Consider the following 72,089-nt stretch of genomic DNA (forward strand, 5'->3'; position numbering starts at 1 on the left):
CTGGGGCAGATGATAATGATACTTACAGTTAAGTTCAGCTGAGGTGAGCGAGGATATCCAAATGTATTTCCACTGAGTGGTTGAATTTTTTGACTGAAATTCAGAAGTGTTCAAAGCTAGGGATGTGGATTTGGAAGTCATTTGTGTGGAGGATTGTGCCAATGTTGAAATTACGGTCTGAGAATAACCTCTGACTTCTAAGAAGCCACAGATATTGTGGCTCTCTTATGTGGACACACAAGAGAATAATTTCCTATGTTTTTGTTATCCCAAGAGAGAGAATAGTAGGCAGAGTATATTCCACAGTTAGTACTTTTCCTTAGAAATCACAATAAATATAATAAAGTCAATACATATAATATAGAACAGTAAAACCTTTTCCATATTTGTCTTTGCATTCCCTGTGCCTTGTACACAATATGGCTCCCCCCAAAAACTTGTTGATTAACTTAAAAGCTAGCTTTTAAGATAGCTAGTATACTTTAAAAAGGCATTGGGAAGGGTTTACAATGCTCAGTTTTTATCCTAAATACTTTTTGTTGAGAATATAGTAAAAAGCCCACAGAAAATGGAAAAACTCTGGTTATTTTTTTCCAAATGGAATGAGAAATATGAGAATTATTTCTTTTACATCTTAATTTATAGTTAGTAAGAGTTTGAGGGGCCAGAAAAATCAACCTTGAATCTTTATTGTTACTGTTAATCTTCCACGGTAATGCTAATGCTTTGCCATTAAAGTTAGGACCTGCTTATATATTCTTTTTATTTGTCCTATAAATCATAGAATCAAAATTTTTGAACTGGAAAAATCTTAGTGCTTATCCACTTTCAATGTAAAAAATGTAGAATGCTAGTAACTGTTTAACATCTACAAGTCTTACCTCCTGTGCCTTACCTCTCAACCCCAATCTGGACATTTTTAAAGTCTACATTCTTTCCTTGTTTGAAACCCCCTGTATTAGCAGTGTATTCAATACATGGTATTTAACAAACACTTGTTGACTTGTATGCAAGTCTGCCACACAGGCCCTAAACATGCAGTCTAATCACACACATACACACCAGGATACACAGAGTAAAACTTGCTCAAAATAGGGATTAGAAATCCGTTAGGGGTGGCTTTTAATGAAACAGTAGTAAAATACTGTTGGTGTCAGTGAAGGTCCTAGACTTTATGGAGAACAAGGTAGCAAACAAAACGCTATCTTTCGTAGGAACTTTTCTGAAAGCATTGCCAAGTAGGATTGAAAAACATAAAAGTTTATTGATTTGGTTTATAGCTTGTCATTGAAAAATTTTGCCCATATATGTTCATTTATATATTTGCTTTTTATTTTTTTAATTTACCAGTGTTTCCACAGAAACCTGCCTACAGATTGCTCTAGAAGTAGCAAGGGCATAGTTTCTCAAACGAATGCTCTCAGTCACGACAGCAAAGACAGTGGCTCTCCCAAGCATGAGGCCGGGTTTCTGTTACCTTCCACGGAGGACTGCATCAGACAAAATGAAAGGCAGCTCTACATACTAAACAGTAAATTGTCGTCCTCTGATTATATTGAACATACACACACACAAAATGCTCAGAGGGTATGAACATTTTTCAGAAGGACCTGTGATTTAATAAACACAGCTTCAGACAAAGCATTTGCAGGGTCTCGTATTAGCCTGCAGAATCCAGGAAGGTGAGGGCCAGCCGACATGCATTCTAACGGCTCAGCCTGACTAGTGTTCATTTTATGGTGCTGCTCTGCCCTGCTGTGGGAACACTGAGAAGTACATGAAGGGATGGTGCTCAGAACTCGGAATCAGCGAAAATAAATGCCTTTAGTCAGAGAAATAGGCAGAGCATAAATTAAAAAACAGAAGCTTCTCTTTTAATCAGAAATCCACACTAAATAGTCACATTTTCTGAGTATAGTATCACTATATGCAAAAAGATAAAATACAAATAACTTAGAGGAAAAGTGGTTTGCAAACATCAGATGGCTTTTAAGTCATCCACTTACAAGGTTGAATTCAGTATTCAGCTTACCTTCTGATTTTCCCAAGGTGAAATGTTTTTTGATGGTGTACAAAATACGGTATGGGTTTAAATGTAAGAAGTAGGGATAATAAAAATAATTAACATGAGCTGAACAGTTACTACACATCAAGCACCAAATAAATATTAACTTGTTTAATCTTCACAGCAAACCCATGAGATGAGTACTAGCTCTCTGTACTTTTCCAAGTGTTTTCATGTAAGTGTTTTCTATTGCTCGTTACACAGTCCTATGAGGGAGATCAAGAACCTCATGGTGCACAAGACACCTCGAAGACCCTGAGGTAAATAAGTAGGACGCAAACTTATCGTGTGATTCAGAATCTGAATTCAGGTATCCTAGTTCCCAATGCAGCATTTACTTCACTTACACAAAGATGTACAGTTTACAGCCCTGAAGAAAAACTCTTTACTGGACTATCTTAATTAAGCAAAACCTATCAAAATCAAATAAACAAAAAGTATTATGACTGCATCTTACAATTACATGTTTTCTGTGTACTATTGTTAATTTTTACCACTGTCAGAAAAATGATGCAGACTAAATTATGAAAACGGTAAACCATAATTATTTATTCTATTAGTTACTAAGCAGACTTGTTTTCAGGTAAGTTAATTAGCATTAAGTCCCATATAGAGGCCAACAGTAAACTTCTGAACTTTCTCAAAGCTCCTCCCCCCGCCTCATTCAGTTCAATTCAGCCGCTCAGTCTTGTCCGACTCTTTGCGACCCCATGAATCGCAGCACGCCAGGCCTCCCTATCCATCACCAACTCCTGGAGTTTACTCAAACCCATGTCCATTGAGTCGGTGATGCCATCCAGCCATCTCATCCTCTGTCGTCCCCTTCTCCTCCTGCCCCCAATCCCTCCCAGCATCAGGGTCTTTTCCAATGAGTCAACTCTTTGCATGAGGTGGCCAAAGTACTGGAGTTTCAGCTTCAGCATCAGTCCTTCCAAAGAACACCCAGGACTGATCTCCTTTAGGATGGACTGGTTGGATCTCCTTGCAGTCCAAGGGACTCTCAAGAGTCTTCTCCAACACCACAGTTCAAAAGCATCAATGTTTCGGCACTCAGCTTTCTTCACTGTCCAACTCTCACATCCATACATGACCACTGGAAAAACCATAGCCTTGACCAGATGGACCTTTGTTGGCAAAGTAATGTCTCTGCTTTTTAATATGCTATCTAGGTTGGTCATAACTTTCCTTCCAAGGAGTAAGCGTCTTTTAATTTATGGCTGCAATCACCATCTGCAGTGATTTTGGAGCCCAAAAAAATAAAGTCTAACACTGTTTCCACAGTCTCCCCATCTATTTCCCGTGAGGGGATGAGACCAGATGCCATGATCTTAGTTTTCTGAATGTTAAGCTTTAAGCCAACTTTTTCACTCTCCTTTTTCACTTTCATCAAGAGGCTTTTAAGTTCCTCTTCACTTTCTGCCATAAGGTGGTGTCATCTGCATATCTGAGGTTATTGATATTTCTCCCAGCAATCTTGATTCCAGCTGTGCTTCTTCCAGCCCAGTGTTTCTCATGATGTATTCTGCATATAGATTAAATAAGCAGGGTGACAATATACAGCCTTGACGTACTCCTTTTCCTATTTGGAACCAGTCTGTTGTTCCATGTCCAGTTCTTACTGTTGCTTCCTGACCTGCATACAGGTTTCTCAAGAGGCAGGTCAGGTGGTCTGCTATTCCCATCTCTTTCAGAGTTTTCCACAGTTTATTGTGATCCACACAGTCAAAGGCTTTGGCATAGTCAATAAAGCAGAAATAGATGTTTTTCTGAAACTCTCTTGCTTTTTCAATGATCCAGCAGATGTTGGCAATTTGATCTCTGGTTTCTCTGCCTGTTCTAAAACCAGCTTGAACATCTGGAAGTTCATGGTTCACATATTGCTGAAGCCTGGCTTGGAGAATTTTGAGCATTACTTTACTACCGTGTGAGATGAGTACAATCGTGCGGTAGTTTGAGCATTCTTTGGGATTGCCTTACTTAGGGATTGGAATGAAAACTGACCTTTTCCAGTCCTGTGGCCACTGCTGAGTTTTCCAAATTTGCTGGCCTATTGAGTGCAGCACTTTCACAGCATCATCTTTCAGGATTTGAAATAGCTCAACTGGAATTCTACTAATCTGACCTATTTACTTCAACCCTGTTCCTAAAATCTAGACATGAGACTTCCCAAGGGACTAATATGGCTCGGTGCTAACCAGCTATTCACTTCCAGCCTGGTTTTTGTTGATTTGGAGGTTTGTTTATGGTGTGGTTTTTTTTTTTTTTTTTTTATGTTTTTGTTTTGTTGTTTTGGTTTGGTTTGGTTTTCTGTTGCATTGGAATGAGCAACGATCACCATTTAGATTTGTAACCATCAATCTTGTAGTAAATTGTATTTGAAAACTGAGTTCTAAATTTAGCTTGATTTCACCAGCAAGCTTCTCAAGATCAAGATACTTTATATGTTTTCAGACTGACTGTGCTCATGTGAAAATTTACAGCCATAGCCACATATTAACAAATGTGAGGGCAATGATCATATTAACATGGACTTGACAGAGCAGAGTTCCACACTTATAACTGGGTTATGAAAGGTTTTCTGTAAGTTAACTGTATGGAAACTGTTGTGTGTTTTCCCACCTAAAAGTTAGTATTAAAAAACATTTATTTTTAGCATGGCATTTCGTGTTACAAAATTATTAACCACTAGATCTCTGCAAGACCTCTGTAACAAGGGGCCCTGTGTGAACTCTGAACCTTCATTTGATTCACCTTTCTGCTCGGGGCATGGAGCAATGTGTCCACAGGGCCACAAGAATGAGCCCATCCAGAGTCTGTTACCGTCTACTGGTACCTGGCTCCCAGTTCTCTGGGGATAAGGGTGGAGGGATCTTTGTAGGGAAACAGAAGGAGTGTGGTTATAAGAATCAGGGTATAGACACCCTGTGCACTGCCTCAGGGGAAAAGAGAAAGTGGGAAGCCCGTAGACCTAAAGCCAGGCTCAGGACCAGCCCTCCCTGCAGCGCCACGCTCTAGGAAATTAAACTCAGCCTTCCAGGTCCTTAGGAAGGTGTGTCAGCCAGGAAGAAGGCCAGAACAGAATATTTTGTTGAAATTTTATTAGATTTTTTTTTTAAAAAAAGGAACAAACCAATAAAACTTGGCAAAATACAGAACCAGGCAACATACATTAGAAGCACTCATAATACCTAGTAAGTATATAAAAATGTGTTCAACCTGGACAAAGTGCAATACAAATCAGTCAGTGAGACACTTTTTCTGCCTATCGAATTGGCAGTAATGAAAAGATTGATAAAATGTAATATTGAAGTGAAAACACCTCACTCAGAAGGGGAAAAAGATATTTGTAAACCATATATCTGATAAGGGACTTATACCTAGAATATATAAAGAACTTAAAACTCACTAGTAAAAAGATCACCCAGATGGCGAGCTATCATTGTGGGGTGTATGTATGCTGTGTAATCAGCAAAAGAAACACAGGAAGACATACACTGATACGTCTTACTAAATTCATTGGCTAAAGTACCTAGTAATACACAGTGGGGAAGAGAAGAGTCCCGGATCTGCTGCTTACCCTCTGCAGAAGAGGAGTAAAAAGTACAGGTGACCGTCTGGCCAGACGGGCGGCCTCGGGTGAGCCCCCCAGCCTGGGTGTGCCGCACATCTCCCCGATACTGTGGGTCACCCCGGTGAACAGCTCGTCCTGCCCCCCTTCCTTCCTGAGGTTTTCTCCTGTAGTCTCTCACTTGAACCTCACAAGATGCTACATTTCTAGCTTCTTCTCTGAAGAAAAATAGAGGCTAATTACAGCTTCCTATCAGATCTAGTAACGAGGAGCCTGGCAGGCTACACCCACGTGGTCACAAAAAGTCAAACACGACTGAGCGACTAAGACACACACGCACACACACGTGAAATTTAAGGAGCCCCCAAAGTACATGACTATGGTTTATGAATAGCACTCACCAAAAGTGTACTTGTTCTATGTAAGTGGCCTACTAGAGCTTCTAACCGTATACTGCACTTGGAAAAAAATTACACTCTGGAAAATTGACACTCTGCTACAAACTGTGAATAAAATAAAGCCTTCTTTGCTCTACTTGAGTTATATCTTCATTAATTATTAAGGCCTAGTCTTCCAGTATGCAGCAGAAGCAGAAATTCTCTAACCTTATTAGGCATTTGAGGAAACCAAAGGAGTTCACCAAGGATGATTCCCTCCATCTAAAGACTGGCGTTATCTGCAAGGTGAAAATCACTGTTGACACGTGAAAAGATGTCTATAACCCACAATGCCATTGGTATAACAAGAAAGATGTCCTCTCGAGGCACAGACACGCCTTCTCCAAGATAAGAGCTCCAGAAAGCATGGGGCTTCCCTAGTGGCTCAGTGGTTAAAAAAAAAAATCTGCCTGTAAATGCAGGAGACCTGGGTTTGATTCCTGGGTTGGAAAGAGCCCCTGGAGGGGGGCATGGCAACACACTCCAGTATTCTTGCCTAGAAATCCCACGGACAGAAGAGTCTGATGATGCTACAGTCCATGGGGTCACAAAGAGCCTGGCATGGCTTAGCGACTAAACAACAAGCATCAGTTCAGTCACTCAGTCATGACCGACTCTTTGCCACCCCATGGACTGCAGCACGCCAGGCTTCCCAGTCTATCACCAGCTCCTGGAGTTTGCTCAAACTCATGTCCACAGAGTCAGTGATGCCATCCAACCATTTCATCCTCTGTCGTCCCCTTCTCCTCCTGCCTTCAGTCTTTCCCAGCATCGGGGTCTTTTCCAATGAGTCAGTTCTTCGCATCGGGTGGCCGAAGTATTGGAGTTTCAGCTTCAGCTTCAGTCCTTCCAATGAATATTCAGGACTGATTTCCTTTAGGATTGACTGGTTGGATCTCCTTGCAGTCCAAGGGACTCTCAAGAGTCTTTTGAACAAGACAGTTCAAAAGCATCGCTTCTTCGGCACTCAGTTTTCTTTATGGTCCAACTCTCACATCCATACATGACTACTGAAAAGCCATAGGTTTGACTAGACAGACCTTTGTCAGCAAAGTAATGTCTCTGCTTTTTAATATACTGTCTGGGTTTGTCATACCTTTTCTTCCAAGGAGCAAGGCTCTTTTTTAATTTCATAGTCACCATATGCAGTGATTTTGGAGTCCAAGAAAATAAAGTCTGTCACTGTTTCCATTGTTTCCCCATCTATTTGCCGTGAAGTGATGGAACCAGATGCCATGATCTTAGTTTTCTGAATGTGGAATTTTAAGCCAGCTTTTTCACTCTTCAAGAGGCTCTTTTGTTCCTCTTCACTTTCTGCCATTAGGGTAGTTATCATTTGCATATCGGAGGTTGTTGATATTTCTCCCAGCAATCTTGATTCCAGATTGACCTTCATCCAGCCTAGCATTTCACATGATGTACTCTGCATAGAAGTTAAATAAGCACAGTGACAATATACAGCCTTTACGTACTCCTTTCCCAATTTGGAACCAGTCTGTTGTTCCATGTCCAGTTCTAACTGTTGCTTCCTAACCTGCATACAGATTTCTTAGGAGGCAGGTAATGTGGTCAGGTATTCCCATCTCTTTAAGAATTTTCCACAGTTTGTTGTGATCCATACAGTCAAAGGCTTTGGTGTAGTGAATAAAGGAGAAGTAGATGTTTTTCTGGAACTTTCTTGCTTTGTCAATGATCCAACGGATGTTGGCAATTTGATCTCTGGTTCCTCTGCCTTTTCTAAATCCAGCTTGAACATCTGGAAGTTCTCAGTTCACATACTGTTGAAGCCTGGATTGGAGAATTTTGAGCATTACTTTGCTAGCGTGTGAGATGAGTGCAATTGTGTGGGAGTTTGAACATTCTTTGGGATTGCCTTTCTTTGGGATTGGAATGAAAACTGACCTTTTCCAGTCCTGTGGCCACTGCTGAGTTTTCCAAATTTGCTGGCATATTGAGTGCAGCACTTTCACACCATCATCTTTTAGGATTTTAAATAGCTCAACTGGAATTCTATCACCTCCACTAGTTTTGTTCATAGTGATGCTTCCTAAGGCCCACTTGACTTCACATTCCAGGATGTCTGGCTCTAGGTGAGTGATCACACCGTTGTGGTTATTTGGGTCATTAAGAACTTTTTTGTATAGTTCTGTGTATTCTTGCCACGTCTTAATATTTTCTGCTTCTGTTAGGGCCATACTGTTTCTGTCCTTTATTGTACCCAACTTTGCATGAAATGTTCTCTTGGTATTTCTAATTTTCTTGAAGAGATCTCTAGCCTTTCCCATTCTGTTGTTTTTCTCTATTTCTTTGCATTAATCACTGAGGAAGGCTTCTTATCTCTCCTTGCTAACAAGCATAGAGCCCAGTATTAACAAATCATCCTTCTATAAAAGGAGAAAGGAATTCTATTGTTCACTATCAGAAACATCCTTGCAAAAGGTAGAGATAAAGGACAAGATGCTGAACTGTCAGGGACACTGGCCCCTCTCCAAAGATCAACCCCAAGAATATAGAGAAAGAAAATTATAAGAAATCCTTTATAGGGGGATTGCTTTACACAGGCCAGTGCAGGGTATGGTGGCTTTAGCCTAAAACAGGAGGCAGCCCCAAATGGGACACATTAGAGCTCTGGTTCTATTTCTCCTCTGCTGTTGTCTTGGAACAAATACTGCCCATTCCCATGCCTGAAGTGGCTCAGATCCACTGGTGTGCTAGAGCTGGTACAGTGGTTCTCAATAGCCAATTGTTAAATTATCAGTAAGTTTGCAAACTAGTTTTTAAACACAGCCATTGTTAAAAATTAAATTATACAAACTTACAATTAGATAAGGTTATATTAAAAACAAAGGCAACACTCATGTTCATAACAGCATTATTTACAATAGCCAAAAGTAGAAACAACCCATGTGGCTATCAATAGTTTATGGATAAATAAAGCATGGTATATACATGCATTGGGATAGTATTCAGCCTTAAAAGGAAGGAAGTTCTGACACATCCTACATGAATGCACTTTGAGGACATTATGCCAGTGAAATAAGAGAGACACAAAAAAGACAAATTCTATCTTTTCTACTTATGTGACATTTACAGAGCAGTCGAAAAACCATCAGACTGGAATGGTGGTTTACCAGGGCTCAAGGGGTAAGAGGAATGGGGAGTTGTTTAATGGGTATAGTGTTTCAGTTTTGCAAGGGAAGAATTCTGGGGATTGGTTACACAATAATGTGAAGAAACTCAAAACTTACTGAACTATCCACTGAAAAATGGTTAAAATAGTAAGTTTTCTGTAATGTGTATTTTACAGCAATTAAAAGTTTAACAATTTTTTAAAAGCAAAGATAATACAATCTCAATTTCCTGGTTTCATAATAGTTGATAGTTATGTAAGGTATTACCTTGAGGTAAATGGGTACACATAACTCTCCTCTGCTATTTTGCAACTTCTGTGAGTCTATAATTATATTTTAAAGATTTTTTAAAACAATATATACTCAAAAGTCATTACTTCCTAATTATTATACTACAGTTTGCAATTATCTATATTCTTGAGATTATTTATAACTAGGTGGAAACTCTAAATTTTATGCTACTGCACATCTCAGTTGGCAGCTTAAAATTGGCCCTGATTTTACACCATGAAAATCAGCAAACCCTACTAATCAGGGCTTCCCCCTATCAACTCCTAACTGGTTGTTAAGCCTTTACCAGCAGTCCATGGTCCAGGGGCCCTCAGATGAAGTCCTGGGCTTGTGAGAGGATGAGACAAATAAGGGGACTCACAGACCTCAAGCAGTTGCTTAGAAACTTCAGAGTTGGAGAATTACAACCAAGTTAATAGTTAATTAAGCTGTGACAGTTAATTCTGTGTGTCAACTTGATTAAGGTAAGGGATGCCCAGAGAGCTGAAAAAGCATTGTATCAGGGTGCATCTGTGAGGCTGTTTCTGGGAGAGAGTAGCATTTGAATCAGAAGACTTAGGAAAGAAGACCCTTGCTCAGGAATGTGGGCTATCATCTTATCCTATTGTTTTCAAGGAGAATTCTCTGTCTTCCTCTCTCACTCTCTTCCTCTATCTTTCCCCTCTCCCACTACAGGAGCTGGGACTTCTGTCTCTTCCTGTCTTTGAGAGTTAGGATATCAGAGCTCCTGGTTCTTCAGCCTTCGACATTGGGATTTACACCAGTCTCCCCCTCGTTTCTCAGGCCTTTGCATGCAGACTGAATCATACAGCCAACTTCAGTGGTTCTCCAGCTAGCAAATGACAGATCATGGGACTTCTCGGCCTCCATAACCATGGTGAGTCAATTCTTATATTAAATCTCCTCTTAATCTGTTTATTGACATATATTCTATTGGCTCTGTTCCTCTGGATAATGATTAATACAGAGGCAAAAGAGAAAGACCTGACAAGCAGGTTTGTTTTGAGAGGTGAGGGGCGACTGATTGTGGGTTTTCTTGGCAGTGGGTTTTTGGCTCACCCACTCCCCAGCCCCTGAGTTCATTGGCACTAAAGCAGCGTACCTGGCTTTCCCCTACTTCCTGCTTTTGGATTGGAGATATCTTTTTAAAATTTTGGTTATGATGGGGACTATGGACACTCTGAACGTTCTAAAGTGGGAGATTCAGGAGAAATTTGGTTCTGAATAGGGATTATTTCTGAAATTCTGGAGAAAATATACTCCTTCCATGAGAGCTTGCTGAAACCATAGCTATAGAAGGAACCCCAGTCCCGCTTAAGCATCTAGTGCCTCACTAAAACCAGTAGGAAAAGAAACTTGAATAATTTTAGGCTTTGGACTTTTAAGTCACAAGACCAAGAGATTTGATTTTGGATTTTAATTCCTTTATTCAAATTGTCTCTGGGCTTAAATTTATTAGACTTTCATTTCTATCTGAGAATTTGATAAAAAGAAAAGACCAATATTCACATTATATATAGTTCCATATTTTTAGAGTTTTTATTATTAGAATACCTTACTATTTTTATTCAGTCTTATGCAGAACCTCTGATATGCTATGTTGGTGATATAACTGGACATAGTTTGGCATGGAAATAATGAAATTATTTTCAGCCTTTGAAATGAATTATCTTTAGTGTTGACTGATTAGTGTATTTTCTTACCCATTTCCTAGCCTTCTGAGATCAAAATCTACACTCCCACCAACAAACCCAGAATAGTGCCCAAAAGAGAAGTGTTAGTTTGGGAAGAGCAGTTTATGAAAGGGCATCCAAACTGAGAACAGCCTACGGTTGATCATAGGCTTAATAATTAAGTCTGTGGATTCAAAAAACAAAAAGCTGAGGAATATAGGAATGGAATTCCTTTCTTCTACTCCCGGCTTCCATGAGAAGGGCTTTTTTCCTAAGTATGCTCACTCCATCCCAAGGTAGGTTGGAGCGATTTCTCTGGTAAGAATATCTGTAAAGAATAACCACTGTAAAGAATAACCACTAATGCAAGTTCTCAGCTCTGTTCTTCCTCTTACTGCCCTCAAGAGGCTCACATCCCCTGCTAACCCACCAAATTCCTTTACCCCTCCTTGAGTTAATCTCCTTAATTGTGGGTTAAGTGTTAGCAGGGACACATTTAGGTTACAGACCTAGAGCCACATCCTCCAACCTCCTCTCTAACAATAATGAAGATGTAATAAAAATGTTGGCCTCTGTATTTACTTTTTTGTTTTCTCAGTTTGTCCAAAACTTGGGCAAGGAAAAGGGGTGTTAGTTATTTGGAATCCTCTAGGGAACTTAATTGGAGAAGGAAATGGCAACCCACTCCAGTGTTCTTGCCTGGAGAAACCCAGGGACGGCAGAGCCTGGTGGGCTGTAATCTGTGGGGTCGCACAGAGTCAGACACAACTGAACCGACTTAGCAGTAGCAGGGAACTTAATGCAAAGTATTTCATATCTTCCAAAGAGAAATGCTATTCATTAGGCTTTCAAGAGAGTAAATAACAAAAGCTATTATAGAATGATAAATACATGTTGTAGCTGAACCTCGACATACAGTGGCTTGATGTTGAGAAGGGTTATGTACTCCATTTAGCAAACATGAGCTTTCTCTGATAGCTGTCTTCTTTCTCTGAAATATTTATAACATATTTGATGGAATAAAAGTAATAATATAAACTGCAAAATACATCCTATATGCAGAATATGCTTAATTATTTCCAACAGAACAAAAAAAATCATCCTTTGTCTGCCTAACCATAGTTAGTAGCAAACAAGTATTTGAATGAGACATTTCATGAACTTTAGAAAAGAAAATGCAACTCCTATTTACTAATAATATAGCATATTTTTTTAAATTCACAGCATTAACAAAAGTTCTGAGAAAGATCTTTTGAAGTGGAACATAATTTATTTTAATAACAAAAATGTGCTCCATTAAAGTTTTGTTGAATGACAAAATGCAGTTCACCAAAACCTTAATGCTCTCCTGAGTCAAACCTGTACTGATGTGATAAAATATGATTTTAAAAGGATAAACTCTTGCTCTTAAGAGTAACATTCTTATCAGTCTCATAGCTGGTGATGCCCTTTGGACTGTTTTATTTTTAGATGCTGCTGATGCTGTTCACAGAAGAACAGATACATCATATAAAGAGGAAATAAGAGAAAGAATAGTGACAGAATGTCTTTTTAACTTTAATTTTATTGGAATGTAGTTAATTTACAGTGTTGTATTAGTTTTGGACATACAGTAAAGTTATTCAGTTATACATATACATATATTCATTCTTTTCAGAGTCTTCTCATATAGGTTATCACAGGATATTGAGTAAAGTTCCCTGTGCTACACAATAGGTCCTTGTTGGTTATCTCTCTTACATGTAGTAGTGTGTGTATGTTCATCCCAATGTCCTGCTTTATTCCTCCCCACCATGTTTCCCATTGGGTAACCACACATTTGCTTTTGATATCTGTAAATCTATTTCTGTTTTGTAAATAAATTCATTTGTATGTTTTTTAAATTAGATTCCACATCATATGATATTTGTCTTTGTCTGACTTACATCACTTAGTATGATAATCTCTAGTCCATCCATGAGCTTGCAAATGGCATTATTTCATTCTTTTTATGGCTGAGTAATATTCCATCACGTATGTGTACCACATCTTCTTAATCCATTCCTCTGTCAGTGAACATTTAGGTTGCTTCCATGTCTTGGCTGTTGTAAACAGTGCTTCAGTGAAATCACATGGTTTTTATTCTTCAGTTAATGTGGTATATCATACTAATTGATTTGCAGATATTTAAGAATCCTTACATCTCTAAAATTAAATCTCACTTGATCATGGCATATGATCTTTTAATGTATTGTTGGATTCAGTTTTCTAGTATTTTGTTGAGTATTTTTGTGTCTGTGTCCATCAGTGATATTGGCCTTTAATTTTTTTAGTGGTATCTTTGTCTGGTTTTGGTATCAGGATGATGGTGGCCCCATAGAAGGTCATTCTTTCTTTCTCAGATGTTCAGCAGTATTAGAAGCAATCACAACACCTCCACAATCCTGAATCCTGCTTACCCTTCATATCTTCCTGTGGCAGCAGCACATGAAGTCCAAAGTCTTGCCTTCATTTGACATATTTAGTACAGGTGATCCATGTAATGTTTTAGCTATTTTAGTACTAGTTACCACAGGCTGTGAAAATCCATTTTGTTAATGGTATCTGGATTCTCCTTGTCTTCATCTTAAAACTGGCCAACTAATCTCAAGTCTCCACCACCTCACCCCAGCCTTCCTTGAGTATCTATTGCCTGCAACCATTCATGGTAAAAATTTCTCCAGCATTTAAATACTTGTATCAGTTTTTAATGTCTAGCTCACAGATTACTGGTAAAATAGGCAAGAATCAAGAGAACCTGTGCAGATAACACCACAACCAAAAACAGAACCAGAAAGTTAGTCTTCTGGGGCACTGCTACTGCTGCCGCTGAACACAGGAACTGCGACTTGCACGGTTGTCATTCCTGGCATCTAATACTGGATCTAACAGTTGGCAGCACAAACACTGCTGTGTCTGCCAACTGGATGCTGCTGCCACTGACACCAGAAAGCAATCTCCACTGTCTTTGTTTCTTTGTGTCATTTGTTTCAAATTCAAAATCTCAGGTGAATCCATCTGATTGGCAGTGCCTAAGTGAAGGGCTTACATCCCTGGCAGAGGAGCTAGAATACTAGATGTCTTTTCATTTGGGAGATAAGGAATCCTTTCAATTCAAAGGGAGTTCAAATGGTGAACATCAGAAATTACAAGTATCCATTTGACATATGGGCTTCCCCAGGGGCTCAGAAGATAAAGAATCTACCTATAATGTAGGAGATCTGGGTTCAATCCCCAGATCAGGAAGATCCCCTGAAGAAGGGAACGGCAACCCACTTCAATATTCTTTCCTGGACAATACCATGGACAGAAGAGCCTGGTGGGCTGCAGTCCATGGCGTCACAAAGAGTCAGATACAACTGAGCAACTAACACTTTCACATTACACATATAATTTCTGAGTAAATGCTGCAGGATGTAACAAGATGTACACAGTTTGGTTTTTATCAATAGTATATTTAATACATAGAGCATAGTGCATATCTCTTCGGTGTTGTTCAGTTGCTAAGACCTGTCCAACTCTGACTCCATAGACTGTAGCATGCCGGGCCTCCCTGTCCCTCACCATCCCCCAGGATTCACCCAAGTTCATGTCCATTGAATCAGTGATGCCATCCAACCATCTCATCCTCTGTCGTCTCCTCCTGCTGCCTTCAATCTTTCCCAGCATCAGGGCCTTTTCTGATGAGCCGTCTCTTCACATTGGTGGCCAGAGTATTGGAGTTTCAGCATCAGTCCTTTCAGTCCTTACAATGAATATTCAGGGTTGACTTCCCTTAAGATTGACTGGTTTGATCTCCCTGCTGTCCAAGGGGCTCTCAAGAGTGTTCTCTAGCACCACAATTTGAAAGGATCAATTCTTCAGTGCTCAGCCTTCTTTATGGTCCCCCTCTCACATCCGTACATGACAACTGGAAAGACCATAGCTTTGACTATACTGACCTTTGTCAACAAAGTGATGTCTCTGCTTTTTAATACACTGTCCAGATTTGTCATAGCTTTCCTTCCAAGAAGCAAGTGTCTTCAAATTTCATGGCTGAAGTCACCATATGCAGTGATTTTGGAGCCCAAGAAGAGAAAATCTGTCACTGCTTCCACTTTTTCCCATTTGCCATGAAGTGATGAGACCAGATGCCATGATCTTAATTTTTTTAATGTTGAGTGTTAAGCCAGCTTTTTCACTCCTCTTTCACTTTCATCAAGAGGCTCTTTAGTTCATCTTCACTTTCTACCATTAGGGTAGTTATTATTTGCATATCTGAGGTTGTTGATATTTTTCTCCCAGCAGTCTTGATTCCAGCTTGTGCTTCATCTAGCCTGGCATTTCACATGATGTACTCTGCATAGAAGTTAAATAAGCAGGGTGACAGTATACAGCCTTGACATACTCCCTTTTCCAATTTGGGACCAGTCCATTGTCCCATGTCTGGTTCTAACTGTTGCTTCTTGACCTGCATACAGGTTTCTCAGGAGGCAGGTAATGTGGTCTAGTATTCCCATCTCTTTAAGATTTCCAGTTTGTTGTGATTCACACTATCAAAAGCTTTTGTGTACTCAATGAAGCAGATGTTTTCTGAAATTCTCTTGCTTTTTCTATGATTCGGCAGGTGTTGACAATTTGACCTCTGGTTCCTCTGCCTTTTCAAAATCTAGCTTGTACATCTGGAAGTTCTTGATTCATGTACTGTTGAAGCCTAGCTTGAAAGATTTGGGGCATTATTACATTTTAAAATTTTGTATTTGTTTACTTGGGGGGCTGCACTGGGTATTTGTTGCACGTGGGCTTTTCTCTAGTTGTGTGTGGGGGGGCTACTGTCTAGTTGCAGTGCGCAGCCTTCTCATTATGGCGGCCTCTCTTGTCTGAGAATGTGGGTTATAGGCACCTGGGCTTTAGTAGTTGTGGTACGTCAGTTTAGTTGTTCTACCGCACGTGGGATCTTCCCAGACCAGGGATTGAACCTGTGTCCCCTGCATTAGCAGGTAGATTTTTAACCACTGGGCCACCAGGGATGTCCCATCATTATTACATTTTTTACAGTGGCACAAATCCCTCCAAAACTCCTCCCCTGCCCCAGACCTTCCCTCATAAAATAAGTCATAAAAATACATAAAGCTATACAGTGTCAGGGGAAAATTTTTTTTTTTTAATAAATCCTCCTAGAGTGGGAAAGGCTTTTAAAAATGTGAACTAAATTAAAATTTGATACATTAACTTTATATTTTAAATACCATAAACAAAGTAAAAAAAATGACAGAAAAAAAAAATTCACTTGTAAGACATATACAGCCAGTATCTCTAATCCACCCCCCCCCCAAATTTTTTTTAAATCACCAATAAATTAAAAAGTTTAGAAGAAAAACAATTTGCAATAAAATGTGTCAAAATCTACTAAAATGGTCTTGGGGATTAAAAATGGAAGGAACTTATAAAGAAAATGAGCAAAGAGACAAAAGCAGATAAGGAATATTAAATAAATTTTAGAAGCTGGAAAGTGCCTACGTGAAGGAAAGCAGAGAAGCAAATCCATCTGTCCTGTAGAACCTCAGAAAGGCTAGGGTACGTGGCAAGACCAAAAATAAGTAAGTTTTGTTGTCAGTCTACGTAAGATCTCAGACACTGAGATTTACCTACCTCAATTCTACATAGCCAGATTCATGCAAAACTTAAAATATTTTTGCTAGTATGCACATACACATTCAAAACAATGAGTTTTCAATTTGGAGATTAATTCTAAATAATATGTTTTCAAGTCTTTATAATAAATACTCAGTGTTAGAGTGATAACGAAACACTACTGTATACCTTCATATGACCATCAAAGTTTCTATGAGAAATGTACTTTCATCCCTTCCAAATTGTCTCCAATAGTCCAGGGAAAACATGTGAGCTGGACATAAAGCATTTCCAGTGTCACAACTGTCACTTTCTGGATCAATCACATCACTTCCTTTGTTCTTGGTGGTGGGGGGGGGTGGGAATTGGATTAGAAAATCTTCTCCTGGACTGATACTTTACTCTAAAAAGCATATTTCAAAGATGAAGCTAAATTTATGAAATTTTTTAATTTGTCTTCAAAGATCAGTCACACCGTTATAACCACATACGTAATGCTGAGTCCTCCTTGGGGAGAAAAAACAAAACCTTCCCAGGTATGAACTCTACCTTCAAACATTCCAACAAACATATTTTTAAAAATAAGTCAAATACAGAATTCAGACCATTCAACAATGTCTTTTATTATGTATGAGTTTTTTTTATTTTTTCTTCAATATCTCCATACATAGGCCAAAAAAAAAAAAATTGTTAAGCATATTAGAACTTGCAAACCTGACCACTGCATAGAGAAGGCAAAATTATCCCTATAGCATGCTTAACCAGGAGGCCAGTTCATCTGCCGACCTCCAAGAACATGGAGATGAACATGATAGACAGACTGGCCCCCATCTGAACCTTCATTCACCACCATTCGATAGCCCTTCTTCAGGCCCAGATCAGCAGCACATTTCTTGCCAACAATCATCAAATGCCCAAGAAGCTGGAAAAAAAAAAAAGTTTCTTAAGCACTAGTAATTTATAGCTTTATAAAAGGTTTCTTATCATCATATAATAAACTACCAAGGTGAAAAATTTAAAGCTACTAATTGAAACAGACTTTGGGCAAGTATTTGGGAACATTTTTAATCCTAATATAATCCTATTAGGTATTTACTAATTACTAATTTCAATAAACAAATTACAGGCATAAATCTGCTCAATTAAAACAATTTTAAGATCATACTCCAAGTGGTATTTAAGTTTTCTTAGTAAAGCAGACACCCTTCTTGCTTGTTCTCGGGGCATAGTATCAGTTGGGACAGATTTGGTTATGCTGTGGTAACAAACCACATAAAAACCTGGTTTACATCAAAGATACATTTCTTGTGTTCACTCCATGTTGATCACAAGTCAACCAGGCTCTATATTCCACATCTTTTTCACTTTGAAACCCAGGTTGATGGAATAGTCTCTATATGATCACAGTGGCAGAGGTTAGAGAGAACATGGCAGACCAGGTATTAACTTCTTTCAGAAAGACATGTATCACTTCTGCCTGTACTCATTGGTCAAATCAAGTCATATGACCAGGCCCAACATCAATGAGGCCAGAAGTACAATGCAGCCCTACACAGGCGAGTGAGCCGTTATGAACAATTATATAATCTACCACAGAGAGCACTAAGAAAAATTTTAATTGAGGCCTGTACATCCTGGTAAAATCAAATTAATTTTCTTTCCTTTAATGGCATTAATAAAAGAGCCAGTGAACTCTCTCCTGTATGATACACTATTTCTTATTAAGGAAAAATGAGTCTCACCAACTAATCCTTGCTTAGAATCCTTTTTGTTTAAGAATTTGTGGTGATGGATGTTAACAAGACTTGCTGTGATAATTCGGTAGTATATACATATATCAAATCAATATTTGTATACCTAAATCTAATATCATATGTCAATTATATCTCATTTAAAAAATCACACTATTTATACATAGCATTGAAGCCCTAATGATTTTCTATTTTTCCTCAGTATGCCCTTAGGAAAACAAAAATGTGACATAACCTTAAGGGTGATATTTAGTCTCCCAGTTTAAAAAGCAAAAAAAATTAATGATATTAGTAAATGTACTTACACTTTCATCATCATCTTCTGCTGCAGAAATCTGGGATATATGTTTCTTGGGTATCACCAGAAAATGTGTTGGTGCTTGAGGGGAAATGTCATGGAAAGCAAGACACTGGAAAAAAGAGGGAAATAAATCAAAGTTGCCATATATAGTCTTACAGCCTAAGTTTATCACTTTCACACTAACCCCATGGGAGAAACACTGGGGTTTCCCCAGTGGTAGATCAGAAGTTGACACAATACATATGATACTCTGGTCCTTTTCATGGAACTAACAGTCAAATGGGAAAACTGACTTTAAACACATAAAAGTATACTTAACCAAAGATTCGACATGTTATAAAATACAACAACAAAGATCCTACAAGTTACAAGGGGAAAGTAACATGTGCAGTAAATGACGATCACAGAAAAACCTAATTTTGATTGGGTGGTCAAGGGCAATCATTGTGAGGTAGCTACATTTAAACCAAGATCTGAAGGTTGAGAAGCAATTAGGCATGCTAATCATTGTCTATTATTCCAATATATTCTCATGCAATTCTTCCTGCTCAAGTCACACTGTCCATCTCTCTCCACCCTCAGGGCTTTCTCAACTGCTTTTCCCTCTACTGCAAAGATCCTCTTTCTCCAAAATCTCAACTTTCGTCTAACTTAAATTACTATTCATTCCTTAGCTACCAGTATATATACCATTTCTAAAGGAAATTTTTTTTAAATTTTGAATTTCATATCTTTTATTGAAATATAGTTTGGGGGGATTCCCTGATAGCTTAGTTGGTAAAGAATCTGCCTGCAATGCAGGGGACACCGGTTCAATTCCTGGGTCGGGAAGATCCTCTGGAGAAGGGATGGGCTACCCACTCTAGTATTCTTGGGCTTCCCTTGTGGCTCAGCTGATAAAAATCCACCTGCAATGCAGGAGACCTGGGTTCAATTCCTGGGTTGGGAAGATCCTCTGGAGAAGGCAATGGCTACCCACTCCAGTATTCTGGCCTGGAGTAGTCCATGGACGTGTAGTCCATGGGGTCACAAAGAGTCAGACAGGACTGAGCGACTTTCACTTTCACAGTTGATTTATAGTGTTGTGCCAGTCTCTGCTGGATGACAAAATGATTCAACTATACACATACACATTCTTTTCTTAATATTCTTTTCCATTATAGTTTATCCCAGGATACTGGATACAGTTCTCTGTGCTATACAGAGTAGGACCTCGTTTATCCATTCTAAATGTAGTAGTTTGCATCTGTGAATCCCAAACTCCCATTCCACCCCCTCCCTCCCCTCTCTTCCTTGGCAACCATAAGTCTGGATCTCTATGTCTGTGAGTCTTATTTCTGTTTTGTAGATAGGTTCATTTGTGCCATATTTTATATTTGACATATAAGCAATATCATACGGTATTTGTCTTTCTTTTTCTGACTTAATTCACTTAATATGATAATCTCTAGTTGTATCCATGTTGCTGCAAATGGCATTATTTCATTCTTTTTATGGTTGAGTAGTATTCCATTGTATACATGTACCACATCTTCTCTATCCATTCATCTACTGATGTATATTTAGGTTGTTTCCCTGTCTTGGCTACTGTGAATAATTGTGCTATGAACATAGGGGTGTATTTATCTTTTTGAATTATGCTTTTGTCTAGGTATATGCCCAGGAGTGGGATTGCTGGATCATATGGTAACTCCATTTCTAGTTTTCTGAGAAACCTCCATACTGTTTTCCATATGACCATACTAACTTACATTCCCACTAACAGTCTAAGACAGTTCCCTTTTCCCCACACCTTCTCCAGCATTTTTCATAGACTTTTTAATGATAGTCATTCTGATTCATTAGTTTTGATTTGCATTTTTTAAATAATTAATGATATTGAGCATCTTTTCATGTATGTCTTTGGAGAAATGTCCATTAGGGTCTTCTGCCATTTTTTGATTGGTATATTTTTTGTTGTTGAGTTCTATGAGCTATTTGTATATTTTGGAAATTAAGTCCTTGTCAGTTGCACAGTTTGCAAATATCTTCTCCCAGTTCATAGGTTGTCTTTTTTATGGTTCCTTTGCTATGCAAAAGCTTGTAAATTTGATTAGGTTCCATCTGTTTATTTATTTATTTAGATAGCTGTGCTGGGTCTTTGCTGCTGCATGCAGGATCTTTAGTTGTGGCATGCAAACTCTTAGTTGCAGCATGTGGGATCTGTTTTGTGTGTGCTTAGTCACTCAGTTGTGTCTGACTCTTTGCGACCCCACGGACCCCATGGACTATAGCCAGCCAGGCCCCTCTGTCCATAAGGATTCTCCAGGCAAGAATACTGGAGTGGGTTTCCATGCCCTTCTCCAGAGGATCTTCCCAATCCAGAGATCAAACCCAGGCCTCCTGCAATGCAAGCAGATTCTTTACCATCTGAGCCACCAGGGAAGCCCATTCCCCGATTAGGGATCAAACCCAGGCTCCCTACATTGTGAGTGCAAAGTCTTAAGCCACTGTACCTGTTTATTGTTTATTTTTATTTCTATTGCCCTGGGAGACTGACCTAAGAAGACATTAGTATGATTTATGTCAGAGAATGTTTTGCCTATGTTCTCTTCTAGGGGTTTTATGGTGTAATGTTTTAGATGTAAGTCTTTAAGATATTTTGAGTTTACTTTTGTGTATGGTGTGAGGGGGTGTGGTCACCTTCATTGATTTACATGCAGCTGTCCAACTTTCCCAGCACCACTCAAAGCAAATCTTTTGATTCCAGTCCCCACCGTCCAGAGGTTAGGAGCCCGAGTTGTGCAATTTCCTGGTTTTTTCCTTCGTGGCAGTGATCACTTTGTGTGATCACTTTTATAATTAGAAATTTGCTGATTATCTGACTGATTTCTTCCCACTTCAACTACTTAGGAAATAATCTGTTTTGTAAAAATGAAGAGGATAGGTAACATTTAGACTAACTAACATTAGTTAGTTAGACTAACTAACATTTAGAATAGTTTTGAATATTGTTCTCCAGTGAAGGCAGAAGCTTCTTAATAGAACCTTTTCCTGCTTAACTGTCTCCCAGTAATTATACTTGGTGCTCTGTACAAATATGCTGTATCATGATTGCTTCCTGCTGTTACACTATTGGAACTCAAATGGTTCAAAAGTCAGTATTTCAACTATCACTTATTAAAAGCAACTAAAAGTATTTTTGGAGAAGGCAATGGCAACCCACTCCAGTACTCTTGCCTAGAAAATCCCATGGAAGGAGGAGCCTGGTAGGCTGCAGTCCATGGGGTTGCTAAGAGTCAGACACGACTGAGCGACTTCACTTTCATTTTTCACTTTCATGCATTGGAGAAGGAAATGGCAACCCACTCCAGTCTTGCCTGGAGAATCCCAGGGATGGTGGAGCCTGGTGGGCTGCCGTCTATGGGGTCGCACAGAGTCGGACACGACTGAAACGACTTAGCAGCAGCAGCAGCAAAAGTATTTTTAAAGAAATACACATTTTCTAAAACAAAATAATTTCCCTATCAGATAAAAAGGGTATTTAAATAAATTCACCTCGAGGAATTAAAACTTAGGTGTTTTGAATCTAAGAACGCTACTAGTAGCATAAAATGTTTCCTTATATTCTATATTTCATAGTGAATTTATTAAAAAGTTTACAAAACTTTTATCTAAATCAGCCATCCTGTGCAGCTTTATCTGAGATCCAAAATATAACCTCCCACTAAATATTTTACACAAGATGTCTGAAAGTCAAATGAACTCGGCCTTTCTAAAACAATTTCAACCTACAGTGAGGTCAAGAAAAACGACACTCTTAATCTTTTGGCATAAAACTACTTCCTGTAAAATCCTGAAGGAATCATTCTTCCTGGGAGGGGCTAAAGGAAAGCAAATCCCAGAAGCAGGTTCACTCTTGGGGGTTCGAGACCCGAGAAGAGGCGGGGGAAGGGAGTGGGGGTGGGCGTCGGTGGGCGTCGGTAAGCGTCCCTCGCGGAGGCCCAGGGCGTCTGCGCCGCCCCCAGGCAGTGCGCCCCCGGCCTCTAGCGCAATGCGGCGGCGAGAGTCGCCCAGAAACGCCCGGGCAGGCCGGCTGTGAGCGGGAGATCGCGGAGATTGGGCCCGAGTCAGGGTGCGATCGGGTTTCTCCCTGTCAGGCAGAGCGCTGGCGAGATTGTCAGATTCCTTAAACAGTCGAGGTACGAGGCAGCCCGGCAGCCGCCCTTGCCGAGGACCCGAAGCGCCCCCGCCCCACCACACGAGCCCAGACCCCGCGATGCGGGCCAGCTAGCGCCCGGCGGCCTGGCCCGCGCCCCGGGCTGATAACGCGTAACCGGAGCGGCGGCACGCGCCGGCCGGGCACCTCGGAGCGACCGCGGCCCTGCCTGCTGGCTGGGGGCCCGAGGCCGAGGCCGCAGGAGAGAGCCCGGTGCCTTCCCTTCTCCCCGGAGCCCGCCGACCCTTCCCATCCCTCCCCTCCGCGGGAAACCCGCGTGTCCACAGGCGCCTGCCCCGTCTCAGTCCACGAGCGAGGCGGCGCTCGGAGCCTACCTGGTCATCCTCATAAATGATTTTGGCTGGGATTTCCTTGCGAATGATCTTCCCGAAGATCGTGTCGCCGCCAGGCCGGGCGACCTGAGCCTTGGCGATCTCGTCTGCCATCTCTGCCTCCCTCCCGAGCAGCCGGCCGGGGAGAAAGTCGGGAGGAGGGAGGAGCCGGGGGCGCGGGCCGAGGGCGGGAGCACGCGGACAAGCTTCCGCAGGGACCGCCGCTAGCACGCCCCAGCAACTCGTGCGCGTGCGCGCTGGCGACTGGCGCTCGGGTGTCGCCTTGCGTGCGGGAGCTCTGGGGGAACCGGGGAGCCAGACCGAGCCAGAGAGAGGTTCTAGATGATAGGACCCAGCAATCGGCACCAAGGTCGTTTTTCTTTCTTCCTTTCTTGTCTCTCGAGGAGCGTAGTTCCTGCAGTGAGCCCCTCGCTTGTCTTATGGACTCTAGTAGGAAAAATTGGATACTGTAACTGAAAAGATTTGAAACCGAAGCAGTGCTGGCCGTTTTTGCTGGCAGAGACACCGTGATACTTCGTTTCTCAGCTACATAGGTCTTAGCTCCAGCAAGTAAGCCCTCCTGCATCAATTTTCTTTTTCTAGCAGTGGTTAACAACCTTGACTGCACGTTACAGTAGCATGTAACAAATCTCTGTGAACTTGGCCTCACCCCAGATCAGTTGAATCAAACTCTGGAGGCATCAGTAGTTTGTAAACCTCCCTAGGTGGTTTTGGTTTAGTCACGAAGTCTTGTCCGACTCTTGTGACCCCATGGACTTAGCCCACCAGGCTCCATGGGATTCTCCAGATAAGAATACTGGAGTAGGTTGTCATTACCTTCTCCAAGGGATCTTCCCCACCCAGAGATGGAACCCGGGTCTCCTGCATTGCAGGCAGATTCTTTACAGATTGAGCCACCAGGAAAGCCAAATCTCCGTGAACTGTTCTGCAAAGAATTATTCCCAGCAGTAATCAACATAATGTAAGATGCCTCACCGTAAAGGAGCAACACTTTTCTTAACCCCGCATACCCCTCCATATCTTTGCTCCTTTTAAGAAGAGTTTTCTATATATTGTGTCCACTTTATAGTTCTTTTTGGAAATTATTTGCCTTTTATCAAGGTCACTAAGGACCTCCACTTACAACATCCTATTCAGTTCAGTTGCTGGGTCCTTTCTGACTCTTTGCAACACCATGGACTGCAGCATGCCAGGCCTCCCTGTCCATCACCAACTCCCAGAGCTTGCTCAAACTCATGTCAATAGAGTTGGTGATGCCATCCAACCATCTCATCCTCTGTCATTCCCTTCTCCTCCTGCCTTCAATCCTTCCCAGCATCAGGGTCTTTTCCAGTGAGTCAGCTCTTCACATCAGGTGGCCAAAGTATAGGAGTTTCAGCTTCAGCATCAGCCCCTCCAATGAATATTCAGGACTGATTTCCTTTAGGATGGACTGGTTGGATCTCCTTGCAGTCCAGGGGATTCTCAAGAGTTTTCTCCAACACCACAGTGCAAAAGCATCAGCTTTTTTTATAGTCCAACTCTCACATCCATACATGACTGCTGGAAAAACCGTAGCTTTGACTATATGGACCCTTGTCGGCACAGTAATGTCTCTGCTTTTTAATATGCTATCTAGGTTGGTCATCACTTTTCTTCCAAGGAGAAAGCGTCTTTTAAATTCATGGCTGCAGTGATTTTGGAGCCCCCCAAAATAAAGTCAGTCACTGTTTCTATTATCTCCCCATCTATTTGCCATGAAGTGATGGGACCAGATGCCATGATCTTCGTTTTCTGAATGTTGAGTTTTAAGCCAACTTTTTCTCTCTCCTCTTTCACTTTCATCAAGAGGCTCTTTAGTTCTTCGCTTTCTGCTATAAGGGTGGTGTCATCTTTGTATCTGAAGTTATTGATATTTCTTCCAGCAATCTTGATTCCGGTTTGTGCTTCATCCAGCCTAACATTTTGCATGATGTACTCTGCATATAAGTTAAATAAGCAGGGTGACAATATACAGCCTTGATGTACTCCTTTCCCAATTTGGAACCAGGTCACACAACATCCTATAGCAATTCCAATTGCCATTATACTTGACCTCTTGGCAACATTTGCCTCTGTGACCATTCCTTCTTTTCAGCAACACTCTCCTTCACTCTCCTACCTCACTGTATGCTATTTTTCCTTCATAGGGAGCCTTCTGTTCCAGGCCTCTCAATGTGGATTCCATTCCTGGCCCTCTTCTCTAGCTAACATCTAATCTCCAAGTGTCCATATTATGAAAAATTACACCTTTACCACTTTGCTCTGGTGCAATTATTGGTGGTGGCCCTCTTTAATCACAAAAGTGTCTCATTTGGTATTTTTGGTATCAGAGACATTCCTGGAACAATTTGTGAAATCTAAATAATGTGTACAAATTAGGAAACGGTTTTGAAAATCTTGTTAATTTCCCCACAAACATACAGCAAAATTATCAAAATCAGTTGATCTGGGGTGGGGCCCTGTAATTTATTAGTAGGTTTCTAACAATGTCCAGGTGATACAGTTGCTGCTAGCCTGGGAACTACACTTTGAGAACCACTGATGCCAGAGAATGTCTTCTTTTTTTTTCTGTTGGAAAGACACCTACTGAAGTGTTTAGGAGTTTAGAAGTATGGTGTCTGCAACTCACTGTCAAACAGTAAAGTGAAAGTGTTAGTCACTTAGTTGTGTCCAATTCTTTGTGACCCCGTGGGCTGTATTCCCCAAGGCTCCTCTGTCCATGGAATTCTCCAGGCAAGAATACTGGAGTGGGTTTCCATTCCCTTCTCCAGGGGTCACAGTAAAGACAACCTCAAAAATGTCAAGATACAGATAAGTAGAGAGAAGAGGATAAAGCAACTGTTGTAAAATGTTAACATTAGGGAAAACTGAGTGAAAGGTGTTTGTAATTCTATCATTCCTGCAACTTTATGACTGAAATTGTCAAAATTAAAAATTGAAAAGAGTTTGTATGGGTTTGCATAATAAATATTATGGTCATCTTTCACTCAATCAGAGGCATTATTATCTACAGAGTAATGACTGTCTAGTATTTATCTCCCAACGTCTTAATTCCAGATTGGTGTATGAAGCATATTTCTGCCTACTCACTACCTTCAGTAGGATGTCTACCAAGCACTTCAAACTTATTTTTACTCCCTCCATAACAATCTAAAAACCTATTCCAGCAGCCTTCTGACTCTGCCATAGTACCATTCACCAAATTGCTCAAGCCAAAATCCTTGAAGTCTCTTTGTGGATTTTCAACACAGGTGAATCTAATCACTTTTCATCTCCCCTTCTTACCCAAATCCAAGTCACTACCATATCTTGCCTGGCGTATTTCGAGAGCCTCCTGGTTTGCCTATTTGCTTCTACTATAGTCCATTTGCTATGTACTACCCAAAATGATTTCTATATAATATAAATCATGATGTTAAGTCTCCTGCCGGTAAGGCATTTCACCATAGAATTAAATATAAAATCCTTAACTTGGCTAATAAGCTCTTAAGTGATCAGGCCCATCACTGCTTCTCCTACATTTCCTTCCATTTCATCCTTATTGACAAGCTTTACCCAAACTGGTATGGGTAGGCACATGATTTCCATGTTTTAATCCCTGGAGCCTGTGAATATGTTACTTTACATGGTAGAGGGGATGTACAGATATGATTAAGTTAAAGGTCTTTAGGTGAGGAGATTCCTCAGTTATCCAGATGGGCCAAATATAATCACAGGGACACCTTTAAATAAAACAGGGATACAGGAGAGTGAGAGTCAGACAAGGAGATTTGATGATGGAAGCAGGTGTGAGAGTCAAAGATTGAAGATGTTCTGCTGTTGGCTTTGAAGGTGGAAGGGTCCACAAGCCAGTGACATTCTGGAACTCAGAAGTCCAAATCAGGTTTCACTGGGCTTAAAATCTTGGTGTCCACAGGGCTGCGTTCCTTCTAAAAGCTCTAGGGAAGAATCCTTCTCTTGCCTTTTCTGGCTTCAATAGAGGCCACCTGCATCCATCTTCCACTTCCTCCATCTTCAAAGACCACAAGGGAGCATCTGCAAACCTCTCCCTTACTCTGCTTCCTGCTTCCACTTACAGGTATCCTTGTGATTATTACCTTGTGCCCATCAAACAACCCAGGATAAACTTCCCATCTTAGCACATTATTGACTGGGACTTTTTGCAGAAACTAACTTAACACCTGTGTCCAGCAATTTATTATGTAAGTGAATATTGAAACACTCCAGTCAGTAATGTTCGGGTAACAAAAGGCGTCATAATATATCTATGGTCAATAAGTTGTTAAAATACTTAATCACATCTGCAAAGTTCATTTTGTCATGCATGGTAGTTATATATTCAGAAGTTCCTAGGATTTAAAGAGGGACATGTTTTGGAGGCCATTATCCTGCCTACCACATAGTTCCATGACTTCATCTAATGAACATGTTGGAATTTTTTATTCAGTTCTGGGTCCTATACTTTGAGATGCCAACAAACCAGGATGGATTCCCAGAACAAGCAGAATAGTCACTTCCTTTATGGAACAGTTCAAGGAACCATACAGATTTACTGAAGGGAAGAGAAGGTTGAACTGAATTGATTTGGGCACTATGAAAACTGTACTTTCAAATTTTGGCAGGTGAGTGGTTTTGATTAACTGAATACAGGACCCTAGTTAGCCAGAAATTATAACAATAAATTATGAATTTCAGGAAATTGGGCTGTGATTTTATACTGAAAATAAGCATCTTTGAATCATTCATTAGCAATCAAAAGGCACTACTATACGGTATCAGAAGATCATCTAATGTTTCCTGAATAAATGACGGTATCCAGTGTATTTGGCTTAATTGCTTATGGTTAAACACTCTTTTGCAACTCCAGTGCATTTTAATTTTTAAAAAGTAATGTTATCTTGCTATTCTCATGATAACTTGCAATATTCTGTAAAATGACAAATCATAGAGAAGGATAGGGGCCTTAGAGATCCATTGGTCCAAATCTTCATTTCTAATAAAAAGCCAATTTTACCTAAAGGTTAAGCTGAAAAAGTTAATTTTACCTAAAAGTTTAACTGTGGGGAGTAGGGAAGACAATGACTATGCAATGGGAGCAAGGTTGAGTTTTTTTTCTTGATGCTTGCAAAGTCATAAGTTAAATGTAGCTAAATGCTTTATGATAATTTATGATCATGATGCTGCTAATAAACTATTTCCAACCTTTGACCAGCCAAGGAGTAGGGTTTGTTGAGTTGGCAACGTGTGGTCTAAGGAAGTAACTCAGCCTCACCCTCTAGAGGAATGAAGTGGGATAAAGTGTGAACAGTGCTTTTGAAAGCCGGCGTTCCATTCAACACCTGCGATAGTTGCTAGGGCTTGGCTCTTATTTGTGCACTTTTGCAAAGACAAAAGTTGCAACTCAGAAACGTTAAAATAACGGTTCCTTAATAGGTAACCCCAACCCCCAAACAAGACGTAAGGCCATAAAGGTGCCGAAGCTATTTATCAACCCACACTCTACCACCAGAGGCTGCTTCAGAAACGGCCGGAAGTGCCTCTGCCCCTAACTAACATGGCGTCCAGGTTATTTCCGTTCTTGTCTCTGCGGTAAATGAGCTCGGCGGCTCCTCGCGGTTTTCCCAGAGGCCACCGTCTGAACCAACTCCCCTAGCCTGTTCCTCCGCGGGGGCGGGGCTACAAAGGAGATGCTTCGTGGTGATTGGTTGCGGTGCATTAGAAACAATGCTACGGGGCGGAGACGGGCGGATGTTGAGTAGTGATTGGTTGCCAGGAGGCGGGGCGACTCGACCGCCGGAGAAGTAGCCGCAAGCGGAGGCGAGAGCCATGGGTCAGGCGGCCAAGGTGACTGGGTCCGGGGAGGGGTTGAATGCGATGCCAGCGGGGAGGGTAACCTTGCGAACATGGTCTGGAGTCTCTGTAACTGAGGTTCAGGACCCTCCGCGAAGGAGGTGGCCTTTACACCTGAGAAGCCTGTAACCAACCCTGGAGGGCAGTCTATGGTTTGTGCAGGTGCGGAGGAGGGAGGGCGGTACAGGTGGTCCTGCTTCATTTACCAAATACAGACGGTTTATCCGTGATGCACGCCGGTGAATTGGGTACTGCCCCCATTCCATTCCACACCGAACGTTTCTGTGAGGGACCCATTTCGCATCCTTGGGAATTGTACAAGACCCCAGAGTCCTCCGCGGAAACCATCCGATGAGGTAAAAGATCGCGTCAAATAACCTAAAGGTGCACAGACGTCTAGTAACCAGGGAAACCGAATCCCGGCAAAACCACTTGACAAAAGTAGCACTTAGCGAGACAGAGCAGAAACCTGAGATTCCTGAGTGCTCAGAACGAGCTCTGGGAGCTGATGCCCCCTTGAGGATCGAGGTCACATATTTCTTATCAAACTGATGCGCATTCCTGGCCAGTGTACAATTCTCTGGGACCAGCCATCCCTAACCAACCTTAAGTATTTTCAGTATGGCCGGTTGAGACATAGACATGGAAAAGGAAAAGGGAAATTGATCTGCTACAGTATAGTGAGCAAAAAACAAACAGTGCTTATAATGGTTGGTCAATAACAGGGAGCCACCAAGAGTTCCTCTTGTACTACTGAACTCTGTTCCGAGAACATTTTAATATATGTCACAGGACTGATAGAAACAGAATTGTAAAGGGTTATTCTTTCAAAAAACTTACTGCGTGTCCATAATAGCTTTTGGTAGCATTTAATAGGGAGAAGGCAATGGCAACCCACTCCAGTACCCTTGCCTGGAAAATCCCATGGACGGAGGAGCCTGGTAGGCTGCAGTCTGTGGGGTCGCTAAGAGTCGGACACGACTGAGCTACTTCACTTTCACTTTTCACTTTCATGCGTTGGAGAAGGCAATGGCAACCCACTCCAGTGTTCTTGCCTGGAGAATCCCAGGGACGGGGGTGCCTGGTGGGCTGCCGCCTATGGGGTCGCACAGAGTCGGAAGCGACTGAAACGACGCAGCAGCAGCAGCAGCACTTAATAGCCAGCATTTGGCCTGTACTTTCTAGGCATGGTGGATGCAACAGTAACTTCATACAGAAGTCTGGCAGGTAGAGAGAGTTTAAACAATTACTTAATTACTAGTATTTATTCACTGTATTTTAAATTGAAAATGCAGTGTATTTTTGTGAGCATATAATCCTGTCTGGAGGGATGCAAAAGAAAAAAAAAATCGCCTATGTCAACTGAGACCTGAAGTGTTATTAGAAATTAAGTAAGACTGGGAGAGAGGTTCAAGAGGGAGGGAACATATGTATACCTATGGCTGATTGATGTTGATGTATGGCACAAACCAACACAATATTGTAAAGCAATTATTCTCCAATTTAAAATAAAGTTTTTTTTTTTAAGAAATTACCTAGGAGAAGAGAGGAAGGAGTATTCTGTAAAGAGGAAGTAGCATATGGACCATCCTTCAAGTGGGAACTTGCTTGGAAAACTTGAATACAATGAAATTAAATAAAATCAATTCCAAACGTGCTTTTGATGAGAACTATCATGTGTAGAAGACACTTGTGCTAAGTGTGGAAGATACAAAGTTACTGAGAAGCCTCTCAGGAAGTAGGGGACACTTCAAGAAAGTGTAGTAAGTGCCAAGTGCTGTGGATGTGCTCAAGAGGGGCATATAACCCAGACTTAGAAGACAGAAATGATAACCAGCTAGACTGAAACCTAGTATAGAAATTATGTCATCCGCCCTTAAAACTAGCCTACTATTCAAGAAAATTGAAGCAAAAAAGGCTAATTTGCCTAAGCTTACAATAAGTGGTAACGTCAGACTTAAACTGATCTTACTGTAAAGAATTGACTTTCCATATACACTACCTAAATGTGTCCAATCAATATAAGTACATCAAAACAAGAAGACAGTCTGACCTAGGTTTCTTTATTTTAATAGAAGTTTACTAACTCCAAGGTGATATTAGCTACGAGGCAGTAATGATGACATTTGCTTAATACTAGTTCTTAAAGTAGGGATACTGGTGGTTGTACTAAGTGAATTACTTTCTTTTTCCCCTAAATAGCATGTAAAATAATTAGGCATACTTACTTTTCACTTCCTTCTTAATCCCTTGCAGCCTCTTCAACTACTCTTGTAGTATTAAACTCCCTGGTTTTCTATGACGTTCCACCATCTTTAACAACCCTGTGTTTGCCTACAGTCGTTTTCAAGACAGTCTCGGCCTTCACTATCAACTGCCTCAAAATTTTTCCTGTCTCTACATATTGCTCAGTTACAAAGTCACTGCTACGTTTTTAGATATTTGTTAAAGCAGCATCCTACTTCCAGTAGTAAAATATGCGTTCGTTTCCTATGGCTACTCTAACAAGTTACCACAGTTTTTATCTTGAAAATACAAAATAAGGTCACATTTACATGTACTGAGGATTAGAACTTCAACATGTCTTTTGTGGGGACACAATTCAAGCCATAACAAGATAGATACACCACATTTTATTTATCCATTCACGAGTTGGTGAACATTTGGGTTCTTTCATGCTATGAATATTCATGTACAAGTTTTTGTATGAACATATGTTTTCATCTTGGTTGTATACCTAGATGTGGAATTGCTGGGTCATACTGATAATTCTGTTTAACTCTCTGAGCAACTGCTAAACTGTTTTCTAAAGCAGCTGCAAGCTTTTCTATTCCTCTCAGCAATGTGTAATAGTTTCAGTTTTTCCACATCTTTGCCAATACATGTCACTGGCTGTCTTTTTGATTGTAGACATTCTACTGGAATGAAATAGTATCTTACTGAGATTTAGATTTGTATTTTCCAAATGGCAAATTATGTGGAGCATCTTTTCATGGCCTTAATAGCTGTTTGTCTGTCTTCTTTTGAGAAATGTCTATTCAAATCCTTGCCTGTTTTTAAATTAGTTTTTTTTTTATTTTATTTTAAAAGTTCTTTTTACACTCTATGGATAGTAGGCCGTTATCAGATATATGATATAAATATTTTCTTTCACTCCATGGGTTGTCTTTTCTTTTTGTTGATAAGTGTCCTTTCTCTTTCTCTTTTTAAATTATATATATTTTTAGTTTTTATAAAGGAGATAAGTGTATAAAATTTAAGAAGTCAAATGTTATGCAGAAACCGGTAGGTATCTACTTCCTTCTATATACTCCCAATTCCTGCTCCCCAGATATAAGCACTTTTTAATCACTTTAGTTATTTCTTCTTATATTTACCTCCATGTTTATAAATAACATGTTTAAACTACTATTGATTTTTCTTTTTTCCTCTCTGGAGATATTTACTGACCTTTGTCTGCAAAAGTTGAGGATTTTGTTGTTCAATTGATCAGCTCTATCTGACTCTTTGTGACCCCATGGACTACAGCACGCCAGGCTTCCCTGTCCTTCACTATCTCCTAGAGTTTGCTCAGACTCATGTCCATCACTTCTCTTCCAAGTGATCCCATCCACTTATCTCATCCTCTGCTGCCCCCTTCTTCTTTTGCCTTCAATCTTTCCCAGCATCGGGATCTTTTCCAACGAGTTAGCTATTCTCATCAGGTGGCCAAAGTATTGGAGCTTCAACTTCAGCATCAGTCCTTCCAATGAATATTCAGTGTTGATTTCCTTTAGAATTGACTGATTTGATCTCCTTGTAGTCCGTGGACTCAACAGCAGTCTTCTCCAGCATTACAATTCGAAAGCATCAATACTTTGGTGCTCAGCCTTCTTTATGGTCCCACTCTCACATCCATACATGCCTGCTGGAAAAACCATAACTTTGACTATGTGGACCTTTGTTGTCAAAGTGATGTCTCTGCTTTTTAATGCCTTGTCTAGATTTGCTATAGCTTCTCTTCCAAGGAGCAAGCATCTTTTAGTTTCATAGCTGCCATCACCGTCTGCAGTGAGTTTAAGGACTAAGTTCTCCCTAATACCCTATTTCTCTCAATATACAAATTTTGGTGAATCCATTTTCATCTTTGATATTATTATGATTATACAAAATTTGTCCGGAGCTGAGCCTGCTAATATAAATATATGATTATGTTGCCTTTTTTTCCTAAGTCTTAGTGTTTCTTGACGTTAATAACTGCTTTGTTTTTATTATCAGTTTTCCTACTTATCTATTCCCAAACTATAAGCAAAACTGATATTTACTAGTTTCATTTTTTTTCCTAGCATCGTCTTTTCTGGATCTTTTGCTCTAGTCCAGAATAGTTGCTTTCTTTGCTGGCTGCACAAATGCTGACCTTTATTTGTCCTTTACCATCCTCTCTGTCTCTCTTGTGTTGGATCACCTGTCTCCCTCGTTCCCATTGTGTGTGTTTGTGTGTGTGTGTGTGTGTGTGTGTGTGTGTGTGTGTACACGCGCGTGCGTATGTGAGAGAGAGATCGCCCCTTGTTTGGGTGCAGCACAGTCTTCTGTAGCTTTTCAAGAAACGGCATATAGCAAATAAGAGACTTTGCATTTCTGAAAATACCGATTTGTCATTGCAGTTAGGTGATAGTTTAGATATGTAACTTGAAGATTTTATATCGTTGTCTTCTCACAGTGATGCTGTTTAGAAATCAGGTGGCTTTCTAATTTTCTGTTTTTTATACGTGAGCTGTAAGGTTTTTTGTTAGCAGTGTGCTGAACTCACATCATGATGCGCCGCAGCACAGGTTAGGGTTGAGCACTTGGTGGAATCTTAATTTTATTATCCTTTCCTCAACTTCCTGTTCTGCTTGCTGGGCAGTTTTTCTGAACTTAATCCTTGCTGTCGTCACTCATTTGCTATCCAAGAGCTCTGGGGCATTTTCTGAACATTCCTTTTATTGTAACTTCTTTCTGTTGTTATTCCATGTTTGCAATAACTTACATTTCTGAGAAAGTTCTTTGGTTAATCTTTGTTTTATTTTTTTATGTTTCCTGCTTCCTGTTTCTGCTTTGGTGTCTGCCTATGAGGCTATAGGTTTTCTCCTATATGTAAAACACTTGAATAGTGCCTAGCACATAGGATACCCTCAGTGAAATTTCAGTGTTGTTATCTGGTGAATGGACTGGGGGAGAGGAGGGAATGGTGGCAGAGAGGCAAATCTTTGTCAGTAGTCTAAGCACGAGATAGGCAGAGATCTGAATTTAAATTGTTTTGGGTGATGGAGAATATACAAAAGATTAGAGAGAAATCCCTACAGTTTCTCCGTGAGGAGTAAGGTAGATTTAAAGAATGACCTAGAGATTTCTGGCTTCAGAAATTCACTCTTTTCCATAACTAAAATTGAGAGGATAGAAGAAAGAACAGTGTTGGGGGGGACAATATTGAATATGCTTTTTTTGTTGTTGTTAAGCACAGTCTTAAATATTCAGAAGTCTCAGCATTCTACTTCTTTTTTGAGAAGTCACAATTAAACTTTCCTAAATTATCTAAAGCATCTTCCTTCTGGGCTCTTTTAAGATGTAGTATATTCATGAGTTTGTATGCATGTGTATGTGACTTTAAGATCTGATGAAGGTCTATGTTAAGAAAAATGAGAACAAATACATACCAGACTAGCAAAGCTGGTTACCTTAGCAAACTAATTTTGGCAGGGGGATCATTAACTTTTTAACCATTCTCATATTATTTTATTTCTAAGAATTTTGTATTATTTTTGTAAATACATAAGGTTAATTTTTTTTAATGTAAAGGTAAATAATCAAGGGAGTTATTTTGACCAATTCTTGCTTTCACCAGCTACTTTGAAAAATAGTCTAAGAAATAAATGCTGTTTAATCCCTGTAATTATGTAAAATGTGAAAATTTTTTCTTTTGAGGTCTGAATTCTGATTTTCTTTCCAGGTTTTACAGCTTTTTAAAACATTGCACAGGACCAGACAACAGGTTTTTAAAAATGATGCTAGAGCATTAGAAGGTAAGTTTATACTTTGCCACTTTGAAGCAAGTCCATTTTTCAGTTGACTACTAGTAGTCCAAGGGACCCTGTATGGTTAAGACCTGCCTTGGGAAAAATAAATAAATAAATAAATAAATAAATAAATAAAAATTAAAAAAAAAAAAAGACCTGCCTTGGGCAATGACCTTCACTATCTCTCTCTTAATGTATGTTTATTTGTTTGTTTTAATGAGTTTCTATTACACTTCTTTGAGAAGTATTTACTTAGAAAAATTGTAAAAGATCAAGTTTTCATAAAGAATAAGGAAAAAAAGGATCCGAATTTCATTGTGCTCCATTGCTTGCCTTACGTTCAAGCCATGCAACTCATTTCTCTGTTATGTAATCAAATTTTCACTTTCTCTAGGACCAGATGCTACCATTTTGTTAATGCCAGTGTCGTTCTAGAAGTGGCAGCAACTGTGAAACTATGAAAGGGAGACTATCACAAATGACTCCAGATTCAGTCTTTCACTGTTTAAAGTGGTTTCTGTCTTTTCTGGAACTCAGAGCTCTAAAGTTTAAGTCCTGTGTTGGTCATACTCAGGTTCTAAAGCTCTTTAAGAGGAAAGCTTAGGAGGGAGAGTATATATATAAGTTAGGAGATTGTTACTGACATATGCATACTACTGTATATAAAATAGATACATAGTAAGGTATGGGATAAGTAATATAACACAAAGAACTTTACTCAACACTCTGTAATGACCTGTATGGGAAAAGAATCTAAAATAGGGTAGATATATGTATAGGTATAACTGATTCACTTTGCTATACAGCAGAAATTACACTACATTGTAAATCAGCTGTACTCCAATAAAATTTGTTTTTAAAAATTCAATCTCCATTTAAAAAAAAAGGGGAAAAAAAGAAGGCATCTAGGTAAAGTGTCCCCACTGTCCCTATGAGGGAATATTAAAGTATATGCTTGAATATTAAAGTATATGCTTCATATTATATGTATGTTACACAAATTCCTTATTTAATTCTCATCACAGACCTGTTAGGTAGTTACTATTATAATTTCTGGTTTTGCTGATGAGAAAACTGACAATAATGTGAAAGGATAGGTGGAGCTGGGATTTAGCCTCAGCATTCTGGCTCCAAAGCCTGAACTCTTAGCCACATTACATGATGACGTGTATTGAGCACAGAAGGAAGGTTCTATGGCTCATCTCCATCACCACAGCATGTTTTTGTGCCTTTAAATGTTTTCAAGTGAAATAATCATAAGAATAAGTAACAATGCATATTTACTATTAAATGCTCACAGCAGCACCATAAGGCAGTTTATCAGTTGTATTAAATTATTCTGCTATCCTGATGCCAAAGCATTGGATTATATGAACAAAAGCTTCATTTGTCCATCACTCTGTCAGCCAAGGCACTCAAAATTATTTACATATCATCTTTGCTGCCGTATCTTCATTTTATGTGTTTTGGAGGAGGGATAGTTAAACATGCTTGTATGTATTGAGTTTTGCCATCTTAAAACCAAAAGCATTTTAATTCAGATCCTTATATTTACAAAAGCAAAGTATTAATTTGAATTTATTAGGATCTCACAGATAGAGGGTCAAATGAAATTAGAAATAAAAAGCAGGAAACAAAAATATTAAAATGCTGAAAATATATATTAGGTATAATTACAAATTTGCCAGCCTGTAAAAAGCTCTCCAAAAGACTTTTAAAATAAATTTCTTATTGTTTACTTTGTTTTACACAGGGCAAAATTGTTTTTTTCTGCTTGAGAAATAATAGATATATATATATAGCATATAGTACTGTAATAGAATAAACAATATGTACATTATTGGGACAGGAGTTATAAATTAGAAAAGCAGATAACTATGTGCATATTTTTTCCTTTTTCTAGCAGCCCGAATAAAGATAAATGAAGAATTCAAATGTAATAAAACTGAAACTTCTGCTAAGAAAATAGAAGAGGTATAGTATTAAATGTTTCATTTATGATAAAACTCAAATTTTAGCAACTAGAGGAAATGATAAAAATGGAGAGACTTTATGAAATAAAAACCATTAGTTGATAATTAAAGCCATCACAACTATAAATGACCTTCACTTGTTTGGTATGTCTCACCTCCTCAAGGGTCATGTGCCTACATCTATAAGATAGCAAGTTGCCTAGTGAAAATAACATGGGTATAATCATGATCAGAGCAAGAACAGCTGAACCAAACTAGAAACTCACAGAGATGCTCTCTTTGTGTAAGGCAAATGACAAACTAAGGAGAGTGAGTGTGATAACTCTTAAGTTACACAGAGAAAACTTCTACTCACTTAGCTCAGCTGGACAGAATTTTTTTTAATTCAGATCTTGGTCATGGAAGTTGAATAGCCAGAGTTTATGAATTGTTCTTGTGCTACCTTCTGTATTTACATTTTAGTCACTTCCCTAGTGGAAGATAGTCTACTAATACTACTCTGTGAGCTCCCTAGTATTCCCAGTGCTTGTTCATTGAAAAAGTGCACACTGATTCTTTTCCTGTATAAAGTCATATGCATACATACATTGTCTCTGTCTTAGGAAGGAACACTGCTTCCTAAGAGTTCCTGGACCTAACTTTGTATAAGTGTAGGGAAAAGGACCCTTAGGAAGAAAATGAAAAATTATTTGCTATGTTAATTAAGATTCCAAGAATTGGTTTAGTAACGAGGAAGGTACAATGTAGAGAAATTCTTCCATGTTTAATAGAATTTCCACATATTGAAACAAAAAATTTTATGCAAATACTTTTATACTTAGTAGAGAAAATGCTATTTTTGAAGTAGTAAATATCTATAATACACTGATGAGACAAAATGAGATAGCCTAAGGATTTCTTTCCCTTTAACATAAAACAGGAGAGATTTAACCTAATCTTATGATAGAACAAATGGGGACTATGTAATTTTTATCCATGAGCAGTTAAAACGACGTTATAATGAAGTCACATCTTGAAAAGAAGTTTAAAGGTGTATGCCAAGGTTTGTACTATTTTGCTATTTGGAAAACTGATTATTAACAATATGGTACATGTATACCTCATTTTATTGTGCTTTGCTTTATTTGCACTTCACAGAGTCTGTGTGTTATACAAATTGAAGGTTTGGGGCAACCCTGCATTGTCAGATGCTGGTTAGCATTTTTTAATAATAAAGTGTTTTTTAAGTAAGGTATGAATATTGTTTTATTTATTTAGCTGCATCAGGTTTTACTTGTGGGATCTTTCGTTGCAGAGCACAGGCTTAGCTGCCCCAGGGCATGTGTGATCCTGGTTCCCTAGGGATTGAACCCACATCCCTGCACTGGAAGGTGGATCCTTAACCCCTGAACCACCAGGGAAGTCCCCATTATTTTCTTTTACACATAATGCTGTTGCACACTTAATAGACTAGTGCATATTGTAAATATAACTTTTATAGACAGTTAGAAACTGAAAATTCATGTGACTCACTTTATTGTGATATTTGTTTTATTGTGGTGGTCTAGAACTGAACCCACAATATCTCTTAAGATATGCCTGTGTTTCTAAATTTTGAAGTCATGATTTTAAAAATATTTGGTTGCAGTCTGTTTATACCAACTAAACTGGAAAAGTGGATTATGATCTCCAGATTAATTTCACATATAGAGCACTAACATTAAGCCCTCTTGAAATTAGATACTTGTTATATGTGTATATATATATATACACACACACACATATGTGTACATATATGTATATATTTTGTACTTTCATATATTATTTACTAACTTGTAGGTATTAAATATATTAAATATTTAGTAATTTGTAGGTAATTAATTACATTATCATATATTGTGATGAAGTCTTGGCACTGAAAGGAATCCTAGGTGACCTCTTGACCAGCAGTTCTCAGACTTTTTGGTCTCAAGACCACTTTACCTTCTAAAAAACGGAAGACTCCAAAAGGTGTTGTATGTATGTTATACCTATCAATATTTATCATAATAGAATTTAAAACTGAGGAATTTTTAAAATATATATTAATTAAATAATTCAAATTGATATGTTTATTACATGCTAACATATATAGTCTTCATGAAAAATAACTATTTTCAGAAAAGTATAGTGAGAAGAATGGCATTAGTTTATGTTTTTGCAAATCTCTGTAATGTCTGGCTCATTAGGACTTAGCTAAATTCTTATATCTGCTTCCTTATTCAACCTGATGCCATATGTTTTTTAGACTGAGTTATATGAAGAAAATTCAGCCTTATATAGATACATAGTTGGAAGATGGTAGTGTATATATTACCCTTTTCAAGTAATTGTGAATATTCTTTGATACCATACCTAAACAAGTGGTAAATTTCTAAAGGTTAGTTGCAGTGTGGAGCTCTGTTATCTGTTAGACCAATGGATGGGCGTATGTGTTTATCTCCTTGAGGGGCGGGGGCGGGGAGTTCGAGGTCTCATATGGAACCACATCCTGTTTATCCCCACTCTTCTCCTCTAATCCCTTATTTCTGATCTAGCTTTGTTTCCAGCCTTAAACCTAAACCTCAGCTCAGTTTATGCACCGCCAGTGAGTGAGAAGGCTCACTGTTTTTCTTTCTCTACCCTACTAAGCCCCTTCTCAGGTCTGTCAGGAGGTGGGGCTTTGCCCAGCATTCTCTGTGTCAATTAATGGCAGCTCCCTCCTTTTTATGTTCAGACCAAAAACCTTGGTGTTCTCTTTTGTGACTACTTTCCCTCTCTCACATTTGCATCCAATCTGACAGCAAATCCTGTTGATTTAACCTTCAAAATATATCCAGAACTTGACCATTTCTCATCTTCCCATTATTATTTCCTAGTTCAAGCCACCATTATTTCTCACTGGATTTTTACAATAGCCTCCTAGCAGCTGTTGTTGCTTCTGCTCTAACTCCCTACAGCCTAGTCTTGATACTTAAAGGACAGTGAGCCTTTTAAAAAGGCATATCCCATAGCTACTCTGTTCACAACTTCCATGGCTCCTCATCCCATTCAAAGTAAAATCTAAAGTCTCTGCCTGCCATGACCTTTAATACTGCATCATCTGACTCCTGTTAACTTCCCACCTCAACTCACCACACACTTCTTACCTGTCCAGCTTAGTACCTTCTTTGAGGGCGCTTTAATTTGCCAAAAACTTTCTTGTCTGAGGCCATTAATGCTGTTGCTTCTTTCTAGGATATTCTTTCATATGCCCTCATGTCTTCATTTAGTAGACCAATAGATTTTAATGTTTTTCCCATTGAGTGGGTCTTTTACCCATGCATGGTTTTGTAACGTCATGCACTAATGATTTGAAAAACATAAGTTTACCAAGTAATGCAGACCTTCCAAATATTGACATAGTTCAGTATGTAATATTTTTAAATTGCATCTGTTAATATCCATCTCATCAGAAAAATCTTGAAGTATTGGGAATCTGTCAGACTTAAAATGACAGATAAAAGTTCTCCAGAATTGTGAATTTTGCTTAAAAGCTTAAATTTTGTCATTGTCAGCAAATGGCTGTCAGTTGTTTTCTTGAAGTGAGGTACTCATATCACTCATCTTCAAGAAAACATCTGCCAGTTACCCAAATCTGAATAATGAGAGTTTGTCTGTCAGTGGTTCATTCAAGTAGAAATGGTTTTCCAAAGATAAAGCTCTACTGCTCACAGCTCAAACAATACAGATGGCTCTAATATTATGAAAATAATTTTGACTTTATGGGTCCCTTGAAAGGGTCTCAAGATCCTCCCAAGTAACCATGGCTCTGAGAAACACTGTTCTTCATTTTGTGATGATGAGGTCTGAAACTTAAAAGACAGTGGATATTAACCCAAGGCCACATACACAATGACAGAGCCAGAGTTGGAGTCCAAGTATTCTGACTCCTAATGCAGTGCTTTTACTAGTGTTCAGAACATCCAACTCTGTAGTGTAAGAAAGATTCAGACGCACTCAAAAGAATAACAAGAAAACTGCACATTTTAAATGTAAAATATATATTACAACAAAAAATATTCCAAACCGGTCTGGATCAAAATATGGAATAGATAGATAAAAGGTAAAAGTATATGCATGTCTAAGCTTTCTATAAGCTTGGAATGGTTACAGAAAGTTAGAGGCAAGGGAATTCCCTGTCAGTCCGGTGGTTAGGCTCCACACTTCCACTTTTGGGGACGTGGGTTTGATCCCTGGTGGGGAACTAAGATCTCACAAGCTGCAAAGCACAGCCACACACAAAAAAAGTTAAAAGCAAGTATCACCTAAAAAGAAATTGTAGCAGTAAACGTGTAGTTTTCAAAAACGGTACATTAGTGTGAACCATTGAAAAAACACACAGAAGATTTATTCTTTTTGTTTGTTTTCTTAACAGCTGATAAAAATAGGTTCTGATGTTGAATTGATACTCAGAACATCTGTTATACAAGGTATTCACACAGACCACAATACGCTGAGTAAGTAATATTAAAAAAGAATGTTGCTTGCAATATATTTTAAACTATTGAGCAATTACAGTGCTTTTAATGCTAATTAGTAAAACAGTTTGATTTTGCCAGTGTGGTATATATTGTACACATTTGTAAGGCTGTATTTAAAAGTGCTGAATTATGAAACTTTGCTTTACTGGACATTTTTCTTTTTCTTTTGTTGTTTTTTCTTTTTAATCTTAACCACTGGTTATATTGCAAAACTTCAGTTACAAAGACAGTACAGGCATACTTCAATTTATTGTACTTCCCAGAGAATGCATTTATTACAAACTGTCAAACAGGCAAGTCAAGCAAGTCTACTGGTGCCATTTTTCCTATAGCATTTGTTCACTTGTGTCTCGGTGTAGCATTTTGGCAATTCTTGGAGTATTTCAAACTTTTTCCTTATTAACTATATTTGTTATAGTGATCCGTGATCAGTGCTCTTTGATGTTACTAATACAACTTGCTGAAGTCTCAGAATATGGTTAGTATATTATAATAAAGTATTTTTAAATTAAGATATTTAGACATAATGCTATTAGACATTCAGTAGACTATTACTATAGTGTAAGCATAGCTCCTACATGGTTCAGGAAACCAAAAAATTCGTGTGATTTGCTTTATTGAGATACTTTATTGTAGTGGTCTGGTACCAAACCTGCAATATATGAGAGGTTTGCCTGTAGGACTGTTTTTGTAATAATTTATTTGGCATTCTTAATTTTCATAGTAGAATTTGTCACCTACCTAGACTAAATCTGTTTATCTTTTCTTCTGTGATTCAAGTTATTTTCATTTAGAAGACTTGGGATTACACAAAATGGGACTATAGTTGAAGATCCTCTGTTATACCTCCAGACTCCTGGTGGGGCTTTGGTAGAATCTCATTTTATATACTTGGTTTTCATTCCTTAAAGTATTTGAGGAGACAATAACAAAGATACAAACAACATAAAAACAGAAAAGTACACAGTTTATAATAGTACAGCTCAGTGAATTTTCACAAACTAAAATATAACCAATATCCACATCAAGTTATATTAATGTTACTGCTATCCCCAAAGACCCCTCATGCCCCTCCAGTCAGCCCTTCCCCGCAAGTATAACCACAGTCTTGACTTTCAACAGTATCAGTTTTTAACCCGATATAATAAACTGTAATCATATAGGATTTCTCTATTCTCTAGCTTCTTTCTCTCTCTTTGTGCCATTCATCTTTATTATTGGATATAGCAGCATTTCTTTGAATATTATATGAGTGAAATGTCCGTGTCATATGGTATATGTTTATTCAGCTTTAATAGGTACTGCTGACCAGCTTTCCAAAGTAATTAGGCTAATTTACATTTCCAGGAGCAGTGTCTGAGAACTCACGTTGCTTTATATCCTCACCAGCTCTTGATACTAGGCATCTCTTAATTTTAGCATTTCTGGTGGTTGTATAATGGTACCACATTGTGACTTTAATTAGCATTTCTCTGGTAACTAACGAAGTACTGGCACTTTTTCGGTGTTCAATTGTCATTTGGATATTCTCTTTTATGAAGTGGCTGTTCAGGTCTTTTGTTCATTTTTCTAAGAGGTTATCTGCCTCTTTATTATTGATTTGAAGGAATTCTTTATATGTTATGAATATAAATCCTTTGTTGGATATATATATATATATATATTACAAGAATCTACTTTTAGCTTTTTCATTTTGCTATTTATTTTTTATTTTTGTTATCTGTTTTTTATCTTTTGGCCACACCACATGGCATGTGGGATCTTAACTCCCCGACCAGGGATAGAACCTGCACACCCTGCTTTGGCGGCACTGACCACCAGGGGAGTCCCTTGTTTTGCTGTTTTTATCTTTTGATGCGAAGTTCTTAATTTTAATGTAGTCCAGTTTAATCTCTTTCTTCTTTTATGGTTAATACTTTTCTGAGTCTTGTTTAACAAAATTTTGCCCATCTCAAGCAAGGTCTTGAAGTGATTTTCCTGTGCTCTCTTCCAAAAGCTTTATTGTTTGATATTTTTCATTGGTTGTATCAACTAGAGTTGATTTTTTTTTATATGGAATAAGATAGGAATCAAGATGTATTTTTTTAATATCTGAATATTCAGTTGAACCAGCATTATTTATTGAAAAGACCACTCTTTCCCCCCTGCAGTATAAGGTCATCTTTAGCATAAAATCAAATAATATATATTTGTGCATCTGTTCCTTGACTTCATAATTTCTTCAGTTAGTTTGCTTTTCTGTCCTTGTATCGCTACCATAATGTCTTGATTACTACAGCTTTATAAATCTGAATGGGCTTCCCTGGTAGTTCAGTGGTAAAGAATCCACCTGGGTTGGATCCCTGGGTTGGGAAGATTCTTTGGAGAAGGAAATGGCAGCCTACTCCAGTATTATTGCCTGAGAAATCCCATGGACAGAGGAACCTGGAGGACTACAGTCCATGGGGTCACAAAAGATTTGGATACAACTTAACAACTAAACAGCATCAGTAAATCTGAATGTCTAGTACTATAATTCCTATACAGCTTTCAAAGTTATTTTTAGTTTATGAGCATCATAAGAAATTATTTGATCTAAGTAATATTTCTAAGGGCAATAAACATGGTTAATCCTAAATTGAAAATTTATACTCATTAGCTTTAATCTTAATAATAATCTTTAGAGTTTCTGTGTACTATAGCAATTATAGCAAAATGTTATCTTTATTATATGAATAAAATTTTAGATAATTTCAGATAACTAAATTTGATAACTATATTTCAGAAGCCTAGTTTTAAGTATGATAATATTAGTTTAAATTTCGGTTTTTTTTCTTTTGGCTTTCTGTATATTTAATTTTCCCACAGGATTGAAAATTTTGACTCTTACATGGTTATAGAATATAATGCTATATTGCCTTAATAATGACCTCCTTCCTTCTGTTAAGTTATATATGGATCTCTTTTTTCTACTTTATGCCTGTGGGTTCAAGATAGAACAAATTTGATTCTTTAATCTGTTTTAAAAAGTTACTCTAGCTATGACAACATTCATTTCATGAACGCCTTCCAGAAAACAGTGGTGCTTTTTTATAAAGCTAAAGTTGAGTGAAGAACGCATTCTGAAGTGGTATAAAGATGAACAAGGGGAAGTGACTGGTTTCATGCTTCTGCATGTGACTGTCCAGTTTCCCCAGCCCTATTCATTGAAGAGACTCTTCTTTCCCCATTGCATATTCCTTTCTCCTCTGGTGTAAATTAATTGACCATGTATGTGTGGATTTATTGCTAGACCCTCTGTTCTGCTCCATTGATCTATATGGCTGTTTTTATGCCAATACCATACTGTTTTGATTGTGATTAATTTGTAGTAAAGTCTGAAACAAGAAGTGTGATGTCACCAATCTTGTTCTTCTTTCTAAAGATTTGTTTTGGCTATTTAGAGTCTTTGCGTCTCACATTTTAGGATTGTTTGTTCTGTTTCTATGGAAAATGCCACTGAAATTTTGATAAGAATGGCATACGATACGTAGATTGGTTTGGGTAGTGTGGCCATTTCAATAACAATATTAATCCTTCCAATCCATGAAAACACAGTATCTTTCCATTTGGTTGTGTTTTCAGTTTCATCAGTTTCTTATAGTTTTCAGGTTGATAGTCTTTCACCTCCTTGGTTAAATTTATCCCTAGATGTTTTATCCATATGTATGTAAATAGAATGTTTTTCTTAATTTCCCTTTCTGATATTTATTCTGTTCATTATTAGTATATAGAAATGCAACAGGTTTTTTTGGTATTGTTTTTGTTATCTCATAACTTTACCAAATTTATTACTTCTAACAGTTTTTTGGTGGAATATTTAAGATTTTCTATGTATTATGTCATGTCATCTTCAACTAGTGACAGTTTTACTTGTTTCCAATTTGGTTGCCTCTGTTTCTTTTTCTTGCCTGTTTACTCTGGCTAGGACTTGCAAAATTGTATTGAATAAAAGTGGTGAGTAGGCATCCTTGTCTCGTTCGGATTTTGGAGGGAAAGCTTTTGGGTTTTCACCATTGAGTATGATGTTAGCTTGTCATATATGGCCTTTATTATGTTGAGGTTTATTCCCTCTTTACTCACTTTGTTGAGAGATTTTTGTCATAAATGAATGTTGGATTTTGTCAAATGCTTTTTTGGTATCTGTGGACATGATCATATGATTCTTATTCTTCATTTTATTAATGTGGTATTTCACATTGATATATTTGTGGGTATTGAAAAATCTATGCATCTCTGTAGTAAATCCCTTTTGATCAAGGTGTATGATTCTTTTAATATATTGTATTTTAGATTTACCAGTTTTTAAATAACCTTGTTGTATTTCAGGGATTTCCATCTCTATGAATTCTAAATTCCCAAAACAGAATCTAGAATATTCATTTCCTTAGTTTCCTTTGCAGCTCAGGCATGGATATGTAGCACACTACATTACTCATATTCCTAAATGAGCTTGAGAAAAGAGGCTTGGCACAGAACCCAGTTTTCTGGCAAGAGTTAGCGTCAGTGGTTGCAGAGTCGGGTTACTGTTCCAGAAGTGTCATTGGGGTAGCAGGAGCAGATGTAGTAAAGTTGAGTTTCCGCCAACATCCTAAATATAGTGCGTTGTGCTCCATGAGCATAGAAATGGTGTAGCTTTTTCTAGTGCCCCGTAGGCAGTGGCAGTTTTCATCATCAGGGCAGTTCATGGTATTGCTTTGGACAGTGTTCCTGGAAGCTTAGCCTCAAGCCTGCCTGATTGCTAAGCCCTCAGAGTAATTCCTTGAGTTAGACCAATAAACTGTTAATAAATGTCTTTTCTGCCTAATTGGCCAGTCAGCTTTTGTTACTTTTAACTAAGAACAATAGAAGTTGTTGCCAAGAAGTGAGATACCTGAGATTACACAACATAAAATATGAAATGAAAGCAGGGGTTGGGGAGAGTGTTGTTCACATGGACCTGACCGTCACAGGCCTCAGGCTGGTGGCCCTTGTTACGTAGTGGTGAACACACCACTTCCTGTTTCTTGGGAGCACAGCTACAGCAGTAAGAGGTGTAATCAGAATGTCAGTATGTGCTCGTTGTTTCCTTCTACTTTCAGCAAAATATTGAAAAAGAGGATTAATGCAGATTAAGCTAGTCAGTCTGTGAAGGAAAGATGGAAAGAAGTACAGCTTTGCTAAGGGACATTTCTTGCTACATCCTGAACTCTTAATTGATTGAGGGTCCTACAATTTAGAGCCTTGCAGGCCTAAAAAAATGCCAGCTGCTACTATCCACTAAAACTAAAGCCAGCACAAGCAAGGGACCTCTTAGCTCTAATATGAAATAAGTCAGCATCCCAAATCTTTCTCATTTGCCAGACAAAGATCAAAAATAGGGTGCATTTATTCACCTGAGCCTATAGATTTTCATTGTGTTAAGACATGTCAATTAAACTAAGGGTTAGGGAGGTGGGACAACATAGAGACCATTGCCAAAGGATGAAAATATTCATGCTTAGTAATTGTCAGGACGTTTGCCTGTGGCTACTACAGTCATGGAAATGACTGGGAGAAAAAAGATGTGTAGCTTATAAAATTTTTGAATAAATTATATTGCCAGAAACCCCAAGCTGGGCCCAAGCCTAGCTTAGGTCTCTTCAGCTCTTAGAGGCCATCCTGATCCCTTAATTCATATCAACAGGACATAAACTGAAAACTTCCAAGCGTCAAAGAGGAGCATTTTCCCTCATATCCCCACGTCTGGATCCCCTAGAGGACAGACCAGGAGCCTTGAAGGACAGTGGATAATAGAGGGTCTTTGGGTCTCCCAGAAACAGGATGAGCTATTACCAGTTTGGCTGACTGGAGTTTATTGCTTTGCCATGAGCAATGAGCTCTTGCTCTTCCTGTCCAAAAGGATTTAGGATTTGCTGTGGAGCAGTAACTGCCATGAATTTTCCATTCCAGATTTTTATGGCTGTATCCTGTTTGTTCTTTACTATGGTCCAGTAGGTAGCTGCCATGTGAACCACAGCTGGACCTAATGGAAAGGCTAGCACATCCTCTGGAGATCCTGGTTTTGAACCTGGATGAGACCCTAGGGGTCAGGTAGCAAATGGATATAGCTTTCTGTGTATGGGAAGAAGGGTGTATATTCATGTTGTGCAGCCAAAAGGGTGGTAGGCTTGTTGCCTCTCCAGTATCTGTTCCCTCTTACTAACTGAAAAACTGTGTTCAGAGTACAGTGTGACAGGCAAGGGGGTGGGGGGTGATTTTTCAGACCATGTGACACCTTTCTGGCCAGTGCAGGCAGCTGTCCGCTGAATGTTGCTTCCAATAAAGCTACTGTTTTACAGTTAAAAAGGCATAGGCCAAGCTAGCACTCTGCTTTTTGCCCTTTTCACCTCTTTCTGCCTGGAATGGAGAGGTGACGTGACAGCAGCATTGAAGACAGACACCACACATGAAGAGTAGCAGGACAGGAAGGAAAAAATCCTGGGTCCTTGGTGGTAGTAAGGACCTGCCTTAGCCTCGGGTTGCCTTAATCTGTATTTCCTGATATGTGAGAAAATTAAATCTCTTACTTAAACCATTTTTTGTTGGACCTTTGGTTAATCTGTCTTTTCCACTAGCTTGTGAACTATTTGAAGCTGAGGAGGCTTTTTTTTTAAATTGAAGTATAGTTAACATGTAACATTATATTAGTTTCAGGCATACAACATAATGGTTCTATATTTATATATATTTTGAAATGATCACCACAATAAATTGAGTTAATCTGTCCCCATACATACTAACAAAATTTTTTTCTCATGGTGGGGACTTTTAAGACTCTCTTAAGCAACTTTCAAATATGCAATACAGTGTTATTAACTGCAGTCACTGTGCTGTGCTGAGGTGACTACTATGTCTTCATCTCTGTGTCTTCCTTTCTTGATGTAATGCCTAGGAAAAAATAAGCACCTATATGTTTGATAAGTGAAACAATTTACTGTCATTGTTAATAAGTTAAAACCTAAACTATAATATACTCTGATGAACCCTCCAAAGATTTGGAAGCAGCAAGTGAGATATAAAAAATGGTTAAATAATACTTGTTTAACGGGTTCTCATTTCAGTAAGCCAGATTTACCATGTGGCTCATAAGAGCATTTTCTTGAGTCAGATCACTTCTCTTTTTTGTAAGAATTTCAGTTTTCCTTTCGAGTTGAATTCATTATAAGAGTTTTTTAAAGATTCAAATTTATAGAAAAGATACAAGAAAAGTTGAAGAATATGTTAATTTCCTTTATCTAGATTCTACAATTTCTAACAGTTTATCACATTTGCTTTATCATCTCTCCCTCATTTTTTTCCTGAAGTTTCTGAAGGTAAATTGCAGACATAATGTGTTCTCCCTCCCCCCCCACAAATGAGCATTTTTCAGATCATAATAGCCTGCTTGAGTTTAGAGCTGGAGAAATACTTCAGAGTATATTTCTTTAAAATACTTCTTTGTGTATTTCCTAAAATTGCAAAGACGTTCTTTTACATAACAACGATATAGTTATCAAAGTCAGTATATTAATGTTGATTCAGTTCGTTTATTCAGATTTTTCTGTTTGTCCTAACAGTATCCTTTAGAGCAGGAAACAAAAAAAAAATTGATTGGATAGTTCTGTGGTCTAAGAACCAGTTGAGGATCACACAAATGGCATTTAATCATCATGTTTTTTAGTCTTCCTTTAATCTGGAGCGGTTCCTTGGTCTTCCTTTGTCTTTCATGACCTTGCTGTTTTTGAAGACTATAAGCAAGTTACTTCATAGAATTTGGTGTGAGCATCTTTGATTACAACAGTTCACTTGATTCCACTTAATTCAGCTCTTCTAAAAGTTTTGTATCTTATGAGCTTTACCTCAGTTGACTTCAGCAGGATGTCTTACCTAGGGCTCAACATTTGTTGTCATCATCATCGTTGTTGTTGAACAGTGTTTCCCAGTCGGGCACTACTGTCATTTTGAACAGACAGTTCTTCACTCCATGGCCTGTCCCACACATATCTTGCTCCTCCCTGCTAAATTCCAGTTGCGCTCTTCAGTTACTGTGACCACCCAGAACACCTCCAGTTGAGAGCCACAGTTCTGTAAAATTTGCAATTGCATGTGGGATCTTAGTTCGACCAGGCAGGGAAGTGGCACCCTGCAACTGAAAGTGCAGAGTCCCAACCACTGGACTGACAGGGAATTCCCTGAAATCTTTAAATTAGAAGTCATCTTGCTTTTTATATAGTTGGTACTATAATTTTCCAGTTGATAGTTTTAATTATTATTAATCTGTAATCTGCTACTGACAAGGTGTTTTGTTGTTATTTAATTATATTTAATAATGATAAAGTGTTAAGTTGGTCGTGTATGTTTTTGTATAACCTGAAATGAGAATCCTATTAAACTATATCCATTTAAAATAAAGAACACCACCTTAGAAGGTAACTGAAATAAAATATCACCGGGAAGATTTATCTTAAAACTAGATATTTTACTGTTATAAATTTTAGGGGGAGAAGAGTTTATTTGAATTTAATTTTAATGATAATAAATACTCTCTTTGTTTTTCTTGCAGAATTGGTCCCTAGGAAAGACCTTCTTATAGAAAATGTACCATATTGTGATGCACCAACTCAGAAGCAATGACTTTTACTAAAAAAATAAAATTATAAGTCTTTGTCATTTTTTAATTTTAAAATATACAACTCTAACCAAACTCCTGGAAATGCAGATACTTTTCTCTAAAATGGCATATTAAAAATTAGTGAATTATAGTTTCATAATTAGCTTTCATGTTGAAAGGACATTGGTAAAAACTGTGGAACATAGTTAAGTATTTCTAAAGAACATTAGGTAAGATGACATTCCATTCTCATTGAAAATCAAACTGCATAAAGTGAAATAAATGGCTAGGGAGTTATATTCACTTCTCTTTGACCTTGATGAGTATTTTGGTTTTATCATAGCTATTTGAGAATGAAGTATTTTGACAGGTTGGTGGCTTTTTTCCCATGTGAACTGAAACTATTAGATTAAAATTACTAGATTAAATTAGTGTTTAGTCTCCCAAAAGATTAAAGAGTCTAAAAGTCACAGTTGTGCCAACACTCCATAGAAGGTGGCCTTTGTTTCCTAAAAGACTGAAATTATTTCTGTAGCTAACAAACAATAATACAGTTTCATTTTAGAGACAGAGTATATCTCTGTGTTCCTAAAAGAAAACTTTGAATCAGCCTTCTGAAGATAGATGAATAAAATGTCAAAATCATGTTTGATAAATGAAATAAAGAAATCCTGATTTCTTAAGGAAATAGTGGCCCTTGATCAAACTATATAATAGAGGCTTAGTAGAATTAGCTGCACTTAGACTACAGCTAGACCTTATTGTGAAAATATAATATATGGCTGCATCCTCTTCATTGTAATCAATAAGATCCAAATGGCTTTTTTTTCTTCATCATGTTTCATTCCTGATAAGACTGACAGTATCACAAAACAACTTTGAATTCTACCATCTAATGGTAGGAACTACAGAATTGTATTTAATATTCTTGTTTCTCTTTTATCTGTACATCTTTACCATTCTATTTGCTCATTGAACAGTGTTCTCTTCATTCACTGATCAGTTCTCCCATTTGATGACACAGGGTTTTTAATTTTTACAAGAGTCTCAATGCAAAATGCTTTGTTTGTTGGCAAAAACATACTGGTATAGCCATACTGAATATAAATGTCATATTTAAAAATTATTTAATTTTAGTAGGTAAATTGTTGAAATTATTGTGACATTGTACACTTAACAGTAAACCAGAGACTACCCTTAATATTACCTAATAATTTGAAGATTAGTTAGTATTTGAAATGAATTATATAGGTCAGAAGATTTGTTATGTAATTTTTTATCTCTCATACATATTTCTTATTGTGTGTGTGGAAATTAAACCTACATAAAAGTAAAAGTAAAATGCTTCACATTTTAGATTTGCCCTTTTAAGAAGATGCTGAACGTCTTCATAATACAATCACTGGTAAATTCTCTGACTTACTATTATTATTACCATTATTATTTCTCTAAATGTCTGTATTTTATATATTGAGGAAAGTTGAAATAGTTTAATATATGTCTTAATTGTTTCAGTATTATTTAACATTTTCTAGAAGTTTCTATCTAGCTTTTTTCTTTAATCTGAATTCCCTTGTTCTGTTCTTCACTCATGTTAATTTAAATAATCTCATCAAAATGTAGTTCTTTATTTTTGCAATGTAGTTATCATTAGGAACAATAGATTAATAATTAACATGTAAACTAAAATAATCATTCAAATGTTTATTAAAGCTAGTAGCTTAGATATTTTAAGACATATACTATATGTGTATAATATATTCATCATATATATGTATATGTATTACGTATGTGTGTGTATTTATATATTGTGTGTGTATTTATGTGTGTGTGTGTGTGTGTATGCATTATGCCTTTGAGCCTTAAGACTATGCCATAAATTTCATTTGTAATATACCAGGATATCAACAATAGGTTTCACTGTCATAAAATTTTTAAAGATTTGGCATCCTATCCTTAAATAGCATGTATTTATTATTTCAAATGAATTTTAACATTATCTAATAGTTTTATTAGATCAGTTCAAACAATTTATGAGATTTTGGCCTGTTGTGAAACAAAGATTGTCAGTACTCTAGAGAGTAAATTTTGAGAATAATGAGTATCTTAGTGCCTGACTTCTCTATGGTACAATGTCAAATTTAATTAAATCTCTTTTAGTTAGTTTAAAAAAGACTTCCTGTGTTCCCAAAGGGAATTACCCACATCTAACATTTCACTTTGACTGTTGAAACCTATTGAAAGAAGATGGTACAAACTCTAATTGCAGATATCTAGGCTCAGAGGCCCAGCAGGACTTTGTAAAACAATCTTTTGGCAGAAGTTAGAAAGGGTGTATGGCAGGAGAATCAGATTTGGCAGGCATGTGTGAGGAAGAATCCTTCACTAAAGATTTGAAGTTAAGGGAAATAGGAGAGAGACCTTGCATAACATTTGGTTCAGAACATTGAAGTAAAGACTTGAGTCTAATTGTGTTTAACTTGGTCCTCGTTTTGCCTACAGTTGCATATTTTAACACTGGTACAATGTCCAAAAAAATGCAAAGTAATAAGAATAGGTAGAATAACAATCATTTCCCTGTAAGCACAAAGCCATAGGTCAACAAAGAAATGAAAATTCCAATTCTTAAGCAGAATTTTCTAAAATGAAAGTAGAGAAATACAAAATTAACTTTACTATATATAAGGAGTAACGTATGAGAAGTGAAATGGAAAAAAGATCCTGTTTATAATAGCAAACAAAATTATAAAATAAGAAGCAACTTAAAAAAATATATAGAATTTAAAAATGAAAGACATACTGTATTCCTAGATGGGACAGTTGAAAATTGTGGAGACGACTATTCTTTAAAATGTAATCTATCACAATTCCAACAGATTGACAGATATGTGTACATAAAAATATAGAACTTTTATATTCCGTGAAAACTACTATAAAATTTAGAGAAAGTATTTACCATCTATGTAATATTTAAGATAGGTAAGATATAACATGCTGTTATAACTCAGCAAAAGATATAAGACCATCACTAGCCCATTTAATGATCAGAGAAATATAGGTTAAAAAAAAGGAAACAGTTTTTTCATCAAAGTTGCAAAAGTTAAATTGGTCATAGGCAGTATAAGTAAAGGTGATAAGCATATGAGAAAATGGGCACTCTCATATATTTCAGGAAGGAATTAAGTTATAGAGCCTTTTTGAAAGGGAAATTGACATCAGAATTTAAAATAACCATATTCTTCAGTCTATATCCCAGTGGCTCACAAGAATACTAATAAATGTACAGTTAGGTATATGTACAGAAATTTCGTTAGCATTGTATATAATTTTTTTAATTGAAAATAGCCTATATTTTCAAAACTAGGGGAACAGTGAAAGAAAATGTGGCTCACTCATAGTCTGGGATATTATGCAGAGGTTGAAAAGTGTGATGTAAAAAATATATATGTATGTAAATAAATATATATGTCATGTGAAAGAAGTAAGTTACAGAATTTATATTCTCTGTGAATCCACTTAAATACAAAAGAACTATTTTTGCACATATTTGTGCATATATATCTATAAATATATAGAAGTAATACATGCTAAATGTTAGTATTTAGTCTGGGAGGAAACTGAGATTTGGAGAAAGGGGCTAGTAAACTGAGGACTTTTATTCTGATAACTCCTGCATGTTTATATATTTTTTACAATGTTTATATTAATACATAATTTTAAAGAACAGTAATACCTAAGCTACGAGTGATTTTTTATTTAAAATTTTAAATTATTAAATATTTAAAATATCAGCAACTGGTACATCAGACTCGTAAACCTGATTCCCATGTTTAACAATGTTACATTTTGTCATGTATAACGAATATCTTCTTTTTAAAAAAAAAAAAGTTTTTTATTTTAGTTGCACCGGGTCTTCCTTGCCAAGCATGGGCTTTTCTCTAGCTGGGGCGAGCGGAGGCTCCTCTCTAGTTTCAGTGAGTGGGCTTCTCTTTGGGGTGGCTTCTCTTTTTGTGGAGCAGGGTCTCTGGGGCACACCGGCTTCAGCAGTTGCAGCCCCCGGGCTCTAGAGCGCAGGCTCAGTAGTCGTGGCACACAGGCTTAGCTGCTCTGCAGCGTGGCAGATCTTTCTGGATCAGGGGTCAAACCTGTGTCTCCTGCATCGGCAGGTGGATTCTTTACCACTGAGCCGCCAAGGAAGTCCCCTCCTTCCTTCCGAGTCTTTTATTTTCCTGTCTCATTTCAGAGATAATTTATAGTTGGTGGATCTCATTCCCATACTTATTTTATACTTTTATTAAATGTGTGTGTGTTCAGAACAATATGTAGTTTTGTTCTGTGGCTTTAAAATGCAAATGAATAGTGTTATGCCCCATATATTCTGCAGCTTACTTTTTACCACACATTAAGTTTTGAAATGTATCTATATTGTTGGATAAATATCTAGCTATTTCACTTTTATGTCTTATTCCATTGTAACAATAAGCTAGTTTATTTATCCATGTCTCTTGATAAGCAATAGCATTGTTTCTTTTTTTTTTTTTGATACTGCAAACAAATTTGCTGAAAATGCTGGCACATGGATTCTTGCACCAATGTAAAAGTTTATCTGAATATATACCAAGAAGCAGAACTGTTAGGCATAATGTATGTACATATTCTAGTCTTCTAGGAATTTAGTAACTTTACCAATTGATACTCCAATAACATGTGCAGGATTCCTTTTCTCCATATCCTCACTGTTGTTATGTATGACTTTTCTCACTTTTGTCAAACTGATGAAGATGAAAAGGTATCACATTGTTTTAATCTGCATTTCTGGATTCCTGATGAGGTGGATCATCCTGTCATGTTTATGGTCATTACAGTTTTCCATTATGAATGTGTACTCATATCCTTTGTTCACCTTGCTCTGTTGGGCTATCTGGCTTTTCTTACTGATTCTTTATATACTCTTGCCATTACTCCTGTGTTGGTTATCTGTGATGCAACTGCCTTTTTCCAGTACATAGTTTGTCTTTGAATTCTGTGATAAGCCTGTAGTTTGGGGCTTTATTTTTAGTGTATTCATTAAAAAAAAATCTTTTCCTTTATTAGGTTTGCATTTATAGCTTTTTAAGAAATTCTCTTCTACTCCAAAGTCATAAAGATGTTCTTGTGTACATTTTCCTCTGAATATTGATGTTTTGCTTTTTATGTTTGGGCCTTTCTTCCATCTAGAATTTATTTTTGTTTATGATATGAGCAGGATATATATATATATATATATATATTTTTTTTTTTTTAATAAGGTGACAGTTTGCTTCCATCACTTATTGAATAGCCCCTTTTTTTTTTTTTTTTTTTTTTCTGGTACCATGTAAAGCTACTTTGATCATATCCCAAGTTACTGTTTGACTCAGTCTAACCCTCTTAGCTATTCAGGGACTTTGCTCCTACAATTCTCCTCTCCTTTGCCAAATATTTTTTCCCCTCTGTTCACTGGATTGTTCTCAACAGCATTCAACATTCTGAAATATTTCCCATCTTAAAAAATGTTTTCTTGAACCCCAGCCTCAAGCTTCAGTACCACTATTCTGCTCTTCCTTGTCCTAAGAAGTTTCTATATTTTCTGTCTCTTCTCTGTACCCATTCTCTCTCATACAGACTCAGTCAGAATTTAATCCCAACCACTCCACTAAAACCCTTCTTGTCCCAGTTACTGTTGGCCTCTGCTTGGAAAGTCTCAAGGTCAGTTCTCAATTCTTGTTTTATTCATTCTATCATCAGCAACTGGCATTAATTGATCATTCCCTCTCTCTTGAACAAAGACCTAGACACATGTTTATTGTAGACTTAGCACAAGTAGGATACAGCCACGAACCAAAGCAAAAAAAATGCCTCCCTCGTCATCTGTTTATAATTTTAGATACACTCTCAGCCCTTCTTGATGCTGCTCTCAGCCGTCTCTGGGAAGAATAACCTGTGTGAGCCACCTGAAATGGCTCCTGTACCCTCTGACTTACAGTGGGTTCAGCCAGTGGGGGCCCTGACCAGAGCTCAGGAGGAGGGAAGAGAGCAAAGGCAAGTGCTTCTTTTCCTGACTGTGCCCCTGAGAGACTGCCTCACGCGGCGTCCCTCAGAGTTTCTCTCAGGGTGACCTCTGTACAGCTCTTTCCTTCCTGTTTGGATAAGAGCTTCCCTCCCATCTTCTTATCTGGGGTAGCAACATCTTATCTGCTACTATCCATGCGAGTTACTTTACACATACAGTTTTGTAAACAGTTCGTTTATAAATAAATCTTCCTCAAACATATAGTACATCATTATTTCCTTTGGGGACTGTCACTGCCCTGGGGGAGCTTAACTTTCTGTAGGTGAGAGACATATAATAAACACAATTTAAAAATAAATTAGAAGGTGATAAGTAATATGGAGAAAGATAAGGCAGAAAAGGGAGAGAGGAAAGCTAGACCAACCATGTTGCAGTTTTAAGTCCTGAGATCAGGGAAGGTCCAGCTAAGGAAGTGATAGTTGAACCAACATGAAGGATCTGAGAATCGAGCCCTGCAGATATCTAAGTGATGAGCCTTCCAAGCAGAGGAAACTGCTAATGCAATGTTCCTGAGACAGGTTCTCATCTGCTGTGTTTTAGGAATCAGGAGCAAAGTGATTATAAGTGGGGAGTAGTAGGAGAAAAAGTCATAGAAATGATATGGCAGAGGAGCGTAGATGCCAGATTATATAGGCCGTTTTTAAGGACTGGATTTTGCTCTGAATAAAATGCAGAGCCATTAGATGGTTTTGGGAAGAGGAGTGATAGGATCTGATTTTAAGTTTTAAAGACATCATTCTGGCTATTGTGCTGAGAATAGGTCATGATGGCAAAGATGAATGCAGGGATTCCAACTAAAAGTTTCTTGCATATCATTCTGGGTAAGAGATGAGAGTGGCTTATACCAGAGTGGCAGTAGTAATGGTGGTGAGAAGTGGCAAAATTCTGGGTATATTTTAATAGATGTCCTAGATTTCCTGATGGATTGAAATGAGGTGAAAGAAAAGAGTCAGGCATAAATCCCAAGGGTTTTGACCTGAGCAGGTGAAAGGATCTTGTTGCCATCAATTGTAATGTTGAAAAAAACAAGATTTGTGAAAAAAGATTAGGTGTTTCATTTGGGGCATGTATTAACTGGGTCAGGAAGATCTGGAGTAAGAAATGGCAACCCACTCCAGTATTCTTGCCTAGAAAATTCCATGGACAGAGGAACCTGGCAGGCCACAGTCCATGGGACTGCAGTGTCAGACACTACTGAGCACGTACATATCATTATTCATTGAAATATCTGAAAGATATCCAAGTGTAGATGTTAATAAGACACTGGATTAAGATCTGTAGTTCAGAAAGTGGTCTGGGCTGGAGATACAAATTTGGGAGCCATTAATATAGATAAAATATTTGCAATCATGATATTGGATAAAATCACCAAGAAATTGATTATATATATAGAAGAAGAAATGGAGAAGGAAATGGCTACTCACTCGAGTATTCTTGCCTGGGATATCTTATGGACAGAGGAGCCTGGCAGGCTGTAGTCTGTGGGGTTGCAAAGAGTCAGACATGACTGAGCAACTGAATGCACATGCATAGGAGAAGAGTCAATGATTGAGTCTTTTGGGGCACTCCAATGCTAAAAGTTAGAGAGAGAAGAAACAACAAGCATAAGAGACAAAGAAGTTTCCAATAAGGTAGTATGAAAACAAAGCGAATATAGAACAAAAGTTATCAAAGTATGGCTCACAAGGGCCAGATCTGACCCACTGTCTTTTTTTGTAAATAAACTTTTATTGGAATACTACCAAACTTAACTCATTTACATCTTCTCTTTGGCTATTTTCATACTACAGTGGCATGGTTGAGTCATTTCAACAGAAACAGTATGATCCACAAAGCCCAAAATTGCTATCCGGCTCCCTTACAGAAAAAGTTTGTTGGCCTCTGGTATATAGAATCTTGGAAATCAAGTCAAAAGAGTGTTTCATTGAGAGGGAGTGACTGCATTTGTGATCATGATTAAAATTCCATTAGAAAAACCAACATGGAGATGACTTTGGTGACTTCAGCAAGATAGTATCAGTGAAATAATTGGAGAAACATACTCTTGTTGATTATTCCCAGATCTCTAGATTTATTGTAGTCACAGTTAAAATTGCAGTAGCATTTTTGTAAGGAACTGGTAAAATTTACTCAACTTTATGAGGAATAATAAAGGTTCTTAATCAGCTAAATCAGCTATGACAAAAGAGTAAAATTGGGTATCCATATGCAAAAAAATGGAGCTCTGGTCCATGCTTGGCACCATATACAAAATAATCTCAAAATCAATCATAGATCAAAATATAAAACCTCAAACTGTAAAACTTACTGAATTAACAGGAGAAATCATTGTGACTTTGTTTAGGCCAAGATTTCTGAGCTGTGACACCAAAAGCACAATACATAAAAGAAAAGTGAATTGGATTTTGTTAGAATTTAAAAAAAAAAAAACTTCTCTGTAAAAGATAACTGTTAAGAGAATGAGAGGAAAAGCCACAGACTGGGAGAAAATATTTATAAATCATAAACTAGTAAAAAACTTGTATCCACAAAATATAAAGAACTTTTAGTCATAAGGTAATAAAAAAATTTAAATAGATAAATTATTTAAGTAGGTACTTCATCAGAAAATATATAAATGGAAAGCACATAAAAAGATCTCAACATCAGTTATCATTACAAATTAAAATCATAATGAAACACTACTACATACTTAGAAGAGCTAAAATTAGAATGACTGAACATATCAAGTCTTCGCAAAGATGTAAAAGAACTGAAATCTTCATACATTACTGGGAGAAATATAAAGTGGCAGAACAACTTTGGAAAAATATTCAGCCATTTCTTACAAAGTTAAATGTTCACTTCATTTATAACTGAAACCTCTCACTCCTAGATACTTAACTAAGAGAAGTGAAAGCATGAAGATTTACATGTTTATATTACACCACAAAAGAAACAATCAACTGAATAAAAAGGCAACTTCCAGAATGAGGAAAACGTTTACAAATAATATATTGATAAGAGGTTATGATATAAAGAACTCATAACAACTGAATAGCAAAAAAAAAAAAAAAAGTAATTTTAAAATGGGCAGTGGATCTGAATGGATGTTTTTCCAAAGAAGACATTCAGATGGACAACAGGTACATGAAAAGATGGTTTGGGGTTTGTTTTGTTTTTTTAGTCTTTTTCTATTTTTTTTGCCGAGCTGTGTGGCTTGAGGGATCTTAATTCCCCAACCAGGATTAAACCTAGCCTCTCAGCCGTGAAAGTATGGCGTGCTAACCGCTGGACCATGAGGGAATTTCTGAAAAGATATCCCATATCACTAATCATCAGGCAGGGTAATGCAAATCAAAACCACAGTGAACTATCATCTCACACCTGTTAGAATAGCTGTTACCAAAAAGATAAGAAATAGCAAGTGTTGGCAAGGGTGTGGAGAAGAGGGAGCTCTTGTACGCTGTCAGTGGGACTGTAACTTGGTGCAGCCACTATGGAAAACAGTATGGAGGATTCTCAAAAAATGAGTACACCTGTATGACCCAGCTACTACATTTCTGGGTATTTATCTGAAGAACATGAAAACACTAATTTGAAAAGGTACATGCACCCCTGTGTTCATTGTACCATTATTTATCGTAGTCAAGATATTGAAACAGCATACATGTATATCAGTGGGTGCATGGATAAAGATGTGACTTACATATACAAAAGAATGAAATCCTGCTATTTGCAACAACATGGATGGACATTCCTTGAAGGTATTATGTTAGGTGAAGTAAGTTGGAGAAAGACAAAACGCTTATGATTTCTCACTAGTATGTGGAATCGTAAAAAGTAAAACAAAAACAAACTCCTAGATAACAGAGATTAGACTAGTGGTTCCCGGAGGGAAAGGGCCAACTACACGGTGACGAATGGTAACTAAATTTGTGATGGTGCTCACTTTGTAGTTACACAGATGCTGAAGTATAATGCTGTACTCTTGAAGTGTATATGCCTTTTTAAAAATAGGCCTACCATATGATCCAGCAATTCTATTTCTGGATGTTTATCTGAAGGAAGTGAAAATGCTAACTGGAAAAAAATAGACTCACCCCCATGTTCGTTGCAGCATTATTATAGTCAAGACATTGAAGCAACTTAAGCGTCTTTTAATGAATGACTGGATAAAGAAAATCTACATATGTGTATATATGTACATGTGTGTATGCATATAGACAATGGAATATGATTCAGCCATTAAAAAGAAAGAAATCTTGCCATTTATGACAACTTGGGTGGACCCTGTCTGCTGAGTCAAATGGAGAAAGACAGATACCAGATGTGCTTGCTTATATGTGAAATCTAAGAAGAAAACAACTCAAACTCATAGTAATGGATTCTTGGTTTGAGGAGTGGGAGAAGAGAATCAAAAGATACAAACTTACAGTTATAAAATAAACCATGGGTTTGTAATGTACAGCATGGTGACTATAGTGAATGATATCGTATATTTGAAAGTTGTTAAGGGTATGTCTTAAAAGTTTTCAGCACAAGAAAAAAGATCTGCAGCTATGCGTGGACTTAATGTGGTGATCATTTGACAATATGGACAAACATTGAATCATATTGTGTGCCTAATATTAGTATAATGTGGAATGTCAATTATATCTCAATTTTTAAACAAAGACTTACTTATAGCAGCTTTATTTGTAATGGCCCCAAACTGGAAACAATACAAATATCCATCAGCAGATGAAGAAATAAACAAATTAGTATATCTATACACTGGAATACTTCTCACAAATAAAAACAAATGAACTATTGCTACAAACAAGAGAATAGATGAATCTCAAAATACTTACCCTGGGTGAAAGAAACCAGACAAAAACAAGTACATATTTTATGATTCCATTTATGTGAAGTTCTAGAAAACGAGAATGAATTCACAATCACTGAAAGCAGATCAGTAGTTGCTGGAGAAAGAGAGCAGGGAGATGGGTGGAGGGAGGGAGTGAAAAGGTGCATGAGGAAGTTTCAAAGGGTGATGGATATTTTTATTATTTTGATTGTGGTGATGGTTTCATGGGTGTATGTACATTTTTAATATGTACAGTTAACTATTTCAATCATAATAAAGCTGTTTAAAAAGTACTGCAAAGGTGTAATGATTTTTTTTTAAAGTGTAGTATTGGTGAAAGAACTTGAGAATGGTTAAGCAGTTGACCAGAAGAGAGAGCTCAGGGGTAAGCCTATATACTCTCTTTCTGCCCTAATATATACATTTTATATTCTATACATTGTTAATAGTTCTTTCAGTGAATCTCTGTGTGAAAACATTTATTTTCACTCTTTCTCTTGAATAATAGTTTCATTAAGTACAGAATTCCGTGGCACCATTATTTCCCTTAGCACTTCACAGATACTATTGCATTGTCTTTTAACGTCTTATTTTACTGCTGAGAAGTCTATTGGCAATCTAATTGCAGTTTGTTTTGGCTAATTTGCCCTTTTTCTAATGATTGCTTTAAAGATTTTTGCCTTTTCTTTGGTATTTTAGGCAGCGATTTTCTTTTCATTTATCCTGCTCAACACTTGGTGTACTTCATCTTTCTGAAGATTGATGTGTATCAGTTATGCAAATTTATTTCCGTAATATATTCAAATATTGCCTCACAAGCATCCTCTCTCTCCTCTTGCTGGAGCTCCTGTGAGGCGTCTCATGCTGTGCTTCACTCTGGTCACTTTTCTGACTTTCACTGGTTTTCTATCTGTTCTGATTCACTATCGCTTTCTTCAGCTGCAGCTGTCTTATCTGGTGTTTGTCCACCCCATGTATTTCTCTTTTAATTTCAGTAACTTTATTTTTCGTTTCTAGGCACAGTGTATGCTTTTTATGTCAAATGCATTGTTCCTTTTTCACAGTAATATGTTCCTTATATCTTTTACATCTTTCATCATTTAAAGATAATTTTATACTCTTTCAGAATATGCTGTTTTGTCAGGTATTTCAGTTGTCAGTACTCCTCTTTGTTCATGACACAGTCTTTCCTCATGTGTTTTATAGTTTTTGATCGTATGTCTCTCTTGAAGAGCAGCTGCTAATTCACGGAGAATCCTATAGGGAGCTGTGGACTGTGATATAGGTGCTAGAGATTCAAAGATAAGATAGTTTAGCAGGAAAGACTCTCAAAAGGTAGGCAGTTATAGTGTAATTAGTGCTACACGGGAATTAAATAAAATTTTAAGAATATTAATGTACTAGTGATTTGCAAAATACACAAGATAGTGTGCTTTTAATCTCTTAAAGAAGTAAACATAAAATAACTCATACCTAACATCATTTAAAATATAAAAATTGGGATAAAAAAAGAGATTTTGTGAGGCAGGCAGAAGTTTGGGGGAACCTTAAGCTTTCTGCCACAAACGTCTTTTGTACCTTTTTTTTCCCCTTGTATCTTTTACTCTGGCAACAGAGTGAAAAGCCTACTGTTTTAGGTAAGATTTCCAGAGAAACAGACGTTGAGACAGAGATATGCATGCAGGAGGTTTAAATTAGAGAGTACAGTCAGGAATGACCTCTGTGAGAGAGTGAGAGGAGCAAGATCGGGCAGAGGGAGTTGCCTTCTGCAGTGCGGCTACACTGGAGGCCTGGAACTAAAGTGGCTGTCAGAATTGTTCTGAACTAAGGCTGGGCTATTGTTCCTTCGTATCAATAGTCATTGAAGGTGGGGCAACCCCAGGGAAAAGAAAAAACCTTAGTAAGGCAGTTTCCTTCAATGGGACAACTAGAAAGAACAGCTGTTAACAGCCCCAGAACTAGGGAAAAGAATGCCTCCTTCTGAAGGGGACATCTGGGCCATGCACAGAATGCACTATCCCAAATAAGGCTTTTCCATAATTAGCTCAAACTGCTTGAGCAAAAGAGGCAAAATTCTAAAGCTGGGTGTTTCTCTTCTGAGAAGTGAGTATCTCAGGGACAGTTTAATACCTATTCAGACCAAAAGAAGATTGCAAGCCCATAAAAAAAGAGCTAATTATGAGTTGAGATTCAAAGTGAGTTAATGTATGGGGTCATTATTCATTTAATAAATTATCTAACATCTGGAGATAAGCCTACTAAAGAGTGAACAGGAAACTAAGTTCTGATAATTGCTCTTGTCAGTGAAAATTGGGTCTTTGAATAAATTATTTATCATCCCTACATTTCAGTTTTTTTGAGGAATCTCTGTACTGTTTTTCATGGCTGCTGTATCAATTTACACTCTACTAAAAGTTTTTAAGGGTTCCCTTATCTCCACATCCCTGCCAACATTTATTTGTCATCTTCTTGATACTAACCATTCTGACAAGTGTGAAGTGGTATCTCAATGTGGTTTTGATTTGAAAAGTGATTAATCATCATTTTGATGATTAATTATGTCAAGCATTTTTTCACGTTCTTATTGGCCATTTGTCTGTCTTGTTTGAAAAAAAATCTCTTCTGAACTTCTGCCCATTTTTCATTCCATTTGGTTTTTTGATGTTGAGCTCTTTGAGCTGTTTCTACATTTTGGATATTTGGGTATTGGTCATATCATTTACAAATATTCTTTCCCATTCAGTAGACTGTCTTCATTTTGTCAATGGTTTCCTTTGCTATGCAAAAACTTAAATTTTATTACGTCCTATTAGTTTATTTTTGCTTTTATTTCTTTTACCTTAGGAGACATATGCAAAAAAATATTGCTAAAATTTATGTCAGTGTTCCACCTATCTTTTTTCTAGGAATTTTATGGGTTTTGATCTTATATATAGGTGTTTGATCCATTTTGAATTTATTTTTGTATATGGTGTAAGAAAATGTCCTAATTTCATTATGCTACATATTTTCCCAGAACTTCTTATTAAAGAGACTGTCTTTTCTTCACTGTATATGCTCATCTCCTTTGCTGTAGATTAATTGATCAAAAGTGTGTGGATTTATTTATTTATTTCTATCCCATTCCACTGGTCTGTATTTCTGTTTTTGTGCCAGTACCATTCTGTTTTGATTACTGTAGTTTTGTAGTCAATCAATGGCTTATAATTTTCTTTTTGTGATATATTTGTCTGATTTTGGTATGAAGGTGATGCTGGCCTCGTAGAATGAGTTTGGAAGTGTTCTTTCCTCTGCAGTTTTTTGGAATAGTTTGAGAAAGATAGGTGTTAACACTGAATGTTTGGTAGTGAAGCCAGACCTATAAAGCCTTAACCTGTGAAGCCTTCTGTTCCTGGACTTTTGTTTGTTGGGAGTTTTTCAATTACTGAGTGAATTTCACTATTGGTAACATGTTTGTTCAGCTTTTCTGTTTCTTCTTGGTTCAATCTTACAAGATTGTACATTTCTGGGAATTTATCCATTTCTCCTAGGTTGTCTGTTTTATTGGTATATAAATTACTAATTGGTATATATATTAGTATATATATATACACCAAATTGGTATATATAATAATGTCTTACTAATGTCTCATGATCCTTTGTATTTCTGTGGCACCAGTTGTAACTTTTCTTTTTTCTTTTCTGATTCTATTGATTTGGGCCCTCTTCTTTTCTTGATGAGCCAGGCTAAAGGTTTATCCATTTTGTTTTATCTTTTCAAAGAATAAGCTTTTAATTTCATTCATCTTTTCTATTTTTTTTTAAGTCCCTATTTCATTTGTTTATGCTCTGATCTTTATTATTTCTTTCCTTCTCTAACTTTGGATTTTGTTTGCTGTTCTTCTAGTTTCTGTAGATATAATGCTAGTTTGTTATTTGAAATTTTCCTTGTTTCCTGAGATAGGCTTGTGTCACTATGAACTTCCCTCTTATAACTGCACACAACATAAACAAGCAGAAATGCATGAGACACTAAAAGGCCCATGGAGTTTTGAGGCTACTGCTGGCTCACCGGTGGGCAGACCCAGGCCCCTGGATCTCTGGCTTCAGGGTCCCAGGGGTCTTGGAGCTGGTGTTGGTCCACTGGTGGGATGAGCAAGTTCCTGACACAGCTGGCTGCAGAGTCCAGGGTTTTCTGAAGCTTGTGTCAGCCCACTAGTGAATGAGGCCAGGTCCCGGGACAGCTGGGTGAGGACTCCAAGGTGTCTCAGAGCTGGTGTTGGCCTCTTGAAGGGTGGGCTGGGTCCTGTCACAGAAGGCTGTGAGGCTGTAGTGGTCCTGGAACCAGTGTCTGCCTGCTGGGTGGGGCCTGAGCCCAGGAAATCCTGGGACTAGTGCCCGCCATCGGTGGGTGGAGCTGGGTCCCAGGCTGTCTGGCTTCAGGGCCCACTGGTGGATCAGGCTGAGGCATGAGGGTCCTAATCCCAGGGTTACTGCCTCCTTGCTGGTAGGCAGAGCAGGGTCAGATCCTATAGCTTAATCTAGAGGGAGGATTCTAAAGTGGTTCTTGCCAACACCAGTGTCCACGTGGTTGAACAAGCTCCCCAAAATGGCTGCTACCAGAATCTGTGTCCCCAGGATGACTCCAGTTGTCTCCATGTGTCTCTGGGAGACTCTCCAAGATCAGCAGGTGGGTCTGACCCAGGCTCCTTTCAAATTACTGCTTCTGCCCTAGCTCCCTGGGCATGTGAGATTTTGTGTACATCCTTTAAGAAGAGAGACTCCTGTTTCCTACAGCCCTCTGAGTGTCCTGAATGTAAGCCCCACTGGTCTTCAAAGTCAGGCATCCTGGGAATTCATCTTCCTGGTGCAGGACCTCTGGAGTGGGGAGCCCAGTGTGGTGCTTGGACCACTCACCCCTTGAAGGGAATCTCTGCAGTTGTCATCATTCTCCCATTTGTGGGTCAGCTGCTCAGGGAATGGGTATCGACTCTACTGCATCTCTGCCCCTCCCCTGCACATCTTGTTGTGGTTCCTTTATAACTTTAATTGTAAACCATCTTTTCTACTAGATTCCAGTCTTTCTCATATTACTGAGAATATGAGACTAATCTCATTCACAGCTGCTCTGTGAATAGTTGTCATTTTGGTGTGCCCATGAGAGGAGGTGAACTCAGGGTCTTCCTACTCCACCATCTTGGCCAATGAAAGTTTTTATTTAACAACAAAAAAAGCACAAGTATATTACATTGTAAGTCCCTATGATCTTGGCATAGTGACTTGAACATGATGTAGTTTAAAAACAAAGGAAATTGTTGTTATTAATAACGATGACAAAATAATAATGTACATTATACCAGTAAGTGGTCAACTCATAATCCTGCTGTATTTCAAGATTTTAAAATAATCAATTACCATTCAACTAAGTCTGGCACCAGGAAGCTCCCTGGTTAATAGCAGCTTATTTATAAGCCCACATTTGTTTCTAATTCTGAATGTACCTCAGTATCCCCTTTCTGAAGCATGAAATTCTGACCTTTTACATTAAAATATAAAGTCTGGCCATTTTTCCAGAAACTGTAGAGATTTATTACTTCCCTCTATAATAGTGAACTAGTAAGGCTGAAAAATAAGAATTTGGTGAGATGGGTCAGTAACAGTTGTATTCAGGACTTGAACTGCTATTAACGCCAGTTGCAAACACATCGTGTTATGGCTTTTATACACAGGGCAGGAAAAGGAAAGCTGTGGGTGGCCACAGCATCTATGATGTTGGTGTCTACTGGAATAAGATCTTGGTTAATTCTGCTTATGATTACTCTTAATTCATCTGTATTTTATATCAGTGTGGCTGAGTAATGGTTGGTACAGGAATTAGAAGTACTGAATTTCTGTAAAAGAAACCTATCAGCACATCATGCTCTGATCACATACTTTCACTTAATGATGTCATTTGTTTTAGGAATAACCCAACTTAAAAAATACTTTTGACTTTTTTCTCAGAAAATATTTCCAAGCAAGCAGCACATAACACTTCATCTGCAGTGTCACATTTAGCTAATGTGACTTTAAAGCACCTTTATAGAACATCTAATTATAGATATAGAAAATGGGGTAGAATGGCAGGAGATAATAAATCATTTAAGATCACAGAGTAAATCAGGGCAGAACTCTGTTGCTGGTAGTTTGTTCAGGACAAGCCATTCTCAAAGTGGTAGTTTGTGAAACGTGTGCTCTCCCTGATCGCTCGAGCACAGGTCTACGTTATCGGTGCCCATGTGTATTTGACGTTAATCTTCAAGTTATACATGCTTTGTGTGTCTCCAAGGCAGAATTATTTCCAGTAGTGCCTCACTTGAGACTTAAGTGCTCATCCAATCTGTTACCCAGTGTAAATTGGTCAGGGTTTTCTAGAGAAATAGAGTGATACATCTAAATCCTTATATTTATTATAGGAATTGGCTCATGCCAGTTATGGAGGCCAAGTCCCATGATCTGCCATCTCCAAGCTGGAGAACCAGGAAAGCCAGTGATACGGATTCAGTCCCAGTCCAAAGGGCTAAGAATAGGAGTGGGAGAACCATGTGGTGTCAGTTCAGATTTGAGTCTGACCAGGACCAGGATATCCGTGTCTGAGGGCAGGAGAAGATGGATATCTCAGCTCCAACAGCAGATTTATCCTTCTACCTTTTGTTCTGTTTTCGCCTACCTCATTGTTAAGGAAGACCATCTTGACTCAGGCTGCTGACTCAAATGCTAGTCTCTTCTGGAGACACCCTCACAGAAATACCCAGAAATATGGTCTTACCAACTATCTGGACATCCTTTAGCCAGTCAGGTTGACCCATGAAACTAATCATCACACCCCTCCAACTCAGCATTTATTAACTACACCCTCTCCTATGCAAAGTACCAGATACTATGCAAAATATGCATGAAGTGGGAAATGTAAACCTGACCCTCAGAATGTACGATGCAGTACCCCCTTGTGTGAGCACACTATCTGTGGAAAAAACAGCAAGAACAACAAGACCCAGAGCACCCACACTTTCCCCAGAAGATGACCTTTCATGAACTGCTTGTGTTGTAGGCCAGAGGAGCTTCATGCGCAGCAGAATAGCCTCTGACTTCTTTGTTTCATTTTTCCACCTCTACAGTTTATAAGATAGGAAAATGTTTTTACTTACTTGCAGAAAATGAGCTTTTCTTTCTCATTTTTTCCTCTATTTGTAGCCCTCTTTTTTCCCCCACTTGCCATCAGTTGTTGTCCATAGGTGAACTGTGTGAATTTTAATATTTTATTAATTGTTAAATACTGGTAATTGAAAAAACATGGCAAGTTAGCATTGATTCACATGTATACATAAAGTTAGAAATAGTTTGAATAGTTAAACTGCACCTGAAGCATTATGCACAATAAACGTTGTACCATGTTATAAGTTTAGTGTGATAATTAGCAATATAAATAATGTGTCACCCCCAAACCTTTCAAGCAGTTCTGACTCATCATTACATAAGGCTCACAATGATTAACACTCCCAGAAAATTGTTTGGATTGATAAGAAACAGTAGCTAAGTTTTTCTACTTTAAAATCTCTGTGAAGACAAATTTCCACTCAGTCAAATTTCAGTATTGAAGTGGAATCTCATAATACAAAGATAAAACAGATTTTTCACAAACGCACAAAGTAGTAAGATGTTCTTAGCAATCCAGAAGTCCCTGAGTCCTGAGATAGAAAATTCCAGAGTAGATGGGATCATTGGCTTTTGTCACTAGACTGCCTGGACTACTCCCCTTACCCACTAGCTCTGTGGGCAGTGTCTGGTTATCTAACCTCTCTGTTCCTCAGCTTCCTCATCTATAAAGGAGAATAATGGTCCTACTTGGAATTAATTAAATACATTTTAACTACTTAGAACAGTGCCTGGTGCTGTTCTTAATATGTTAGCTGTTATTTGCATTATTTGATAATGACAGTTAATCAAAGAGAACAGAGCTGTTGCTAAATGAAATTTTAAACAAAATGAATGCAGGTGAAGACTCACACATCACTGCACTTGTATTTGCATTTCTACTCTGTCTGTTGCAGATGAGTACCCTATGATCCTGTTTGGTATCAGATGACATACTGTCTGCTTCTTGTCCAGATCTTGTACTTCATCAGGCTTCTTTAACAGAGTGACAAGTGACTGGCATGAAAGCAGGGGCGGACATGAGTGTGGGACACAGCACCCTCCACTTCTCAGTACCATTCCCAGCGTTTCCCTCTGAAAGACAAATACAGACTGCAGTGTCATTTTTTACCTTCATCCTACTGCTTATCCAGCCTTGGCTTCTTACTCTGCTTGAACAAGCTTCTAGGTTTGTCCAAGACTCAAGTCTTCAGGCCTCTCCCCCCGAAAGGTGCAATAAGCGCTGACTGGTTTCTTAGCTAATGTAATGAAGTCATTGTCGCCCCATCCATTTTCTTAAAATAGCAGATTATTTTCTTTCCTTCCTAGCGGTGTTTCTTAGCTAATTTATTGACTCATCATCACCCTGTCTATTTACTTAAAATAGAAAATTGTTTCTTCTTCCTTTCTAGTCCTAAATGGAACTCAGTTGAATGTAAAACTCAAGTGTTTCTTTCCTCATTTCCTCCTGATGTTTTGATCAGCTCAGGAGCATCTTCAAACCAGAAGTGAATGCCGGTGTCCACCGTAAAGACCCCTTTCTTTGGCCTTCCCTAAGTGTGCCTGGGGCACACCTCCCCTCCTGGGCTTGGGCGTGTGTGTGCAGGGTGGGTGCTGGGGGAGGCTGGGTAGGGGCACAGATGCCAACTTGAAAAGCTGACTTTCCATTGATCTGGCAAACACGCTGCTTTCTTATGACCAGTACTATAAACCATATTTAAAAAATACAATTTTCCACATAAAGAAAAATGTCCTCCCCAGTAATTTTTTTACCATAGATGAATTATTCATGCTTTGTTTGAGTCCATTCCCTCAGCTTATGCACTAGGTCTTATTCCCTCTCACCCAATAAAAGACATCATGCTAATAGTTTCTGTTCCCAAGGCCTGCTACCAACTTTTCACTCTCCACTAAGTCATTCCCATAAGCCTACAAGGGTACTAATATTTTTACTGTCTTCAATAAAATGAACAAAAAACCTTTGACCTACTTTTCCTTCCACCTACTGTCCAATTTCTTTACAGTTAAACTCCTTAATAGTCATTTGTAGATTCCCTCTAATTTTTCCCTTTACACTCTGTATTGAACCAACTTTAGTGAAGTTTCTGCCTGTACTACTCCACCAAAATTGTTCTTGTCAAGGCCATCAAGTGACCTCATATCGATCATTCCAGTGGTCAATTATCACTCCTCATCTTTCCTGACAAGCAGCATTTTGTGGCATTGATCACTCTCTTCTCTTTGATGTACTTTCTTTTGGCCTCCAGAATACCACAGTCTCTTAGTTTTCCTCCTACCTTCCTGGCTATTTCTTCTCAGTCTCTACCCAACTTGCTGTCTTCTCTCTAATCTTGTAGTGTTGGAGTGCCCCAGGCTCAGTGTTGGGCCCTTTCTTCTTTATCCAAGCTCACTACCTTCATGATCTCATCTGTTCTCTGGGCTGTAAATGCCACCTCTTATCTGACAACTCCCAGATGCCTCTCTTTAGCCCAGTTCTCCCTCCTGAGTTAAACATCCAACTGCCTGTTCAACATCTGCCTGAGTATCTACGAGGCATCTCATACTTTACAGGTCTCCAACAGAACTCCAGATTTTACTCTTTAAACTTGGCCTACCTGCAGCGTTCCCAGTCTTGGCATCCTGAAAGTTCACGATGGCTCCTTCCTTCTATCTGCTCAGGTAAAAACCTTAGAGTTAGCTTTGACTCCTGTCTGTCTCCTATGTCCAGGTTGTTGGGAAATCCTATGTGACTATCCCTTCAAATATTATCAGAATTTGAGTACTCATCAGCCCTTTGGTTACTCCCTTGGTCTGAACCATGATCCTCTGTCATTTGGACTAATCTCATAACTTCTTCACTGTCTCTCTTTCTGTAACCTGTAAACCTCATAGTTAGAAGCCAGAGCTTTAAAACATGTAAGACAGATTATATAATTTGCCTGCTCAAAGCCCTCTCAATCTTCCCATTTTAGTCAATAAAAGTGAAAACCTTGATAACAGGTTCAAGGTCCAGCTAAAGCCGGCATCCCATTATCTCTGATCTTATTTCTTTCTACTTCCCCTTTCTCTCTGCCTCACTCCTCTTCAACAGCTCCCTTGCTGCCCCTCCATTACTTGCACACTCTTGGGGAGTGACTTTGCTCCGGCTGTGCCCTCTCCCTGAAATGATCTTCTTAGCTAACATTCTCTTTTCCTTCTTGTCTTCCCTCAGTGAGGGAATCTTCTCAATGAGACTTGCCCTCACCAGGTGGTTTACTACTACAACTCTGCCTGTGCATGCAGGCACACACTCACACACGTGTACACACACCACTGACACTTCTGATTATCCTTGCCCTGTTCTACTGTTAACATTTATTTCTGCATCCATCAGCTACTAACACAGACTCTACTTATTTATTGTTGTTGTTGTGTAGTTGCTCAGTTGTGTCCCACTTTTATGACCCCATGGACTGCAGCATGCCAGGCTTCCCTGTTCCTCCCTATCTCCTGGAGTTTGCCCAAGTTCATGTCCACTAAGTTGGTGATGCTGTCTAACCAGTCTCATCCTCTGCCACCCTCTTCTCTTTTTGCCTTCAATCATTCCCAGCA

General features: G+C 38.1%; 2 protein-coding genes across 2 annotated transcripts; one reads left to right on the forward strand and one right to left on the reverse strand.

Annotated features, from left to right (window-relative positions):
- Positions 1-10,351: 10,351 nt before the first annotated feature.
- On the forward strand, positions 10,352-58,955 carry LYRM7 (LYR motif containing 7). The gene is made up of 5 exons (XM_043465971.1): positions 10,352-10,369; positions 35,239-35,311; positions 37,209-37,279; positions 41,693-41,774; positions 50,380-58,955. The coding sequence occupies exons 1-5, from the start codon at positions 10,367-10,369 to the stop codon at positions 50,448-50,450; spliced, it is 300 nt and encodes a 99-aa protein (XP_043321906.1). The 5' UTR covers positions 10,352-10,366; the 3' UTR covers positions 50,451-58,955.
- HINT1 (histidine triad nucleotide binding protein 1) lies at positions 17,395-23,623 on the reverse strand. Its single transcript, XM_043465969.1, has 3 exons — positions 23,382-23,623; positions 18,853-18,957; positions 17,395-17,718 (listed from the first exon to the last, which is right to left on the reverse strand). The coding sequence occupies exons 1-3, from the start codon at positions 23,490-23,492 to the stop codon at positions 17,554-17,556; spliced, it is 381 nt and encodes a 126-aa protein (XP_043321904.1). The 5' UTR covers positions 23,493-23,623; the 3' UTR covers positions 17,395-17,553.
- Positions 58,956-72,089: the final 13,134 nt, after the last annotated feature.

The sequence above is a fragment of the Cervus canadensis genome, chromosome 4, assembly GCF_019320065.1.
Source record: "Cervus canadensis isolate Bull #8, Minnesota chromosome 4, ASM1932006v1, whole genome shotgun sequence".
Lineage (NCBI taxonomy): Eukaryota > Metazoa > Chordata > Mammalia > Artiodactyla > Cervidae > Cervus > Cervus canadensis.

Bases quoted from the DNA above. Each gene is read 5' to 3' on its own strand.
- LYRM7 (XM_043465971.1), top strand. The intron at 35,312-37,208 runs GTAAGTTTATAC...TCCTTTTTCTAG, and splicing joins TGATGCTAGAGCATTAGAAG to CAGCCCGAATAAAGATAAAT. The intron at 41,775-50,379 runs GTAAGTAATATT...TTTTTCTTGCAG, and splicing joins CACAGACCACAATACGCTGA to AATTGGTCCCTAGGAAAGAC.
- HINT1 (XM_043465969.1), bottom strand. From the start codon at position 23,492: ATGGCAGACGAGATCGCCAAGGCTCAGGTCGCCCGGCCTGGCGGCGAC. The intron at 18,958-23,381 runs GTAGGCTCCGAG...TCTTTTTTCCAG, and splicing joins TCATTTATGAGGATGACCAG to TGTCTTGCTTTCCATGACAT. The intron at 17,719-18,852 runs GTAAGTACATTT...TTTTTTTTCCAG, and splicing joins CAGAAGATGATGATGAAAGT to CTTCTTGGGCATTTGATGAT.